This window comes from Engystomops pustulosus, unplaced genomic scaffold (assembly GCF_040894005.1).
Source record: "Engystomops pustulosus unplaced genomic scaffold, aEngPut4.maternal MAT_SCAFFOLD_26, whole genome shotgun sequence".
Classification (NCBI taxonomy): Eukaryota; Metazoa; Chordata; class Amphibia; order Anura; family Leptodactylidae; genus Engystomops; species Engystomops pustulosus.
Genome location: NW_027284962.1, coordinates 155437 through 227525, shown reverse-complemented (window position 1 = coordinate 227525; position 72089 = coordinate 155437). Strand labels below are relative to the sequence as shown.

At 51.3% G+C, this 72089-nt stretch overlaps 1 protein-coding gene across 2 annotated transcripts; it reads right to left on the bottom strand.

The window, feature by feature from the left end:
* Positions 1-17095: 17095 nt before the first annotated feature.
* On the bottom strand, positions 17096-58179 carry LOC140106865 (guanylate-binding protein 7-like). Of its 2 annotated transcripts, none has more exons than XM_072131486.1 (11): positions 58046-58179; positions 50384-50588; positions 28960-29087; positions 28521-28630; positions 23138-23328; positions 20181-20423; positions 19823-20106; positions 19124-19336; positions 17821-17923; positions 17492-17685; positions 17096-17243 (listed from the first exon to the last, which is right to left on the bottom strand). In XM_072131486.1, exons 2-11 carry the CDS (start codon positions 50574-50576, stop codon positions 17127-17129), a joined length of 1776 nt encoding a protein of 591 aa, XP_071987587.1. In that variant the 5' UTR covers positions 50577-50588; positions 58046-58179; the 3' UTR covers positions 17096-17126. The 2 variants fall into 2 exon arrangements, with proteins under 2 accessions (XP_071987587.1, XP_071987586.1); XM_072131485.1 differs by lacking the exon at positions 58046-58179 and adding an exon at positions 57399-57485.
* Positions 58180-72089: the final 13910 nt, after the last annotated feature.

Here is a 72089-nt window from a genome sequence, read left to right as displayed (position 1 = left end):
ATGACATCTAGTACAGTATATATATATATATTATGACATCTAGTACAGTAGATATATATATATATTATGGCATCTAGTACAGTGTATATATATATATTATGGCATCTAGTACAATATATATATATATATATATATATATATTATGACATCTAGCACAGTATATATATATATATTATGACATCTAGTACAGTATATATATATATTATGGCATCTAGTACAGTATATATATATATAATGACATCTAGTACAGTATATATATATATATATATATATATTATGACATCTAGTACAGTATATATATATATATTATGGCATCTAGCACAGTATATATATATATATTATGACATCTAGTACAGTATATATATATATTATGACATCTAGCACAGTATATATATATATATTATGACATCTAGTACAGTATATATATATATTATGGCATCTAGTACAGTATATATATATATTATGACATCTAGCACAGTATATATAAATATTATGACATCTAGTACAGTATATATATATATATTATGGCATCTAGTACAGTATATATATATATATTATGACATCTAGTACAGTATATATAAATATTATGACATCTAGTACAGTATATATATATATATTATGGCATCTAGTACAGTATATATATATATATTATGGCATCTAGTACAGTATATATATATATATTATGGCATCTAGTACAGTATATATATATATATATATTATGACATCTAGTACAGTATACATATATATATAGACATCTAGTACAGTATATATATATAGACATCTAGTACAGTATATATATATAGACATCTAGTACAGTATATACAGGGTCAGCGCAGGGATAAACATTATATACATAAAACGTGGTGATGATAATTAGCGAACAGCAATGACCGGAGCCCAGAGAGATTATACCGACCTGTCCTACAGGTCCCAGCAGCCACCAATGAGAAGGGAGAGCACAGGACCTCAGTTCCGGCCACAGGACCTCAGCCCCAGTCACATTTATAGATATTAAAATCTAGGGGCAGGTGGTGGTATAACATTTTTCACGCTCCCAGGGCTCCGGTAATACGCTGATTCCATGTGATACTATATATAAATCCTCCCCTTGTAGGTCTCTCCACCTCCCCCCTGTATCTGTGATTTATCGCTCTGTTATGAGCTTCTTCCACTACATTGTATTAAATCCGCCCCCCCCCCCCCCGGCCGAGGTACAAGGTCAAGATTCTAGGTCCTAAATAGAAAATCCTTAAAAGAGCTGCAACACCCCTGAAAGTGTGCAGGCAGAGGAGAGTGTGCGCCCCCTTGTTTGTGTCTCCCCAGCGGGTGAGCCTGAACAACTCACATCAGGGCTTATACAACTATCTAGAGGCAATGAGCAGGCGGTGTTGCTGGTTGGGCTGGAGGAAAGGCCAGAGGAGTATCTTCCATGTCCACAGGCTCAGACTCCTCCTGTGGTTCGGCATGCAGGTGTTCTCCCAGGATGTCCATGGCAATCTCCTTGAACTCAAGACAAGAGGCCTGGGCATGTTGAAGAGAGAGCATCTTTAGCTGACATTTATCCATTAATGAATTGCTCTCTCAGGGTTTGGTCGGAATTTTCGGCCTCTTTAGGGTCAAGGTGGATGATGGCCTTCCATGTCTCCTGTAGGGAGAGGGCAAAGTCTCTAAGGGACTCTTGGGGCTTCTGTCTTTTCCCAAAGAACTTCTTCTTCAGCTCAGAGACAGTACATTTCTCAGGTGGTGTGCAGCCTATTGAGGATCTGGGCCACATTCTGATGCTCCGCTCGGGGCCAGGACTTGACTTCTCAGAGAGCAGGTCCCTTTAATTGCTCGGTTAGAATACCGACTTACTGTTCTTCTGTTAGCGGATACAGAGTGAAGGTAGCTAGCATCTTGGCTCTAAATTCAGAGAGGGTGTGCAATTGTCCTTCATACTGGGGTAACCAGGGAGCCCCAATATAGTAGGGCATAGTCAGGGGCATAAAGGTGGTGTCACGGGCTGCAATAGGGCTGGAGGGCTCTCTGGAGGGTTTAGCATACTCCGATATCCTGAGGAGGGTCCAGGAGACAGGAGCTGCTCCAGTTCAGTGTCTTCATCTTGGACTGACATGATAGAGCTAGTTTTGTGGAGCTGAGGGGGTTAACAATGTCCGTAACTACGGGTGATGGCCAGTAATGGGAACGTGGGCACTTTAAAGCACAGTCACAAACTCTACCCCCCTTTAACTTTCCCAGCGGTACTCACTCAGGGTCAGCCGAGGTTACAGGACACGATGAACTCCGCTCCCGTCATCCGCCGGGCAGCAGGGACTCGGCGGTGATCAGCGGTGATGGTGGAACAGCTTTGAGGATCTCCTTTCCAGATGTCTGGCAGGCAGTAGGGACTCGGCGATGATCAGCGGTGCTCTCCTTTAGTCCTCCTCTATGGTACTTCGTGCCACGCGCGCAGGGGCGGAGCTTGGGGAGTCACCTGGATTTCCTGCCAGTGAAGGTTTTGGCTAGAGCTCCTTGCTGTGCCACAATCTCCTGAGGTTAACTCTTTGGGCGCTGCAGCGCCTGATGTAGCAGAGCTTACAAAGTTTGTTTGGAGGGATTAACCTCCTTCGTGCAGGAGCGATGCTTGACAGCACATGGCAAGGCAGAAACACTATTTAATTGCCCAAAATTACCTAGACCCGGATGGCTGCAGGATTAGGCAGCACAGTAGAGTAATAAAGGCCAGTCTATAGTGCCAGTATAAGGCACAGAAGTAAATATCCTGTTCGTGATGCCACTTGCAACATCCCCCACCGGGGCCTTTTCTTAGGGCCTGGAGGCAGAAGGGGCCCAGAATACCGGAGTGGCTGGCAATTGTGGCCTAAGGCACGGTGATGTTACGGTGGTTGTTCTTGGGGACCGGAATACTGTCCTACAGGTCTCCAGCAGGTGGTGTGTGCAAGAAATATGGAGGGAGAGGCTGATGTACTGCTCCCCAATGTACTGCTCCATTAAGGGGGCAACCCCTTAAAGGAAACCTACCACTTCTGATGGTAGGTATGAGATGTAAACACCGGGCACCAGCTCAGGGTGAGCTGGTGCCGGAGCTTACCTTAGCGAGTGTTTTAAACCGCTATATCGCGGTTTAAACACATTTTTATTTACCTCTCCGAGGTAGCTTCGGCGCTGCGCGCAGCCGTGCGCACGCGCGCCTCCATACGGAGTGCCGGAGGCGTCATGCGCGCATGGCCGCGCGCAGCGCCGAAGCTACCTCGGAGAGGTAAATCAAAATAAAGTGGTAGGTTTCCTTTAATGTCCATAGTATGTGTCCCTCGGTAATGGATGGGGAGCCCGTGGAGGTAAAAGCCATATCTAGGGATCAGACGGAGGCAACGTTGTGCAAAAGTAACTTACAGTTCTTTATTGGAACAACTGCAGGCAACAGGTCAAACAATTTCAGAACAGATACCGGATTATTGGAGGGACCGGATTACTGAGAGTGGTCATGGAGAGTGATCTTCAGGAGTAGATTCACCAGCCTTGTAGTAGGTGCAGACTGGGATGGAGCTGTGTCCAGGTATGGAAGATGCAGCTTAAATCCTGGGTGTTCTGTGTGTCTGTGCTAGTGGTGCACTGACACTGTCTCCTTCTCTCAGTGTGTTCTAGAAGATGTGCTGAGGCCTAGGAGCTGCTCATGTGGTGACAGCATGTGCTCCAAGAGCAAGGCTCAGGCCAAAGAGGAGCCAACAGTCTCCTGGCACTTATGACACAAGTGTCTTTCTATGTGGCATCTCAGGCTCCAGGCGCCGATAGTGACTGAATTGTGAGACCCTCTATCACTACGTCGCTAGGATTGGGGTGTGACATCCAGGTTCATCATATCTACACAGGGATTGTAACGCTGGAGAATGTCCTGGGAGGTCCAAGCAATGTGGACCCATGGTAATAACCTATACACTATAAACCACCATCAGTGACTTACACATATACAAGGATTATGCAAGGAGCCAAGTTGGGAAAATGTAAGGTCCAAGGATGAGGACTCCAGGACCATGGCTGGTGACGTGGAAGGAAGATGTTTTATCGACAGATAGGATGCGTTATATGTCTTCATCCCTTCTCCATACTGAAAGCACCCGCATCCTCAGCCCTGAGAGTCCTGCAATGAGAAGAAACAGAGCAGCGGGAGAGGTAATGGAGGATCTACAGAGGAATTTCCATTGTATAAACACGGCGCTGTCTCCAGATGGAGGGAACATAAACCTCAGGAATATAAATATCCTCCTGCACATTCCTGACCTCTGCAGTACATGGAAAGTCCCTTCATAATCAGACAAGGGATCTGCAATGTAAAGCCATTATTATCGTCATAATCACAATATTACTCTTCACCTCCTTAGACCAATCACACAAGAAAAATGCATATGGTCGGACACAACCCACGTAACGACTGATTCCTCACCAGGGTCTTCTAGTTTGACCTTCTGCAGACGTGATGCTTAATCCCCATCTCCTGGTTGTGTTCCTGATCCTCATGGTCATTGGTCTCCATGTTCCTGGTCATTGGCCTCCATGTTCCTGGTCATTGGCCTCCATGTTCCTGGTCATTGGCCTCCATGTTCCTGGTCATTGGCCTCCATGTTCCTGGTCACTGGCCTCCATGTTCCTGGTCACTGGCCTCCATGTTCCTGGTCACTGGCCTCCATGTTCCTGGTCACTGGCCTCCATGTTCCTGGTCACTGGTCTCCATGTTCCTGGTCATTGGCCTCCATGTTCCTGGTCATTGGCCTCCATGTTCCTGGTCATTGGCCTCCATGTTCCTGGTCACTGGCCTCCATGTTCCTGGTCACTGGTCTCCATGTTCCATATGTTTCAGGGTCCTGTAATGGTGTTGTCTCCATGACATTCCACCAAATATTGTCTACTAGGGTCAAGTCAGGTGACTGTGACAACCCCTCCAGATTCCTCCAGGACCTCTTGGTGGAATGTGAGGTATGGTGAGATTGTTGTCCTGTTGGAAGGTCCAATGACAACCAAGACATCGCTAGAACTTCCTGATACTTGATTGGATCCATATTGTCCTCCGCAGGCTTTAGGTCTCCAGCCCTGGAGCATCATCTGCCTCCATCACATGCGCGTTCTTCTCAACTTTTGCCTCTTTATAGTTTTATTTTAGCAAATTAGAGCCGATTTTTGGTGCTTTTGGTTCAGTATAGACACATTTTAGGAGATGGGTATAAGGATAAGGACCTTTAATACTTAGCGCTGCCTTCTCCCACCACATCTTGCTCCAGGTCTTTGTTATTTGAGGACTTTGTCCTCCAGCCTCAGAGTTCTGGTGGCAGCTGATGGTCGAGTCCTCCATGTGTAGTGTCGTCCGTCTGATAACATATTCTTCTCCACCAATGTGTCCTCCCTTGTGTTTATCCTTGAAATGATTTCTTACCCACTTGTACCATCCAATATGCTAATTAGAATATCTATTATTAGGTGGGTGGAGCAGAGAGCCTGGCACCTCCCACATGACCGTAGAGTGAATAATTAGGAGATTGGGCTTAACCCCTATTATGGAATGTCCTGACTTGTATCAGGTGGAGGTTACAGCAGACTCCAGTATCACTGAGCATGTGTCACACATTGCTGAAGGCCACCACTTGGTTGGGGTCTACTTTTCTTCCAGGGCCGGACCAATGTGTCTTTCTGAAAAATTAGACATGAGTCCAGGGCACCAGGGAGCCTCCGTCTTATATACAGAGATTGAGGACACTACACAGCGAGTCTATGAGATCCTGTGGATGAGTGCGATATATATCTAGGCGACAGGGTTTTTGAAATTCTACCCCCCCCCCCCACCTTGCTGTACCTCCAGCCGGAATATCTGACGTTATCCTGAGAACCTTCTCCATGTGCGTTTTGGCTCGTGGCCGAGACATTCTTGGCCGCATTTGAATGTCGTGTGATTTCCTGGAAATCTTCCTACTTTCATTTTCAGTTAAAGGAAATGTAATAGTCACCTACAGAGGATCCATTACAGAGGAGCCGCGTATCTGCAGACGCTTCAAAGTTTGTGAACCCTTCAGAATGTGAAAACTACATCAGCCCTAAAACATATGAGAGACAAATCCAAGAAACAGCAAAAATATTGGACTAGAAAACTTTGAGAAAAATGTTCTAATATCAGTGAGTGGAAAAAGTATGTGAACCCTTCAGGATTAGCAGATGTCAGGAACCATCAATTCATCTGACAAGGGGGAGGGGCTGTCATCCTCATCCATACTGATGAGTATATGGAGGAATCTCCTCCTCGCTGACCCTGAATTCTATCTGGTTCTATCCTGATCTTCGCCCTGAACATATCTACAGATCAGATATCGACCTTCAGAGAGATTTCTGAAACATCTTTTATTATTGGGTAAAAGTACGTAAAGATGGCAGCGCATGATGATGAGATCTATCAGAGCAACCGCCGGTTCTGTAACACTCGATGTATCAGGGACGATATTACAGGGGTAACCCTAATGTTTGGAGGAGTGATGGGGCCAATAAGCCGGGGCACTACCTCTATAAAGTATAGTCTCCATTATTAATATGTCTTTAAAATGTCATCAGAACTTCGGCGTCTACTGGGGATGAGGGCATCACCTCCTCAGGAGACGTTCTTTACGTTCTTTATCAGACGAGGTCATCTGGATACATCTTATAGTTGGATCCATTGTTTGCACTTTGGGTTCTGGAGGCGACTGGAGGGATCCGCACCTTTGTCTGCTGATTGTAAACTATACAGTGAGTTTTTGGTGATTTTCCATTTTTCAATTTAAGCATCATGAATCCTTCACCTTTACCCTACACACTATTATTAACCCTTTGTTGTGAGAAGGGTTAGTATTCAGTCCAGTAACAAAGCTATGGAGAAATCTGCAGCTACAAGGGCTACAGTCTTCTCCTCTTCCTCCATTCTCACTACATTCAGACGTCACTGGATATAACTGGTGCCTCACCACTTCTCATTGTGTACAGATGGTGTGTATATACAATACTATAGAGGTATCTACCATACAGGGAGCTTAGCAGCTGTATCTAAGCTACAATGAAATAGACATTCACCTTACATAGAGCGGAGTCTCTGTATCTAAGCTTCTTTGAAAAAAAATGTATCATTGATTTACTACATGACCCCCTGGAGGTGTGGGGGGATACATGTCTATCCCTGGCATGACGCTGCTATTTCTGCATCCGTGGTCTTCTGAGCTGCTCAGACACTGGGGGGGGGGATTGACTTTATGGATGGGGCGGAGGCATAAGAGCTCAGATACTTCACAGCAGGACTTGCCACTTGAAACAATCTAACAAAACTTAGTAAATACAGGAAGGATTTCTTGGCCGTATCCTGGCGTCTTCCAGCGCTCTTCATCCGGGAGAGGGAAGCTTCAAGACCTTCCTTTCCTTTCTTTCTGTACTTCACCTCAGGCAGAGTCAAAGTTGATAGATATCTACAAAAGTTCTTGGTCCGGATACATTGCTACATTTGTGACACCATGTCTTAGTAAATATATTTTGGATATTCCTAGCAGATATCTACTTCTACTTTTCTGTATTTATGGACTTTTTCTCATTTTACACGAACATCCACTAGGACCCATGAAGATCATCTTGGAGCTGGTGTCACCTGTAGACCTCACGTTCTATAGGAGCCTCATCACATTTATTTTTCTATTTATTTGGAAAAGAACCGCGATGGGCACAGGATCCACCCCAAGTTTTCCTAACCTGAACCTTTCCCTAAGTGCATTGTGCATAAATGATTCAACAACAAAATCTTCATCGGAAATGAGAACCACAGAGATGATCTGACCTCTGACTTACTCTCTTTCCTGAATTATTCAACAATTGGACTGACCATGCTCCACTCAAGTCAAGAAATAACCAATCATGCTGCTGATGCCGTTATCACTGCCCCCATTGACTTGAATGGAGAGTGCCCATGCAGGGTCTCCATTCCGGAGCTGGAGTAAGAGGGGGTTCCCCCCCCCCTCCTTCCACACGAACTGGTCGAGACCCAACCATTACCAGAACTTTCCTAAAGGGCCAAAAGCTCAATTATTACTTCAGTAAAATCCTATCGTTTACATGACCCATCCACATGATGTTATTATTAGAGATGAGCGAACATGCTCGTCCGAGCTTGATGCTCGGTCGAGCATTAGGGTACTCGAAACTGCTCGTTACTCGGACGAATACTTCGCCCGCTCGAGAAAATGGCAGCTCCCGCCGTTTTGCTTTTTGGCGGCCAGAAACAGAGCCAATCACAAGCCAGGAGACTCTGCACTCCACCCAGCATGACGTGGTACCCTTACACGTCGATAGCAGTGGTTGGCTGGCCAGATCAGGTGACCCTGGGATAGACTAGCCGCTGGCCGCGCTGCTCGGATCATTCTGTCTCTGGATGCCGCTAGGGAGAGAGCTGCTGCTGGTCAGGGAAAGCGTTAGGGTGTTCTATTAGCTTACTGTTAGGCAGGAGTGATTCTCAAAGAACCCAACAGCCCTTCTTAGGGCTACAATAACGTTCTACTTTTTTTATTTTAATTTGCATCTTTTACCATTTTGTGAGGAATTAGCAGGGGGACTTGCTACCGTTGTGTTTAGCTCTTAGTGGCACACATATCCATAGCAAAGGCCGAAGTGGGAAAATTTAGTAGGGGTTGGATTTCTATTAGGCAATAACTCAGTGTCATCTCATCTGGCATAGTAGTGTGCTTCCTTTGATACTTGGCTAGAAAATAGCCATAGGAGAATACAAACAGCTTCTTGAAGCCTACAGTAGCGTTCTATATATTTGATTTCTGGTTGATCTGCTGGTGGCTGTAGTTTCTGCAGTGCATGTACTTGCCAATTCTGAGCAATTTGTAGTGAGACTTGCGACCGCTGTGTTCTGCGCTTAGTGGCGCACATATCCATAGCAAAGGCCGAAGTGGCAAAATTCAGTAGGGGTTGGATTTCTATTAGGCACTAACTCAGTGTCATCTCATCTGGCATAGTAGTGTGCTTCCTTTGATACTTGGCTAGAAAATAGCCATAGCAATAGGATAGGATTGTTTGGTTTTAAAAACTCAAAAAAAAACAAAAAACACAAAAAAAAAAAAACACAAAAAAACACAAAAAAAAACAAAAAGAAGTAAAAAAAAAAAAAAGTTATAACTCTCATTTTAAAAATGTTTAACCCGAGGGCTAGGGGTAGAGGACGAGGGCGGGGACGTGGGCGTCCAACTACTGCAGGGGTCAGAGGCCGTGGTCCTGGGCGGGGTGAGACACCACCTGCTGATGAGGGAGCAGGGGAACGCCGCAGAGCTACACTCCCTAGGTTCATGTCTGAAGTTACTGGGACTCGTGGTAGAGCACTGTTGAGGCCAGAACAGTGCGAACAGGTGATGTCGTGGATTGCTGACAATGCTTCGAGCAATTTGTCCACCACCAGTCAGTCTTCCACGCAGTCCACCCATGTCACCGAAATCCCCACTCCTCCAGCTCCTGCACCTCAGCCTCCTCCCCCCCAGTCTGCCCCCTCCCAGGAAAATTTGGCATTTGAACCGGCATACTCTGAGGAACTGTTTTCTGGACCCTTCCCACAGTCACAAACCACTTGTCCGGTTGCTGCTGAGCAATTTTCCGATGCCCAGGTTTTCCACCAGTCACAGTCTGTGGTTGATGATGACCTTCTTGACGTAGTGGAAGTGTGTAAAGAGGTGTCCGACGATGAGGAGACACGGTTGTCAGACAGTGGGGAAGTTGTTGTCAGGGCAGGAAGTCCGAGGGGGGAGCAGACTGAGGGATCGGAGGATGATGAGGTGACAGACCCAAGCTGGGTTGAGAGGCCGGGTGAACACAGTGCTTCTGAGACGGAGGAGAGTCCTCGACCTGAACAGGTTGGAAGAGGCAGTGGTGGGGCCAGACGGAGAGGCAGGGCCAGAGCTGGTGCATCAGCGCCACTGTCAACTAGTGAAGCTCCCGTGGTGAGGGCTCTTGCGGCGAGGGCTAGATCTTCAGAAGTGTGGAGGTTCTTTAAGGAAACACCGGATGACCGACGGACTGTGGTGTGCAACATTTGCCAAACCAGGCTCAGCAGGGGTTCCACCACTACTAGCTTAACTACCACCAGTATGCGCAGGCATATGAATGCTAAGCACCCCACTCAGTGGCAACAAGCCCGTTCACCTCCGGCCGTGCACACCACTGCTCCTTCCCCTGTGTCAGCTGCTAGTCAGCCCCCTGCCCAGGACCCTGGCACAAAAACCCCATCGTCGCCTCCACGATCCTCCACAGCATCCACCAGCGTTCAGCTCTCCATACCCCAGACGCTGGAGCGGAAACGCAAATATAGTGCAACCCACCCGCACGCCCAAGCCCTTAATGTGCACATCTCCAGATTGCTTAGCCTAAAGATGCTGCCCTATAGGCTAGTAGAGACCGAGGCCTTTCGCAACCTCATGGCGGCGGCCGCCCCTCGGTATTCGGTCCCCAGCCGCCACTACTTTTCCCGATGTGCCGTCCCAGCCCTGCACCAGCACGTGTCAGACAACATCATCCGTGCCCTGACCAACGCCGTTTCTGACAAGGTCCACCTGACCACGGACACGTGGACGAGTGCTGCCGGGCAGGGCCACTATATATCGCTGACGGCACATTGGGTTAACTTGGTGGAGGCTGGGACCGAGTCTGACCCTGGGGCTGCTCATATACTGCCGACGCCGAGGATTGCGGGGCCTACCTCGGTCCAGGTGTTTCAGGCCTACTATGCCTCCTCCTCCTCCCACCCCTCCTCCACCTCCTCCTCCGAACTACCATCCGTGGGCACGGCGCCATCAGTCGGTAGCTCTAGGCACAGCAGCAGTGCCGTCGCTAAGCGACAGCAGGCGGTGCTCAAACTGCTGAGCCTAGGCGACAAAAGGCACACCGCCCAAGAGCTATTACAGGGCATCACGGCGCAGACTGATCTGTGGCTGGCACCGCTGAACCTCAAGCCGGGAATGGTTGTGTGTGACAATGGCCGTAACCTGGTGGCGGCTCTGCAACTCGGCAGACTGACACATGTGCCATGCCTGGCCCATGTGTTAAATCTGATAGTGCAGCGTTTCCTCAAGACATACCCCAATCTGTCTGATTTGCTCACGAAGGTGCGCCGCATCTGTGCGCATTTCAGGAAGTCCAGCCCAGATGCTGCCACTCTCAGGGCAGCGCAGCGCCGCCTCCAACTGCCCGCTCACCGACTGTTGTGCGACGTGCCCACGAGGTGGAATTCAACACTGACCATGTTATCCAGAGTTTACCAGCAGCGCAGAGCGATTGTAGACTGCCAGATGTCAACTTCCACCAGAACTGGTAGTCAGGTCAGTCAGCTTCCTCAAGTCTACAATGAGGAGTGGACGTGGATGTCTGATATCTGTCAGGTGCTGAGTAACTTTGAGGAGTCAACACAGATGGTCAGTGGCGATGCCGCCATCATCAGCCTCACCATCCCGCTGCTTGGCCTGTTGAAAAACTCTCTGGTCAGCATGAAGTCGGAAGCTTTGCGCTCGTCACAAGAGACGGGGGAAGAATATTCCCTTGTTGATAGCCAAAGCACCCTCAGGTCTGTTTCTCAGCGCATATCGGAGGAGGTGGAGGTGGAGGAGGATGAGGAGGAAGAGGAGGAGAATGTTGGCGAGACACAAGAGGGGACCATTGTTGAGTCCTTCACTGTTCAGCGTGTATGGGCAGAAGAAGAGGAGTTGGAGGAGTTGGAGGAGGAGGAAATGGACAGTCAGGCCAGTGAGGGGAGTGAATTCTTACGCGTTGGTACTCTGGCGCATATGGCAGATTTCATGCTAGGCTGCCTATCCCGTGACCCTCGCGTTCAAAGAATTTATTCCAGCACCGATTACTGGGTGTTCACTCTCCTGGACCCACGGTACAAGCAAAATCTTCCCACTCTCATCCCTGGAGAGGAAAGGAGTGTGAGAATGCATGAATACCAGCAGGCCCTGGTGCACAAGCTGAAACAGTATTTCCCTTCTGACAGCGCTAGCGGCAGAGTGCGTAGTTCTGCGGGACAAGTAGCGAGGGAGAGTAGGCGAGCAGGCAGCTTGTCCAGCACTGGCAAGGGTACGCTTTACAAGGCTTTTGCCAGCTTTATGTCACCCCAGCAAGACACTGTCACCTGTCCCCAGTCTCGGCAGAGTAGGGCTGATCTTTACAGAAAGATGGTGAGGGAGTACGTAGCTGACCATACCATCGTCCTAAATGATCACACAGCTCCCTACAACTACTGGGTTTCAAAGCTGGACATGTGGCACGAACTGGCGCTGTACGCCTTGGAGGTTCTTGCCTGCCCTGCCGCTAGCGTCTTGTCCGAGCGGGTTTTCAGTGCAGCTGGTGGCATCATCACCGATAAGCGTACACGCCTGTCGACTGACAGCGCTGACAGGCTGACGCTTATTAAGATGAATAAAGCCTGGATTTCTCATAATTTCCAATCTCCACCAGGTGAAGGAAGCTCAACCTGAATAATTGATCCACTCCTCCTCCTCCTCCTCATTTTCCTCCTTCTCCTCCTCTTTGTACAGTAAAGCAGAGGAAAATGGCTATTTTTTGACAGGGCCCACTGGCTCTTGCTATAGTACTTCATGCATTTAATTTTTCTGGAGGGCCACCTACCCGGTCCTCTGTTTGAAACAATTTTTGTGAGTGCCACATACAGGCACTCAATCTATTCCATTTTTCTGGAGGGCCACCTACCCGGTCCTCTGTTTTAAAAAATTTTTGGGACTGCCACATACAGGCACTCAATCTATTCCATTTTACTGGAGGGCCACCTACCTGCTCCTCTGGTTTGAAACATTTTTGGGACTGCCACATACAGGCACTCAATCTATTCCATTTTACTGCAGGGCCACCTACCTGCTCCTCTGGTTTGAACAATTTTTGGGACTGCCACATACAGGCACTCAATCTATTCCATTTTACTGGAGGGCCACCTACCTGCTCCTCTGGTTTGAAACATTTTTGGGACTGCCACATACAGGCACTCAATCTATTCCATTTTACTGCAGGGCCACCTACCTGCTCCTCTGGTTTGAACAATTTTTGGGACTGCCACATACAGGCACTCAATCTATTCCATTTTACTGGAGGGCCACCTACCTGCTCCTCTGGTTTGAAACATTTTTGGGACTGCCACATACAGGCACTCAATCTATTCCATTTTACTGCAGGGCCACCTACCTGCTCCTCTGGTTTGAACAATTTTTGGGACTGCCACATACAGGCACTCAATCTATTCCATTTTACTGGAGGGCCACCTACCTGCTCCTCTGGTTTGAAGAATTTTTGGGACTGCCACATACAGGCACTCAATCTATTCCATTTTACTGGAGGGCCACCTACCTGCTCCTCTGGTTTGAAACATTTTTGGGACTGCCACATACAGGCACTCAATCTATCCCATTTTACTGGAGGGCCACCTACCTGCTCCTCTGGTTTGAAAAATGTTTGGGACTGCCACATACAGGCACTATCCAAATTAAATTGTCTCCATAGCAGCCTCCACACGTTGTCTCCATTGCTACCTCCAAAAGTCGTCCATATAGCTGCCTCCATACATCGTCCCTTTATCAAACGAGGTGTGTCAGGCAGAAATTTGGGTTGTTTTCATGGATTCCACATCAAAGTTGTTAACTTTGTCGCCACCCTGCTGTGTTATCCACAAAATATACTGGCAAACTTTTACCATTTAGGGATATTATTTCAGCGCTTCTTGCGCATCTGTTTACATTCCCCTCACCCGGCATATCCTAAACTTATAAGAACGCTACTACACTTGATCTTATACAAAAGGTTCTTAGAAGTGCTGTTTGGGGAGTAGCCTAGAGACAGGGGCTTGGATTGGCGAAAGCTCGCCTGGCAGCGGAACGCCAGCTCCATGCGCATCATGCGCTTCTTGCGCATCTGTTTACATTCCCCTCACCCGCCATATCCCAAACTTATAAGAACGCTACTACACTTAACTTGGTGCAGGCTGGGACCGAGTCTGACCCTGGGGCTGGTCATATACTGCCGACGCAGAGAATTGCGGGGCCTACCTCGGTCCAGGTCTCAAAGGCCTACTATACCTCCTCCCACCCCTCCTCCACCTCCTCCTCCTCCGAATTACCATCCGTGGGCATGGCGCCATCAGTCGGTAGCTCTAGGCACAGCAGCAGTGCCGTCGCTAAGCGACAGCAGGCGGTGCTGAAACTGCTGAGCCTAGGCGATAAAAGGCACACCGCCCAAGAGCTATTACAGGGCATTCCACATCAAAGTTGTTAACTTTGTCGCCACCCTGCTGTGTAATCCACAAAATATACTTGCAAACTTTTACCATTTAGGGATATTATTTCAGCGCTTCTTGCGCATCTGTTTACATTCCCCTCACCCGCCATATCCTAAACTTATAAGAACGCTACTACACTTGATCTTATACAAAAGGTTCTTAGAAGTGCTGTTTGGGGAGTAGCCTATAGACAGGGGCTTGGATTGGCGAAAGCTCGCCTGGCAGCGGAGCGCCAGCTCCATGCCAAGATCCAACTAACACAGTTTTAACTGCAGCACCTTTAATCTACTACTAGTTCACTGCCTCCATACATGGTCCCCTTATCAAACGAGCTGTGTCAGGCAGAATTTTGGGTTGTTTTCATGGCTTCCATGTTAACTTTGTCGCCACCCTGCTGTGTAATCCACAAAATATACTGGCAAACTTTTATCATGTACCGATATTATTTGAGCGCTTCTTGCTCACCTCCTTTGGTTCCTCTCTGCCACCCATTGGTTTGAAGCCTGAGTCCATTTAGGGTATGTCGCCATGACACTCTCTAGCCTGCTGCCGCTGCCTCTGCATGCCGTCCCCTATAGTGTCAGGGTCAATTATTGGATGTTTTAGATGCTATCTAGCTTCATTCTGTCACTCTGTCATGGCCATGCTGTTCCCCATAATTTTGGCATAATGGTGTGATTAGGCAGCCTCAGAGGCATCCATGCATGCTGCCCCTGCTGTTTCCTGTCCATTTCCGTGGTGTTTCCATCCTTTTCTGAGGTTCCCAGGTGTTTGGCCAAGCTTCCCTGTGCAGAGCCTTGGTCCCCTTGAAAAATGCTCGAGTCTCCCATTGACTGCAATGGGGTTCGTTATTCGAGACGAGCACTCGAGCATCGGGAAAAGTTCGTCTCGAATAACGAGTACCCGAGCATTTTAGTGTTCGCTCATCTCTAGTTATTATGTATCTAAAAAGAACCCCAAGGTCTGACACTAATCTCAGCTAAACTTCAGCTGCAAATGTCCGAAATACAATTGTAGGGAATGATATTAAGGTCTCCCCAGAACCTCACCTAGTGGCCAGACAGATCATCAGGACATCCCCCCAGTGCCCAGTATGAGGACAGCCAGGCCATCAGGACATCCCACCAGTGTCCATTATGAGGACAGTCAGACCATCAGGACATCCCACCAGTGCCCAGTATGAGTACGGTCAGACCATCAGGACATTCCACCAGTGCCCAGTATGAGGACAGTCAGACCATCAGGACATCCCACCAGTGTCCAGTATGAGGACAGTCAGACCATCAGGACATCCCACCAGTGTCCAGTATGAGGACAGTCAGACCATCAGGACATCCCACCAGTGTCCAGTATGAGGACAGTCAGACCATCAGGACATCCCACCAGTGCCCAGTATGAGGACAGTCAGACCATCAGGACATCCCACCAGTGCCCAGTATGAGGACAGTCAGACCATCAGGACATATCACCAGTGCCCAGTATGAGGACAGTCAGACCATTAGGACATCCCACCAGTGCCCAGTATGAGGACAGTCAGACCATTAGGACATCCCACCAGTGCCCAGTATGAGGACAGTCAGACCATCAGGACATCCCACCAGTGCCCAGTATGAGGACAGTCAGACCATCAGGACATCCCACCAGTGCCCAGTATGAGGACAGTCAGACCATCAGGACATCCCACCAGTGCCCAGTATGAGGACAGTCAGACCATCAGGACATCCCACCAGTGTCCAATATGGGGAACAGTCAGACCATCAGGACATCCCACCAGTGTCCAGTATGAGGACAGTCAGACCATCAGGACATCCCACCAGTGTCCAGTATGAGGACAGTCAGACCATCAGGACATCCCACCAGTGTCCAGTATGAGGACAGTCAGACCATCAGGACATCCCACCAGTGTCCAGTATGAGGACAGTCAGACCATCAGGACATCCCACCAGTGCCCAGTTTGAGGACAGTCAGACCATCAGGACATCCCACCAGTGTCCAGTATGAGGACAGTCAGACCATCAGGACATCCCACCAGTGCCCAGTAGGTGAGAGTCCCACCAGTATGAGGACAATAAGACCATCAGGACATCCCACCAGTGTCCAGTATGAGGACAGTCAGACCATCAGGACATCCCACCAGTGCCCAGTATGAGGACAGTCAGACCATCAGGACATCCCACCAGTGTCCAGTATGAGGACAGTCAGACCATCAGGACATCCCACCAGTGCCCAGTATGAGGACAGTCAGACCATCAGGACATCCCACCAGTGCCCAGTATGAGGACAGTCAGACCATCAGGACATCCCACCAGTGTCCAGTATGAGGACAGTCAGACCATCAGGACATCCCACCAGTGCCCAGTATGAGGACAGTCAGACCATCAGGACATCCCACCAGTGCCCAGTAGGTGAGAGTCCCACCAGTATGAGGACAATAAGACCATCAGGACATCCCACCAGTGTCCAGTATGAGGACAGTCAGACCATCAGGACATCCCACCAGTGCCCAGTATGAGGACAGTCAGACCATCAGGACATCCCACCAGTGCCCAGTATGAGGACAGTCAGACCATCAGGCATCCCACCAGTGCCCAGTATGAGGACAGTCAGACCATCAGGACATCCCACCAGTGTCCAGTATGAGGACAATAAGACCATCAGGACATCCCACCAGTGTCCAGTAGGTGAGAGTCCCTACAGTATGAGAACGTGCAGTTCATCTGATTATCTGTCACACCAGATGCTGATTTACCAGGATTCAGACATTCAAATGTGAGGAAAAGTATTTTATTCTACTTTTCTTGGGGATTTATAATATAATGCAGGAAGAGTCACTGGATTGGTTCTTTTGCCGTAGCTCACCGATTTCTTTCTGCAGAGCCAATATTTTATCATCATATCCGGCTTTCATCATCGCTTCTTGCTCCTAAAAGGGAAACAAATAAGTAAGAAAATCAGTAAGAAAAGGAAGAGATTTATCAAATCTCAAGAAAAATTAGATAAATGGCCACTAATGGGAATCTGTCCACATGTGTCACCTTGATGTTAGTAGCAGCAGGACTGTGAAAATGGATTTATTATTCAGGTTTGTAGCTTCTCTAATTACATTGTGGGCGGGCCCTCACACTGCTGTGCTCTCCTTACTGAACGTGACCCTTACAATCCTGTACCTACCTGTAGCTTCCGTTTGATGACCTTCTCATTTTCCGCAATCATCCTCTTCCGCTCCTCCTCCATTTTCTTCAGCAGGAGGACCTTGTGCTCCTCAAAGCTCCTCTTCTGGTCCTCTATGCATTGCTGCAGCTCTTGGTTTTTCTTCTCGGTTATTTCTCTCTCTCTCTCTGCCCTTTCGGCCTCCGCTCTTTCCTCTGTAACAGTAAATATAAGTCAGTAGTGTCCTACAGAGCGGCGCTCACGGGCCATCATTTTGGTGAAGTTTGCCATTCCGGGGGCTTATGTGGCAGCACAGAGACCCCACGTGCACAGGTTTCCGGCTGTCTCACCTGCCAGCTGTCTCTCCTTCTCAGTCAGGCTCTCATCAGCTTGGAGAATTGCCGCTTCGATTTCTTTCTTCTCAGTGATATATTGCTGCATCACTTCAAGAGCCTATGGGTGCAGAAAGTGACATTACATGGGGGACATCAGGGGCAAATCTGAATAAACACTTTCATATTTAGACAATTTACAGAAGAAAGAGAATGACTGGCTACAGAGCACCGCAGTGCCGCAGCAGAACTGTAGAGGAATCTGGACTTCTCTGCAGCAGGATCATGAGGCGGCTACCTCTTGGATTGTTCCCGATCCTGGTGGAGGCTTGTCTAGGTGGTCCAGGAGATGCCAATAGGACACAACATGCAGAGAATAGTCACAGACTAACTGAGGTCAGGGAAAGGGCAGGTCAGACAGAGAATAGCAATATAGACTGGCAAAGGTCAGGGCAATGGGAGGTTGGGGAGAGAATAGTCACAAACCGGCTGAGGTCAGGACACGGTGTGGTCAGACAGAATAGCAATAGACTGGCAAAGGTCAGGGCAATGGGAGGTTGGGGAGAGAATAGTCACAAACCGGCTGAGGTCAGGACAAGGTGAGGTCAGACAGAATAGCAATAGACTGGCAAAGGTCAGGACAAAGGGAGGTTGGGGAGAGAATAGTCAGAAACCGGCTGAGGTTAGGACAAGGTGCGGTCAGACAGAGATTAGTAAAAGACCAGCAAAGGCCAGGACAAAAGGAGGTTGGGGAGAGAATAGTCACAGACTAACTGAGGTCAGGACAAGGTGCGGTCAGACAGAGAATAGCAAAAGACCGGCAAAGGTCAGGACAATAGGAGGTTGGGGAGAGAATAGTCACAGACCGGCTGAGGTCAGGCAAAGACTAGTCAGACTGGTTGAGGTCAGGGCAGGGGGTGGTCAGGCAGAAAATGGTCATAGAGCGATAAGCTTAGGTCATCTTTGAAGAGAAACTATGGACTCAAGACCTTCCTGTAGCAGAAGCTGCCATCCCACCCATTACACCAAAGCAGCAATATCTTGGTAAATTGTCTTTTCTAATAAACCAAAGGACACTTTGCACCCAATTTTTTCAGTGTTATTCCTTTTTTCACATTCTTGTTGTGGAAATTCTGCCGACAACTATTTTCCTGGATTTTATTTTTGACCTGCTGCAGACAGGACAGGGAGTCGGGGGCTCCTGCTCAAAACAGGGGAGGGGAGGTTTCATGAAGTAGGCTCACAGGTGGAGGTGTTCATGGGATCTGCAGTAGGTGATGCCTCCTACAATGTCACAGGTCTGGAATCTGGTCAGTCTCACCTTTGTGCCCTTCCCAGGTGTCAGATTATAATTTCCAGTGACCTTCAGCTTCTCTATTAAGTACAACTTGTGTCCTCCAGGGATGGAATATCTCCCTTTGTGTATGCCATCCTCCATTTTCACGCTCAGCTGTTTCAGAAGTTTCCGGCAGAAGGCTCTGGACGCCTCTTCATTCCTTGTAGAGTATTGGTTCATTTTATTCTGTACTAGTTCCTGATAATAGAAAAGTGGAACAAGTTCTATAAATCCTCAGTGTTCATCATGGAGACTGTGGTCACGCTGGGTCAGACTGGGCCGCAACCAGTCTGTAACCTAAAGCAGCCCTCCAACACCACCAACTCAAGCTCCTCGCCACCATTACTAGCCTCCACGCCACCATTACTAGGCTCCACGCCACCATTACTAGGCTCCACTCCACCATTACTAGGCTCCCCGCCGCCATTACTAGGCTCCCCGCCGCCATTACTAGGCTCCTCACCACAATTACAAGACTCCACTCTTCTCACTCCAGCATAGTTCTCCCTAGCCCTCTTGTTCCTTAGCAATCAATTATTGACACTATTGCTAATTAACCTTAATACTGTCAGGTGGGTGGTCCTGAGTGAAGACAGCTTGTACCACCCACCATCAACACCCGTGATTGGTCTTAAACATGCATATGGTAAGATTTTGGGGTGGGGGACGTCTCTAGTCACTGACCTTCAGCTTTCGTTGATATCTCTGATCCTTATCATTGAATGACCGATCCAGGAAGACTGTAATGGCCTCCCTCTCGCAATCCTTGTGGAGGTTCAGGAACTCCTTCTGAGTCTCTGTCGGGAACCTTGAGACTTGTTTGTTCATCTCACATTCATATCTGGACAGTGCGTCCTGTAAAGCTCCATTGTTTTCAATCTCGGCCAGGGCCAGGACCGCGTTCTCCATGCAGGGGACCGCTCCGCTCTGAATGGCCTTCACGTAGGAGGTAGCCAGGACGGCCAACACTAGAACGTACAATGATCCACCACTCAGCATCAAGTTACTATCATGTGGTATCTTAATTAGTAATCTTACTTACTCCTCCCGGTCACTTCTAGTCCTCCGTCCAGCGTTTTCACGTGACTGTTTCCTATCATGTACTGGTAGAACCGTCTCGCCTGCTCCACAAAGTCCTCCTCCAGATCTTCCTCTTCCAGTTCCTCCAGATGTTGAAGTTTTTTGGTTGATGTCGGTCGGTCGAAGGTAAAACATTTGTGTGTGTGGAAGAAACGTAGGATACACTCCCGGGGGAGATTATAATCCTGGATTTTCTTGTCCGAACCTGGAAGTGAGAAATTATGATTGTTGAAAACCTAATGAAACTAAAGTCATGGGACTCCACCTGCAGCCAGGAATTCCTGTTCAGATACCTGCAGGGGCGGACTGGCCATAAGACCAACCGGGAGAAATCCCGGTGGGCCGATTAGATTAGGGCCGGTCCGGGGCCGGTCTGGTACTGGTGGGGCCGGTGGGAAAATAAAAACAAATGAAACTCACCTCTCCGACGCCCCCAACGCTGCTCCCCTGCTTGATCCCAGTCCGGCCGCGGTAATAACAACATACGCGCCGGCGTCGCACAGACCATGACGTCGGCAAGCGGCTGACGTCATGGTCTGTGCGACGCCGGCCCGTACGGAGCTGTCACCGCGGCCGGACTGAGATCAAGCAGGGGAGCAGCGTCGGGGCGTCGGAGAGGTGAGTTTCATTTGTTTTTATTTTTATATACTGTGCTGGCGCTGTATCCCGGGGGCTGGCAGGGGCTGTATCCCGGGGGCTGGCAGGGGCTGTATCCCGGGGGCTGGCAGGGGCTGTATCCCGGGGGCTGGCAGGGGCTGTATACCGGGGGCTGGCAGGGGCTGTATACCGGGGGCTGGCAGGGGCTGTATACCGGGGGCTGGCAGGGGCTGTATACCGGGGGCTGGCAGGGGCTGTATACCGGGGGCTGGCAGGGGCTGTATACCGGGGGCTGGCAGGGGCTGTATACCGGGGGCTGGCAGGGGCTGTATACCGGGGGCTGGCAGGGGCTGTATACCGGGGGCTGGCAGCCGCTGTATACCGGGGGCTGGCAGCCGCTGTATCCCGGGGGCTGGCAGGGGCTGTATCCCGGGGGCTGGCAGGGGCTGTATCCCGGGGGCTGGCAGGGGCTGTATCCCGGGGGCTGGCAGGGGCTGTATACCTGGGGCTGGCAGGGGCTGTATACCTGGGGCTGGCAGGGGCTGTATACCTGGGGCTGGCAGGGGCTGTATACCTGGGGCTGGCAGGGGCTGTATACCTGGGGCTGGCAGGGGCTGTATACCGGGGGCTGGCAGGGGCTGTATACCGGGGGCTGGCAGGGGCTGCATACCTGGGGCTGGCAGGGGCTGCATACCTGGGGCTGGCAGGGGCTGTATACCGGGGGCTGGCAGGGGCTGTATACCGGGGGCTGGCAGCCGCTGTATCCCGGGGGCTGGCAGCCGCTGTATCCCGGGGGCTGGCAGGGGCTGTATCCCGGGGGCTGGCAGGGGCTGTATCCCGGGGGCTGGCAGGGGCTGTATACCTGGGGCTGGCAGGGGCTGTATACCTGGGGCTGGCAGGGGCTGTATACCTGGGGCTGGCAGGGGCTGTATACCGGGGGCTGGCAGGGGCTGTATACCGGGGGCTGGCAGGGGCTGCATACCTGGGGCTGGCAGGGGCTGCATACCTGGGGCTGGCAGGGGCTGCATACCTGGGGCTGGCAGGGGCTGCATACCTGGGGCTGGCAGGGGCTGTATACCTGGGGCTGGCAGGGGCTGTATACCTGGGGCTGGCAGGGGCTGTATACCTGGGGCTGGCAGGGGCTGTATACCTGGGGCTGGCAGGGGCTGAATACCGGGGGCTGGCAGGGGCTGTATACCTGGGGCTGGCAGGGGCTGAATACCGGGGGCTGGCAGGGGCTGAATACCGGGGGCTGGCAGGGGCTGAATACCGGGGGCTGGCAGGGGCTGAATACCGGGGGCTGGCAGGGGCTGTATACCGGGGGCTGGCAGGGGCTGTATACCTGGGCCTTGCAGGGGCTGTATACCTGATGCTGGCTACTAGTAATAGTAGCTGTATTCCTGTACATAGGGGGCAGTATTATAGTAGTTATATTCTTGTACATAGGGGGCAGTATTATAGTAGTTATATTCTTGTACATAGGGGGCAGTATTATAGTAGTTATATTCTTGTACATAGGGGGCAGTATTATAGTAGTTATATTCTTGTACATAGGGGGCAGTATTATAATAGTTATATTCTTGTACATAGGGGGCGGTATTATAGTAGTTATATTCTTGTACATAGGGGGCAGTATTATAGTAGTTATATTCTTGTACATAGGGGGCAGTATTATAGTAGTTATATTCCTGTACATAGGGAGCAGTATTATAGTAGTTATATTCCTGTACATAGGGAGCAGTATTATAGTAGTTATATTCCTGTACATAGGGGGCAGTGTTGTAGTAGTTATATTCTTGTACATAGGGGGCAGTATTATAGTAGTTATATACTTGTACATAGGGGGCAGTATTATAGCAGTTATATACTTGTACATAGGGGGCAGTATTATAGGAGTTATTTTCTTGTACATTGGGGCCATATTATAGTAGTTATATTCTTGTACATAGGGGCAGTATTATAGGAGTTATTTTCTTGTACATTGGGGCCATATTATAGTAGTTATATTCTTGTACATAGGGGGCAGTATTACAATATATTTTACTTAGGGGCAGTAGTATTATAGTAGTTACATTCTTGTTTATTGGAGAAGGTATTGTAGTATGTTTTAGTATCTATTAACAGTTTGTATGGAGTTTAGTTACTCCACCCACATCACAAGGCCACGCCTACTTGTTTTGACCCACCCACAGAATGGGGCCACTTTTACAGTTTTTTCCAGGGCCACTTTAAATTCCCAGTCCGCCCCTGGATACCTGGATACAAGCACCTAGACCTCGTCCCCCGCACCCTGCCCACCAATCTACAGGTTGGAGATTTTACCTTTCCTGAGCTCCAGGGATGACATTAGATACTCATCCTCGGTGAGGCTTTTCCCGTTCTTCTCCAGTAGTAGGCAGAAGTCTCGGACGCACCAAGTGAACGAAGGGAAGAACTTTTTATATTCACCCGTCTCGTCTTTTCGCTGAGGAGAAGATTTCACCTTAATCCGCTTTGTCAGTTCAGTCACATAACTGGGAGATGGAAAGTCAAGGAAGAATGGACAGCAGGGATAGATGTATAGACACATTGGGCACATTTACTTACCCATCCCGTCGTGATTCCCGAGGTGCGTTGTCCGAGGAGCATTCGGAGCTGCCGCGATTCACTAAGAACGTGGGTCCAATTTCCTGCATGTGTCGCTTCCCCGCTCAGGTCCCCGGAGTTCACCTTTTTATTCCTGGTGTATGCAAGTGCTTGGCTTGCGACACAATTTTGAATGTTAAATGGAGGGGCTGTGCTGGAGACACTGTTGGGTGTGATGGTGTGGGGGGGGGGGGGCTGTGCTGGAGACACTGTTGGGTGTGATGGTGTGGGGGGGGGGCTGTGCTGGAGACACTGTTGGGTGTGATGGTGTGGGGGGGGCTGTGCTGGAGACACTGTTGGGTGTGATGGTGTGGGGGGGGGGGCTGTGCTGGAGACACTGTTGGGTGTGATGGTGTGGGGGGGGGCTGTGCTGGTGACACTGTTGGGTGTGATGGTGTGGGGGGGGCTGTGCTGGTGACACTGTTGGGTGTGATGGTGTGGGGGGGTCTGTGCTGGAGACACTGTTGGGTGTGATGGTGTGGAGAGGCTGTGCTGGTGACACTGTTGGGTGTGATGGTGTGGGGGGGGGGCTGTGCTGGTGACACTGTTGGGTGTGATTGTGTGGGGGCTCTGCCGGTGACACTGTTGGGTGTGATGGTGTGGTGGGCTCTTCTGGTGACACTGTTGGGTGTTATGGTGTGGGGGGGGGGGACTTTGCTAGTGACACTGTAGGGAGTGATAATGCGGGGGGAGTTGCTGGTGACACTGTTCGGTGTAATGGTGTGGGGGGGGGGCTCTGCTGGTTACACTGTTGGGTGTGAAGGTTGTTTGGGGGGGGTTTGCTGGTGACACTGTTGGGTGTGATGGTGTGGGAAGGGCTTTGTAGGTGACACTGTTGGGTGTGATGGTGTGGGGGGGCTTTGCTGGTGACACTGTAGGGTGTGATGGAGTGGGGGGAGGGGCTCTGCTGGTGACACTGTTGGGGACTACACTGAACCAGCAAGGTTATCGCAGTATCTTGCAGCGGCTGCTATTCCATCCGGTTTGTGTTTAGTTGAACCACCCTCCAAGCTGTGTAAGGGCTGTGTGACCATGTAGGAGAGTTATGGGGGGCTCCGCCAAATGACCCGCTCTCCACAGTCACCAGAGCTGAACCCAATCCAGATGGTTTGGGGTGAGCAGGATCACAGAGTGAAGGCAAAAGGGCAACAAGTGCTAAGCCTTTCTAGGATCTCCTTCAAGACAGTGGGAGACCATTTCAGGTGACTACCTCTTGTATCTCTGGAGAGAAGCCGAGACTGTGCAGAGCAGTGACCACAGCACAAGGACCTGGAGAATAAGAGACTGTGCAGAGCAGTGATCACAGCACAAGGACCTGGAGAATAAGAGACTGTGCAGAGCAGTGATCACAGCACAAGGACCTGGAGTATAAGAGACTGTGCAGAGCAGTGACCACAGCACAAGGACCTGGAGTATAAGAGACTGTGCAGAGCAGTGACCACAGCACAAGGACCTGGAGTATAAGAGACTGTGCAGAGCAGTGACCACAGCACAAGGACCTGGAGTATAAGAGACTGTGCAGAGCAAAGACCACAGCACAAGGACCTGGAATATAAGAGACTGTGCAGAGCAGAGACCACAGCACAAGGACCTGGAGTATAAGAGACTGTGCAGAGCAGAGACCACAGCACAAGGACCTGGAATATAAGAGACTGTGCAGAGCAGTGATCACAGCACAAGGACCTGGAATATAAGAGACTGTGCAGAGCAGTGACCACAGCACAAGGACCTGGAATATAAGAGACTGTGCAGAGCAGTGATCACAGCACAAGGACCTGGAGTATAAGAGACTGTGCAGAGCAGTGATCACAGCACAAGGACCTGGAGTATAAGAGACTGTGTAGAGCAGTGATCACAGCACAAGGACCTGGAGTATAAGAGACTGTGCAGAGCAGTGATCACAGCACAAGGACCTGGAATATAAGAGACTGTGCAGATCAGTGATCACAGCACAAGGACCTGGAGTATAAGAGACTGTGCAGAGCAGTGACCACAGCACAAGGACCTGGAATATAAGAGACTGTGCAGAGCAGTGATCACAGCACAAGGACCTGGAGTATAAGAGACTGTGCAGAGCAGTGATCACAGCACAAGGACCTGGAGTATAAGAGACTGTGTAGAGCAGTGATCACAGCACAAGGACCTGGAGTATAAGAGACTGTGCAGAGCAGTGATCACAGCACAAGGACCTGGAATATAAGATACTGTGCAGAGCAGTGATCACAGCACAAGGACCTGGAGTATAAGAGACTGTGTAGAGCAGTGATCACAGCACAAGGACCTGGAGCATAAGAGACTGTGCAGAGCAGTGATCACAGCACAAGGACCTGGAATATAAGAGACTGTGCAGATCAGTGATCACAGCACAAGGACCTGGAGTATAAGAGACTGTGCAGATCAGTGATCACAGCACAAGGACCTGGAATATAAGAGACTGTGCAGAGCAGTGATCACAGCACAAGGACCTGGAGTATAAGAGACTGTGCAGATCAGTGATCACAGCACAAGGACCTGGAATATAAGAGACTGTGCAGAGCAGTGATCACAGCACAAGGACCTGGAGTATAAGAGACTGTGCAGAGCAGTGACCACAGCACAAGGACCTGGAGTATAAGAGACTGTGCAGAGCAGTGATCACAGCACAAGGAGCTGGAGTATAAGAGACTGTGCAGAGCAGTGACCACAGCACAATGACCTGGAGGATAAGAGACTGTGCAGAGCAGTGATCACAGCACAAGGACCTGGAGTATAAGAGACTGTGCAGAGCAGTGACCACAGCACAAGGACCTGGAGTATAAGAGACTGTGCAGAGCAGTGATCACAGCACAAGGACCTGGAGTATAAGAGACTGTGTAGAGCAGTGATCACAGCACAAGCACCTGGAGTATAAGAGACTGTGTAGAGCAGTGATCACAGCACAAGGACCTGGAGTATAAGAGACTGTGCAGAGCAGTGACCACAACACAAGGACCTGGAGTATAAGAGACTGTGTAGAGCAGTGATCACAGCACAAGGACCTGGAGTATAAGAGACTGTGCAGAGCAGTGATCACAGCACAAGGAGCTGGAGTATAAGAGACTGTGCAGAGCAGTGATCACAGCACAAGGTCCTGGAGTATAAGAGACTGTGCAGAGCAGTGACCACAGCACAAGGACCTGGAGTATAAGAGACTGTGCAGAGCAGTGATCACAGCACAAGGAGCTGGAGTATAAGAGACTGTGCAGAGCAGTGATCACAGCACAAGGTCCTGGAGTATAAGAGACTGTGCAGAGCAGTGACCACAGCACAAGGACCTGGAGTATAAGAGACTGTGCAGAGCAGTGATCACAGCACAAGGATCTGGAGTATAAGAGACTGTGCAGAGCAGTGACCACAGCACAAGGACCTGGAGTATAAGAGACTGTGCAGAGCAGTGATCACAGCACAAGGAGCTGGAGTATAAGAGGGTCTCCGGGGTCTCACACTGTTTGCTCTGTTATTCCACATGTGATAAGTCAGAGTTTTGATGCCTTCGGTGCAAATCTAGAAATATTATAGTCATGAAAATACAGAAAACTCTCTGGATGAGGAGGTGAGAGACTCTTAGTCTGTCCTGTATATCTGGAATAGATGTTACTGGAGAGGAAAATTCTAGTGATTTACCCAAAGCCCAACTCTACCAGCTCAATTTCCCAAGTTCATTGTGGATGTGTTGTCTTATTAGGCCGCTGTCACACGTACCGCTAGGCGGCCGTCATAACGCGACGCTAGTGCACAGGGGGAGGCTTGAGAAAGGTTTTCCGAATCCGTCGGGTTTTCGTTCGGCCACGCCCCCCGATTTCCGTCGCGTGTATGCCAGCGCCGATGCACCACAATCCGATCGCATGCGCCAAAATCCCGGGGCAATTCAGGGGAAATCGGTGCAAATCGGAAATATTCGGGTAACACGTCGGGAAAACGCGCATCGGGCCCTTAGTAAATGACCCCCAATGTCATGATGAGAACAAAGTTGAGTCCAAGGACAAAATCCCATATCCATTTTTAACTAATTTGCCTGCAGTTCCCCTTCTTTTCTTACTCCACCTTCTCCGTTCTCTCCCTCATCCCCTCTGCTTCCTCCTCTCCTTTCTATCTTACCCCTCTCTTTCCCTGATCCCCTTCTATTGTATCCCTCCTACTCCTCCTCTGTCGCCTGTACCTTCTCTCCTCCTCCCTCCTATGCCCCCTTTTTACTTGCCACCTTTTCCCCATCCCTGCTCCCCTACGCCTCTCTCCTTCATCCTCCTGCTCCCCTACGCCTCTCTCCTTCATCCTCCTGCTCCCCTACGCCTCTCTCCTTCATCCTCCTGCTCCCCTACGCCTCTCTCCTTCATCCTCCTGCTCCCCTACGCCTCTCTCCTTCATCCTCCTGCTCCCCTACGCCTCTCTCCTTCATCCTCCTGCTCCCCTACGCCTCTCTCCTTCATCCTCCTGCTCCCCTACGCCTCTCTCCTTCATCCTCCTGCTCCCCTACGCCTCTCTCCTTCATCCTCCTGCTCCCCTACGCCTCTCTCCTTCATCCTCCTGCTCCTGTACGCCTCTCTCCTTCATCCTCCTGCTCCCCTACGCCTCTCTCCTTCATCCTCCTGCTCCCCTACGCCTCTCTCCTTCATCCTCCTGCTCCCCTACGCCTCTCTCCTTCATCCTCCTGCTCCCCTACGCCTCTCTCCTTCATCCTCCTGCTCCCCTACGCCTCTCTCCTTCATCCTCCTGCTCCCCTACGCCTCTCTCCTTCATCCTCCTGCTCCCCTACGCCTCTCTCCTTCATCCTCCTGCTCCCCTACGCCTCTCTCCTTCAGCCTCCTCCTCCCCTACGCCTCTCTCCTTCATCCTCCTGCTCCCCTACGCCTCTCTCCTTCATCCTCCTGCTCCCCTACGCCTCTCTCCTTCATCCTCCTGCTCCCCTACGCCTCTCTCCTTCATCCTCCTGCTCCCCTACGCCTCTCTCCTTCATCCTCCTGCTCCTCTACGCCTCTCTCCTTCATCCTCCTGCTCCTCTACGCCTCTCTCCTTCATCCTCCTGCTCCCCTACGCCTCTCCCCTTCATCCTCCTCCAGGATACTGTAGCTGTTCCATAGATTGCTGGTCGATGGTCCCCACGCTATTGTACACGAAGGCGCTGCTCAGCAGGACGGCCAGGGAGAAGATCCAGGCGTCGTTCTTACAGTCTCCCTGCACCATGAATGGAGAACATTACATTACAGAAAATATACTTAAAAGGACATCTGGGCGACGACAGAGGGGCCTCAAAGGGGAGAAGGACGACAGAGGGGCCTCAAAGGGGAGAAGGACGACAGAGGGGTCTCAAAGGGGAGAAGGACGACAGAGGGGTCTCAAAGGGGAGAAGGACGACAGAGGGGTCTCAAAGGGGAGAAGGACGACAGAGGGGTCTTGAGGAGGACAACAGAAACAATCCATGGGGAAGCAGCGTCTTCTAGACAAAACTCACCCATGATATTAAACTGACAATTACAACTCATTACCTCAATCATTTCACCCACCTTCTCCACATCCCCCAGACCCTCCGTATCCAGGAGAACCAGCGTCTGATTGGGATGGCTGGGATGAGGAACGCACCACATCCAGATACCTTTAGTCTTTGACTGTATACTGGATCCCAGAGGAAAACCTGAAAATATTTACAATGACACAGTGACGCCTCCAGCAGAATAGTGAGTGCAGCTCTGGGGTATAATACAGGATGTAACTCAGGATCAGTACAGGATAAGTAATGTCATGTATGTACACAGTGACTGCACCAGCAGCAGAATAGTGAGTGCAGCTCTGGGGTATAATACAGGATGTAACTCAGGATCAGTACAGGATAAGTAATGTCATGTATGTACACAGTGACTGCACCAGCAGCAGAATAGTGAGTGCAGCTCTGGGGTATAATGCAGGATGTAACTCAGGATCAGTACAGGATAAGTAATGTCATGTATGTACACAGTGACTGCACCAGCAGCAGAATAGTGAGTGCAGCTCTGGGGTATAATACAGGATGTAACTCAGGATCAGTACAGGATAAGTAATGTCATGTATGTACACAGTGACTGCACCAGCAGCAGAATAGTGAGTGCAGCTCTGGGGTATAATGCAGGATGTAACTCAGGATCAGTACAGGATAAGTAATGTCATGTATGTACACAGTGACTGCACCAGCAGCAGAATAGTGAGTGCAGCTCTGGGGTATAATACAGGATGTAACTCAGGATCAGTACAGGATAAGTAATGTCATGTATGTACACAGTGACTGCACCAGCAGCAGAATAGTGAGTGCAGCTCTGGGGTATAATACAGGATGTAACTCAGTATCAGCACAGGATAAGTAATGTCATGTATGTACACAGTGACTGCACCAGCAGCAGAATAGTGAGTGCAGCTCTGGGGTATAATACAGGATGTAACTCAGGATCAGTACAGGATAAGTAATGTCATGTATGTACACAGTGACTGCACCAGCAGCAGAATAGTGAGTGCAGCTCTGGGGTATAATGCAGGATGTAACTCAGGATCAGTACAGGATAAGTAATGTCATGTATGTACACAGTGACTGCACCAGCAGCAGAATAGTGAGTGCAGCTCTGGGGTATAATACAGGATGTAACTCAGGATCAGTACAGGATAAGTAATGTCATGTATGTACACAGTGACTGCACCAGCAGCAGAATAGTGAGTGCAGCTCTGGGGTATAATACAGGATGTAACTCAGTATCAGCACAGGATAAGTAATGTCATGTATGTACACAGTGACTGCACCAGCAGCAGAATAGTGAATGCAGCTCTGGGGTATAATACAGGATGTAACTCAGGATCAGTACAGGATAAGTAATGTCATGTATGTACACAGTGACTGCACCAGCAGCAGAATAGTGAGTGCAGCTCTGGGGTATAATACAGGATGTAACTCAGGATCAGTACAGGATAAGTAATGTCATGTATGTACACAGTGACTGCACCAGCAGGATAGTGAGTGCAGCTCTGGGGTATAATACAGGATGTAACTCAGGATCAGTACAGGATAAGTAATGTCATATATGTACACAGTGACTGCACCAGCAGCAGAATAGTGAGTGCAGCTCTGGGGGATAATACAGGATGTAACTCAGGATCAGTACAGGATAAGTAATGTCATGTATGTACACAGTGACTGCACCAGCAGCAGAATAGTGAGTGCATTCTCATTCTGCTGTGAGCTGTTGGAGGGTGTGGTTGTTGCTGCTGAGCTCCTGCACCACCTGGAGCAAACCCAATCCACCCAGGCCTGCTCTCTCCTCCCCAGGGAGGGAGTGGGTTCTCTTGGATGAATCAAGCTGGAAAGTCCCAGGCTCCTGTCTCCCAGACCAGGCTGGCGGGGGGCAGGAGAAGCCAGTTACCGGCCAAATCGGAGGGTGTAAGAAGATCTGCCCGGAGCCAAGGACGCAGCGATGTGACCTCGGTTGCCACCCCCAAGACCCAGGGAAGCCGCAAGGTCTCCGGAACACAGAAGATCAAGGCAAGTGACATCAGCCTGAGTGCTCCTCCTGGAAAGCTGGATGTATGTGCGGGAAAGCTGGATGGTTCAGCTGGAAAGCTGGGTGCTCACGGAGGTGTACAAAAAGCATGGGGTGATCTTAAGGCCCGGGAGTCTGCTTCCATCTATGGCTCCCAGATTGCTGAGCACCTCCGTGAGTACGAGGAAGCTGGAAAAGCGCTGAGGAGGCTCCAGGAGAAGATAAGGGAGACCTTGGCCCTAGTGGGGGTGGCCACTAAGAAGAAAAAGTCTGATCTTCTTACCACCATAGACAGACTAAAAGCAGAGGTCACCGCTCTGCAAGAAAAGCGTCATCTAATCCGTGAGCACAGCGGTCCGTTCCGTGAAAAGTTGGAGAATGATGCGAGGTTTGATGACATGCGCCAGGAGCAGTTAAGAAAGCTGAAGGGGCTTCAGATCCAGGCGGTTGATGGCGATGATGAGGAAGACCAGCCGTGTCCGTCTGGTGGCCTGCACCAACACCAGCAGGCCTCGCACGACAGGCTGCCTGCAGAGCAGGCGCCATTACCATCAGGCTGCGGCTCTGCCAACCTGGAGGAGGAAAGTGATGACAGCGGCCAGGGGGGGGCGCTAATGGCTCAGATCCGACAGCTCGAGTCCCCAGTTCACCTCCAGATGATATCCCGGATGATGACCAAAAGAGGAAGAAGACGAGACCCAAGAAGACCAAGGCGTCTCAGGAGGTGAGCTTGGTGTTTCCTCCGGGCGGGCAGCAGTGTCAGCCTGTCGTGTAGGCCCCGTTACCCAGCCCAGCACGAATCCTGCAGTGGACTCGGTGCCAGGGTGCGGGGAGATTGCAAAGCCACGTTCCATCATGGCGCAGAGCACCAGCCTTGTTTGTAGTAGCAAGGATGGTGCAGGGAAGCCATTGGCCAATAGGCCGGATAGTGAGGGCGATCCAGCAGGTCCTGGTACTGTGCGCTGCCCCCCAGTGGGAGGGGGGGGGGTGGCCCAGTGCCAGGGACAGTGGCGGTGGCTCCTGTGGCCCCTAGCGCTGTGGCTGCTGCTAGGTCCGGTGAGCAGCGGCCGTGTGATGGGGCTGCTGGGGCTTGTGGTGCGGCGCCTCCCAAGCGTCCTGTGCAGCCTGCAGGAAAGGGCGCAGGTAAAGTGTTGTTTTGCATTGGATCATCAGACCCTGGAGAGGGCACAAAAAGACTGTCCGGAGTCTGCAAGGGCAAGCGGCCTCTTGCATCCAGTGAGCAGCAGAGCAAAAATATCAAAAAAACTACTGGACAACAAGGGGTTAGAGATGAGCGAACATACTCGTCCGAGCTTGATACTCGTTCGAGCATTAGCGTACTCGAAACTGCTCATTGCTCGGACGAATACTTCGCCCGCTCGAGAAAATGGCAGCTCCCGCCGTTTTGCTTTTTGGCGGCCAGAAACAGAGCCAATCACAAGCCAGGAGACTCTGCACTCCACCCAGCATGACGTGGTACCCTTACACGTCGATAGCAGTGGTTGGCTGGCCAGATCAGGTGACCCTGGGATAGACTAGCCGCTGCCCGCGCTGCTCGGATCATTCTGTGTCTGGATGCCGCTAGGGAGAGAGCTGCTGCTGGTCAGGGAAAGCGTTAGGGTGTTCTATTAGCTTACTGTTAGGCAGGAGTGATTCTACAAGAACCCAACAGCCCTTCTTAGGGCTACAATAACGTTATACTTTTTTTTTTTTTTGTTTGCTTGTGGCTGGGCTTGCTGGCACTAGTAGTGCAGCTAGTACCATATTGTGAGGAATTTGCAGGGGGACTTGCTACCGTTGTGTTTAGCTCTTAGTGACACACATATCCACCTCAAACACTAAAGTGGGAAAATTTATTAGGGGTTTGATTTCAATTAGGCACAGTCTGCCAGTTTCTTTTTATTTTACGTTTATTTTTTCATAACTCAGCGTCATCTCATCTGGCATAGCAGTGTGCTTTCATACTTGGCTAGAAAATAGCCATAGCAATAGGATAGCATTGTTTGGTTTTAAAAAATAAAAAACACAAAAAAAAACTAAAAAAACACAAAAAAACACAAAAAAACAAAAAAAAGTTAAAAAAAAAATTAAAGTTATATAACTTTCATTTTCAAAATGAGGGCGGGGACGTGGGCGTCCATCTACTGCAGGGGTCAGAGGCTGTGGTCCTGGGTGGGGTGAGACACCACCTGCTGATGAGGGAGCAGGGGAACGCCGCAGAGCTACACTCCCTAGGTTCATCATGTCTCAAGTTACTGGGACTCGTGGTAGAGCACTGTTGAGGCCAGAACAGTGCGAACAGGTGATGTCGTGGATTGCCGACAATGCTTTGAGCAATTTGTCAGTCTTCCACGCAGTCCACACATGTCACCGAAATCGGCACTCCTCCAGCTCCTGCACCTCAGCCTCCTCGCCCCCCGTCTGCCTCCTCCCAGGAAAATTTGGCATTTGAACCGGCATACTCTGAGGAACTGTTTTCTGGACCCTTCCCACAGTCACAAATCACTTGTCCGGTTGCTGATGAGCAATTTTCCGATGCCCAGGTTTTCCACCAGTCGCAGTCTGTGGGTGATGATGACCTTCTTGACGTAGTGGAAGAAGTGTGTAAAGAGGTGTCCGACGATGAGGAGACACGGTTGTCAGACAGTGGTGAAGTTGTTGTCAGGGCAGGAAGTCCGAGGGGGGAGCAGACTAAGGGATCGGAGGATGATGAGGTGACAGACCCAAGCTGGGTTGAGAGGCCGGGTGAACACAGTGCTTCTGAGACGGAGGAGAGTCCTATAGCAGAACAGGTTGGAAGAGGCAGTGGTGGGGCCAGACGGAGAGGCAGGGCCAGAGCAGGTGCATCAGCGCCAAATGTGTCACGTAGTGAAGCTCCCGTGGCGAGGGCTCCCGCGGCGAGGGCTAGATTTTCAGAAGTCTGGAGGTTCTTTAAGGAAACACCGGATGACCGACGGACTGTGGTGTGCAACCTTTGCCAAACCAGGATCAGCAGGGGTTCCACCACTACTAGCTTAACTACCACCAGTATGCGCAGGCATATGAATGCTAAACACCCGAATCAGTGGCACCAAGCCCGTTCACCTCCGGCCGTGCACACCACTGCTCCTTCCCCTGTGTCAGCTGATAGTCAGCCCCCTGCCCAGGACCCTGGCACAAAAACCCAATCGTCGCCTCCACGATCCTCCACAGCATCCACCAGCGTTCAGCTCTCCATACCCCAGACGCTGGAGCGGAAAAGAAAATATAGTGCAACCCACCCGCACGCCCAAGCCCTTAATGTCCACATCTCCAGATTGCTTAGCCTGGAGATGCTGCCCTAAAGGCTAGTAGAGACCGAGGCCTTTCGCAACCTCATGGCGGCGGCCGCCCCTCGGTATTCGGTCCCCAGCCGCGACTACTTTTCCCGATGTGCCGTCCCAGCCCTGCACAAGCACGTGTCAGACAACATCAGCCGTGCCCTGACCAACGCCGTTTCTGACAAGGTCCACCTGACCACGGACACGTGGACGAGTGCTGCCGGGCAGGGCCACTATATATCGCTGACGGCACATTGGGTTAACTTGGTGGAGGCTGGGACCGAGTCTGACCCTGGGGCTGGTCATATACTGCCGACGCCGAGGATTGCGGGGCCTACCTCGGTCCAGGTCTCAAAGGCCTACTATGCCTCCTCCCCCTCCCACCCCTCCTCCACCTCCGAACTACCATCCGTGGGCATGGCGCCATCAGTCGCTAGCTCTAGGCACAGCAGCAGTGCCGTCGCTAAGCGACAGCAGGCGGTGCTCAAACTGCTGAGCCTAGGCGATAAAAGGCACACCGCCCAAGAACTATTACAGGGCATCACGGCGCAGACTGATCTGTGGCTGGCACCGCTGAACCTGAAGCCAGGCATGGTTGTGTGTGACAACGGCCGTAACCTGGTGGCGGCTCTGCAACTCGGCAGACTGACACATGTGCCATGCCTGGCCCATGTGTTAAATCTGATAGTTCAGCGTTTCCTCAAGACATACCCCAATCTGTCAGATTTGCTCACGAAGGTGCGCCGCATCTGTGCGCATTTCAGGAAGTCCAGCACAGATGCTGCCACTCTCAGGGCAGCGCAGCGCCGCCTCCAACTGCCCGCTCACCGACTGTTGTGCGACGTGCCCACGAGGTGGAATTCAACATTAACCATGTTATCCAGAGTTTACCAGCAGCGCAGAGCGATTGTAGACTGCCAGATGTCAACTTCCACCAGAACTGGTAGTCAGGTCAGTCAGCTTCCTCAAGTCTACAATGAGGAGTGGACGTGGATGTCTGATATCTGTCAGGTGCTGAGTAACTTTGAGGAGTCAACACAGATGGTCAGTGGCGATGCCGCCATCATCAGCCTCACCATCCCGCTGCTTGGCCTGTTGAAAAACTCTCTGGTCAGCATGAAGTCGGAAGCTTTGCGCTCGTCACAAGAGACGGGGGAAGAAGATTCCCTTGTTGATAGCCAAAGCACCCTGAGGTCTGTTTCTCAGCGCATATCGGAGGAGGTGGAGGTGGAGGAGGATGAGGAGGAAGAGGAGGAGAATGTTGGCGAGACACAAGAGGGGACCATTGCTCAGACCTTCACTGTTCAGCGTGTATGGGCAGAAGAAGAGGAGTTGGAGGAGTTGGAGGAGGAGGAAATGGACAGTCAGGCCAGCGAGGGGAGTGAATTCTTGCGCGTTGGGACTCTGGCGCATATGGCAGATTTCATGCTAGGCTGCCTATCCCGTGACCCTCGCGTTCAAAGAATTTATTCCAGCACCGATTACTGGGTATTCACTCTCCTGGACCCACGGTACAAGCAAAATCTTTCCACTCTCATCCCTGGAGAGGAAAGGAGTGTGAGAATGCATGAATACCTTGCCGTCGAGCCGTATAGCGGAGTGGCGGTCCTTTTTACCGCACCGGTAGAATGCCGACGAGTAAATGAGTTAGAAATGGGGAGGTGCCTGATCCTGGATGTCCTCATGAAGGGACAAGAACTTCGCCTAATTAACATCTATGGTCCCCAGTCCAAGTGGGACAGGAAGTGTCTCTTTATGAGGATCAAGCCCTACCTTTTTACAAGTCGGCAGGTGGTCTTTGGAGGGGACTTCAATGCTGTCACAAGGTCCCAGGATAGGGGAGGTTCCAGAGACAAGCTGACTTATGATAGCGTCGCTCTTAATAGCATAGCCAGTGAGGCTCGCCTGGTGGATGTCCACATCAGGCACACCCCAGGCCACGCGGGGTTCACCTATTATAGGGGTAGCTGCAGGTCTAGAATAGACAGGTTTTATTTAAAGGAGGAAGCCATTTCTTCACCAGTGTCCGTTGTTGAGGTGGAGTTCTCCGACCACTGGGACATCTCCAGAGTGAAATCCTTGCTGAAGAGGTGTCAGTACGATAGACACGCATCTTTGGTTTTTGAAAGGGATTACGGGAAATACCACTCGCCCGACCCTTACAGAAACTGCAAGATGTCAGTGAATGGTAAAGTTGTCACAGGACTGGTTGACAGTACGGGATCCCTGAATAGGTCTAGATCAGGGATTCTGGAGGTCATCAGATCCTTCTACTCGCACCTCTTGGGCAGGAAGGATCTAGATCGGGATGTGATGTCGGCTTTCCTGGCTGAAACTGTCCCTGAGCCAGGAGTAGACCCCTCTCTTGATGTTTTGACAGAGATGATCAGTGAAGAGGAAGTCAGCCGGGCGATTGAAGGGCTCGCCCTCAAGAAATCGCCAGGTCCGGATGGCTTAACATCTGAGTTTTACAAGACCTTTAAGGACGCCTTGGTTCCCCTCTTGACTGAGGTATATAATGAGTGTCATTCCTCGGGCGCTCTGCCGAAGTCAATGAGGAGGTCTGCCCTGATCATCCTGTCAAAGGGTAAGGACCGATCTCGTGTTGAGAACTGGCGTCCCATAGCGCTTCTCAATACGGACAGAAAGGTTTTGGCAAAGGTGCTGTTTAATCGGCTGGTGCAGTTTGCACCCCGGCTCCTTTCGGGGACCCAGCACTGCTCTGTTCCAGGCCGCAGTACATTTAGTGCTGTGCTTTGTGTTCGGGAGGCAGTGGAGCAGGGCAGGGCTGGTAACTGGAAGGGGTACTTGCTGTCCTTGGATCAGGCAAAAGCTTTTGATCGGGTTGACCACAAGTACCTCTGGTCTGTCCTCCTGAGGTATGGCCTGCCTGGGGAGTTTGTCAATTGGCTAAAGGTTTTGTACGCAGGGGCAGAGAGTTTCCCGCTTGTGAACGGTTGGATTGGCCGCTCTTTTGAGGTCGGGTCTGGTGTTCGCCAGGGTTGTCCTCTGAGCCCACTTTTATACGTGTTTGCGATTGACCCATTCCTTAGGAGGGTTGATCGTGGGCCGTTGATGGGAGTCGGGATGGACCAGGCGGCACCGGAAGCCACTATAAGGGTGGTAGCGTACGCCAATGATGTCACTGTTTTTGTGTCCTCGTGAGGGGAGGCGCAATGGGTGATGTCAGAGGTTGACCGCTACCCAGAGGCTTCTGGGTCCAAGATCAACCGGGATAAGTGTGAGAGTCTCTGGCTGGGAGAGGGGGATCCAGGCTTTGATCTCCCAGACACTCTTCCAGGGCCCCAGGACTCTGCCAAAGTTCTCGGCATCGAATTTGGCCAAGGGGGATTACCCCATGCAAAACTGGGACGGCAGGCTTAAGATCGCCGCTCAGAAGGTGGACCAGTGGAAGGGTTGGTCTTTGACCCTCAGGGAAAGAGTAAACCTGATTAAAACTTACCTGCTCCCATTGCTGATTTATCTGGGCAGCGTGTGCATGTTGCCAGAACCCCTCTGGACTCGGGTGTACAGTCTGTTCTTCCAGCTGTTATGGGGGAATAGGCTGAACCTAATCAAGAGGGAGGTTACTTACCGCACGAGGAGACAAGGAGGGTTGTGTATGGTCAACCCGGTGGTATTCCTAGTGAATACCTTTCTTAAGATCAATGTAGCAAACCTCTGGAAAGAGAGGGCTCCTCCGTGGGTATACTCCTGTAGGGGATGGTTTCGGCCTTTCTTCCAGGAATGGGAGACAGGAGGGCGAGTGAAGGATCTTCGCACACCGCATGGGCATCTTCCGGCTTATGCTACCCTGGTTCTGAAGGTGATTCGCCGGTGGGGTCTGGGAATGTGGGAGATCAGGACCATGTCGAGGAAACTCCTTGACAAAAAGGTTCTGTTTGCCCGTTTCCAGAAGCCTCTGGCCCTCAGGGATTGCCCAAGTCGGGATCTGGGGATGGGTTTGAGTTTGTTGAATTCTATCAGGATCCCCTTGAAGTTTTGGGACGTGACTTGGCGCTGCTTCCATGGAAAGCTGTGTGTGAGTGACAATCTGAAGTGTAGGAGCTCTGAGGAAAGGGGTTGTCCTCGGGAGGAGTGCGGTGGCCTGCTGGAGAGCATGGACCACTTCCTGCTTCAGTGCCCCTTTAACACAGAGGTGTACAACCGGGTGGGCGCTTCCATCCATTGGCCCGGGTTGGCCGGTCTCTCCTATGCGGGCCTATGGAGCATTCAGAGGCCTGGGTGGCCGGGACCGCTGCACGTTATTCCTAGTTAGTGTAGTGGAACGCACGGTGCTTAGTTTCGACGCAGCGTAAAATCCTCCCGGTGGATGAGGTGGTTAGGAACATTCTGGGTGACCTGGTGAAGGTGCGCTCTCTGGAGTATGAGAGGCTGGGCACGGGGAGGGCCTCTCTCCTTTGGAGGGGGTTCTCCTTTAGTGTCCCTTAGTCTGTCATCTCCTCTCCTGGTGTTGGGCTGATGCTGCACTGTAGATTTTTGTTTTGTATCTGAGCGTGTAGTGATGTGGGGCTTGCAGGCGCCGAACCTGGGCTTTATGTGGTTTGTTTGTTATATGTTGATATGTTTAATGTGTTTGTATCTTGTGTACAGTGTATATAGTTATATGTAGTTATAGTTAATGTGTATATAGGTTGGTTGGTTTTGGGGTGTTGGTGTTAGGGTGTTAGGTTGGGAGGGGGGTGGATGGGATTTGGACTATACGATCCTGGGCACTGGTCTGGACTATATAGCAGTGTCTGGGGGGAGGGTGATGGCCGTGGGATTTAGTTATATTTAATGTTATTTAATGTTATTAATGTTATTTCAGTTATATTCATTGTTATTTCTGTGTTTATTTCTTGTTTGTTTATGTGTATTTTGCTGTGTATTTCAATTTAAAAAAAAAAAAAAAAATTAGGTGGTGGGACTGGGTGAGGGTTGAGTTTGTTTTCATGCTGAGTGTGTGGTGTGTGTGTGGCTGGGCCAGGAGGTTTTGTAAGTTTATTTTCGTTTATATTTGTTCTTTTGTAATTTTTTTTGCCAGAAGTTATGGCTTCATTTATGTTTATTATTGTAAAGTTTTTCACTTTTATATAAAATAAAAGATTTACAGGATAAGTAATGTCATGTATGTACACAGTGACTGCACCAGCAGCAGAATAGTGAGTGCAGCTCTGGGGTATAATACAGGATGTAACTCAGGATCAGTACAGGATAAGTAATGTCATGTATGTACACAGTGACTGCACCAGCAGCAGAATAGTGAGTGCAGCTCTGGAGTATAATACAGGATGTAACTCAGGATCAGTACAGGATAAGTAATGTCATGTATGTACACAGTGACTGCACCAGCAGCAGAATAGTGAGTACAGCTCTGGGGTATAATACAGGATGTAACTCAGGATCAGTACAGGATAAGTATTGTCATGTATGTACACAGTGACTGCACCAGCAGCAGAATAGTGAGTGCAGCTCTGGGGTATAATACAGGATGTAACTCAGGATCAGTACAGGATAAGTAATGTCATGTATGTACACAGTGACTGCACCAGCAGCAGAATAGTGAGTACAGCTCTGGGGTATAATACAGGATGTAACTCAGGATCAGTACAGGATAAGTAATGTCATGTATGTACACAGTGACTGCACCAGCAGCAGAATAGTGAGTGCAGCTCTGGGGTATAATACAGGATGTAACTCAGGATCAGTACAGGATAAGTAATGTCATGTATGTACACAGTGACTACACCAGCAGCAGAATAGTGAGTGCAGCCCTGGGGTATAATACAGGATGTAACTCAGGATCAGTACAGGATAAGTAATGTCATGTATGTACACAGTGACTGCACCAGCAGCAGAATAGTGAGTGCAGCTCTGGGGTATAATACAGGATGTAACTCAGGATCAGTACAGGATAAGTAATGTCATGTATGTACACAGTGACTGCACCAGCAGCAGAATAGTGAGTGCAGCTCTGGGGTATAATACAGGATGTAACTCAGGATCAGTACAGGATAAGTAATGTCATGTATGTACACAGTGACTGCACCAGTAGCAGAATAGTGAGTGCAGCTCTGGGGTATAATACAGGATGTAACTCAGGACCAGTACAGGATAAGTAATGTCATGTATGTACACAGTGACTGCACCAGCAGCAGAATAGTGAGTGCAGCTCTGGGGTATAATACAGGATGTAACTCAGGATCAGTACAGGATAAGTAATGTCATGTATGTACACAGTGACTGCACCAGTAGCAGAATAGTGAGTGCAGCTCTGGGGTATAATACAGGATGTAACTCAGGACCAGTACAGGATAAGTAATGTCATGTATGTACACAGTGACTGCACCAGCAGCAGAATAGTGAGTGCATCTCATTGTGTGTTACTGAGCTCCTGCACCACCTGGAGCAATCTCCATCCACCCAGGCCTGCTCTCTCCTCCCCAGGGAGGGAGTGGGTGGGTTACTGGGATGAGTGAAGCAGGAAAGTCCCAGGCTCCTGTCTCCCGGACCAGGCCGGCGGGGGGGCAGGAGAAACAAGTTACCGGCCAAAGCGGAGGGGGTGAGAAGATCTGCCCGGAGCCAAGGACGCAGCGATGTGACCTCGGCTGCCACCCCCAAGACCCAGGAAAGCCGCAAGGTCTCCGGAACACAGAAGATCAAGGCAAGTGACATCAGCCTGAGTGCTCCTCCTGAAAAGCTGGGTATCTGTGCGGGAAAGCTGGGTGGTTCCGCTGGAAAGCTGGGTGCTCACGGAGGTGTGGAAAAGGCATGGGGTGATCTTAAGGCCCGGGAGTCTGCTACAATCTATGGCTCCCGGATTGCTGAGCACCTCCGTGAGTACGAGGAAGCTGGAAAAGCGCTGAGGAGGCTCCAGGAGGAGATAAGGGAGACCTTGGCCCTAGCGGGGGTGGCTACACAGAAGAAAAAGTCTGATCTTCTTACCACCATAGACAGACTAAAAGCTGAGGTCATCGCAGAGCAAGCACCATTTCCATCAGGCTGCGGCTCTGCCAACCTGGAGGAGGAAAGTGATGGCAGCGGCCAGGGAGGGGCGCTAATGGCTCAGATCCGACAGCTTGAGTCCCCAGTTCACCTCCAGAACTTTTCCTTCGGTGATGATATCCCGGATGAGGACCAAAAGAGGAAGAAGAGACCCAAGAAGACCAAGGCGTCTCAGGAGGTGAGCTTGGTGTTTCGTCCCCTCCCTGTTTCCTCCGGGCGGGCAGCAGTGTCAGCCTGTCGTGTAGGCCCCATTACCCAGCCCAGCCTGAATCCTGCAGTGGACTCGGTGCCAGGGTGCGGGGAGATTGCAAAGCCATGTTCCATCATGGCGCAGAGCACCAGCCTTGTTTGTAGTAGCAAGGAAGGTGCAGGGAAGGCATCGGCCGAAAGGCCGGACAGTGAGGGCGATCCAGCAGGTCCTGGTACTGTGCGCTGCCCCCCAGTGGGAGGGGGGGTGGCCCAGTGCCAGGGGCAGTGGCGGTGGCTCCTGTGGCCCCTAGCGCTGTTGCTGCATCTAGCTCCGGTGAGCAGCAGCAGTGTGATGGGGCTGCTGGGGCTTGTGGTGCAGTGCCTCCCAAGCGTCCTGTGCAGCCTGTGGGAAAGGGCACAGGAAAAATATTATTTGTATCGGTGCATCTGACCCTGGAGATGGTAATAAGAGACTGTCCAGACTTCATAAAGATAAGAGACCTCATGCATCCAGCGAGCAGCGATGCTCAAACGTTAGAAGAACTGGGGGACAACAAGGGATTAATGCCAATGAGGCAGAGGGCACAAGTAAGATCGGGGTTGGAGCTGCCTCTTCTCAGGCTGTATCAGCTATGGAGGTGGCTCTACAACCAGTGTCCAGTGACGCTGAGGCAACCCCAGGTACTCCTGGCCCAGCTGGTGTGATTGATGCAGGGAAGCGAGGCAGTATTGTACATAGTGTGGTGAATGTTGGGGTGGTGAATGGTGCTGAGGGGGGGTGATCCTGGTGTGAGTGCTGGACCATCTGCACCCCTAGTGGTGGCCGCTCCCATAAGGAGCTATGCGAGTGTCACCGCTGGGGCAAGTGGGGTTAACTCCTTGTCTCCTGGCTCTGGGAATAGCGTTTTGCAAAGGCGTCTTCTGGAGGCTCTCAGGAGAGGGGAAAAGTCAATCAATGTAGAGGGGAGAGATGTTGATCTGTCCTTCTGGACAGACAGGCATGGCCTTGCAGCCTTCCAAGAGCAAAGGGGGGGAGAGACTGTATGGTCTTTACCCACAAGTGGGCCCGGAGCTGCCCGTAGGATTGTGGCTCGTCTTCGCTGGAGGGGCAGTGATGCATGCCCACCCAGGTCAAGGGTGGTGGAGCTCCTCCTGAAGATGAACTTCAGGGCTAGTGACATCTTTGCCCTGATACATCCTTATGGCACTCCGGAGTTCGATGTCAGCTTTGTTCGGCCTGAGGGCTTAGAGCTCTTCTGGTCGAATTATGAGCTGGCAAAGAACGAGCCTGCATGGCGAGACTTTGCTGTGCAAGCAGTGTCTCGCCGAAACGCAGTCAAGAAAGTGACCGTTTTGACCCGTAACAAGTCACTTTCTTGCATGGACATCATGATGTGGCTTAGTCGTTATGGTGAGGTTGTACAGGTACCTCAGAAAAACCGTGATGAATTTGGCATTTGGTCTGGAGCCTGGACCTTCATGATGAAGTTGAAGTGTTCAGGCGGCACAGTCGCTCACATTCCCTCTTCAGCCTTTCTTGGGCGGGACAGAATCCTGATTTTCTGTCACAGGTGTCGTGACCCCACACACTTTAGCGCCAGCTGCCAAGTGCAGAAGTGCGCTTTGTGTGGTGGGCTAGGTCATCTCGCTGCATCCTGTAAGGACATTAGGTGTAACCTGTGTGGTGAGCTCGGTCACCCTTTCAGCCGTTGTCCTCGCTCCTTTGCCAATGCGGTTGTGACCCCAGTGGAGGAGAGCCATGAGGTTGCTTCTGCTGGGGAAGGTACCAGCAGAGGTGGAGGAGCTGAGGGGCCTGTGAAGAAAAGTAAGAATAAGTCACCTTCTCAGTTGAGGCGGCTTGAAGCCAGACAAAAAGGGAGAGACCTGGGGAAGCCTCAGGCTGCTGGGGTGACCCTTGGTCCTTCCTCAGAGGCTGGTCATGCTACTGAGGCCCTGAGGGATGATGAGTTGGATGAGGAGGTCAGGAGGATGGAGGCTAGAAAATAAGCGCAAGCAGAAAAAAAAAACGCGGCCTAAGGTACCTAAGGAAGGGAAAACTTCCTCCCCTCTGGTTGAGCTTTCCAACCAGTTCCTCACCCTCGATGAGATCGCAACCTCGGGAAGAGAGGCTGAGGGTGGGGTTCTGGAGGTGGCGGCGGAGCAGCCTGCAGGGGGCGCCGAGTCTCTATCCTCTGGGGATGCTGGGTCCTCAGAGTGGGAGACTGACTCAGAGTCAGGAGACTAGGACGAAGGAGAGGGTGGTCCGGGTGGGTCCTTGGGGGCCAGTAATAATATGGATACCTCAATTTCATTAAAAAGAAGTTGCCCTAACTCTGGAGCAAAAAAAAAGGGGATCCTCTTCAGAGGAGAGTCGGGGGAAGGGAAATAGTAAGAAAAAAGCCGTCTAACTCAATCACTCATGATGGCGGCACCTACTCCGTTGACGCTGGCGTCCATTAATGTCGCCAGCATTAAGACTGATGCGGCTAGATTTGCGGCCTTTGATTTTCTCGGCCGTGTTGAAGCCGACATTTTATTTTTGCAGGAGACCAGGCTGCCAGATTTGGCGGCCGTGTTTGAAGCTAAGAGGGAATGGAGACACGGGCCTTCCTATTGGTCTCTTGCGGCCGAGCCGTAAAGCGAGTGGCGGTCCTTTTTACCGCACCGGTAGAATGCCGACGAGTTAATGAGTTAGAAATGGGGAGGTGCCTGATCCTGGATGTCCTCACGAAGGGACAAGAACTTTGCCTAATTAACATCTATGGTCCCCAGTCCAAGTGGGACAGGAAGTGTCTCTTTATGAGGATCAAGCCCTACCTTTTTACAAGTCGGCAGGTGGTCTTTGGAGGGGACTTCAATGCTGTCACGAGGTCCCAGGATAGGGGAGGTTCCAGAGACAAGCTGACTTATGATGGCGTCGCTCTTAATAGCATAGCTAGTGAGGCTCGCCTGGTGGATGTCCACATCCGGCACACCCCAGGCCACGCGGGGTTCACCTATTATAGGGGTAGCTGCAGGTCTAGAATAGACAGGTTTTATGTAAAGGAGGAAGCCATCTCTTCACCAGTTTCTGTTGTTGAGGTGGAGTTCTCCGACCACTGTTTAATTTTGTTTTCTCTGAATGTTACAGAGACCACCCGGATGGGAAGAGGCTACTGGAAGCTCAATTAGTCTCTCCTGGAAGAAGCGGAGATCAGACAATCCTTTGAGGACTTTCTTCAGAGCCAGGTACCATTGCTGGGCCTTTGTAGCAGTAAGTCAGAGTGGTGGGAGATGCTCAAGAAAAGGGTGGCGAGATTCTTCCGCCAGCTCTCGAGCCTCAGGAGCCTGGACAGGTACCGCCTGTATCAGGGCCTGAGGAGGAAACTCGAGCATCTCGTCTCGACTGGAGGTAGTCGTGAGGACATCTCCGGAGTGAAATCTTTGCTGAAGAGGTGTCAGTACGATAGACACGCATCTACGGGAAATACTGCTCGCCCGACCCTTACAGAAACTGCAAGATGTCAGTGAATGGTAAAGTTGTCACGGGACTGGTTGACAGTACGGGATCCCTGAAAAGGTCCAGATCAGGGATTCTGGAGGTCGTCAGATCCTTCTACTCGTACCTCTTGGGCAGGAAGGATCTAGATCGTGATGTGATGTCGGCTTTCCTGGCTGAAACTGTCCCTGAGCCAGGAGTAGACCCCTCTCTTGATGTTTTGACCAAAGTGGTCAGGGAAGAGGAAGTCAGCCGGGCGATTGAAGGGCTCGCCTTTAAGAAATCGCCGGGTCCGGATGGCTTAACATCTGAGTTTTATAAGACCTTTAAGGACGCCTTGGTTCCCCTCTTGACTGAGGTATATAATGAGTGTCATTCCTCAGGCGCTTTGCCGAAGTCAATGAGGAGGTCTGCCCTGATCATCCTGTCAAAGGGTAAGGACCGATCTCGTATTGAGAACTGGCGTCCCATAGCGCTTCTCAATACGTTCAGAAAGGTTTTGGCAAAGGTGCTGTTTAATCGGCTGGTGCAGTTTGCACCCCGGCTCCTTTCGGGGACCCAGCACTGCTCTGTTCCAGGCCGCAGTACATTTAGTGCTGTGCTCTGTGTTCGGGAGGCAGTGGAGCAGGGCAGGGCTGGTAACTGGAAGGGGTACTTGCTGTCCTTGGATCAGGCAAAAGCGTTTGATCGGGTTAACCACGAGTACCTCTGGTCTGTGCACTCTAAGGGTGGTAGCATACGCCGATGATGTCACCATTTTCCGGTCCTCAGGAGGGGAGGAGCAATGGTCGAGGTTGACTACTCAGATGCTTCTGGGTCCAAGATCAACCGGGATAAGTGTGAGAGTCTCTGGCTGGGAGAGGGGGATCCAGGCTTTGATCTCCCGGACACTCTTCCAGGGCCCCAGGAAGCTGCCAGAGTTCTCGGCATCAAATTTGGCCAGGAGGATTACTCCATGCAAAACTGGGACAGCAGGTTCTGAAGGTGATTCGCCGGTGGTGTCTGGGAATGTGGGAGATCAGGACCAATGTTGAGGAAACTCTTTGACAAGAGGGTTCTGTTGACCCATTTGCAGAAGCCTCTGGCCCTCAGGGATTGCCCAAGTCAGGATCCGAGGATGGGTTTGAGTTTGTTGAATTCCATCAGGATCCCCTTGAAGTTTTGGGACGTGACTTGGCGCTGCTTCCATGGAAAGCTGTGTGTGAGGGACAATCTGAAGTGTAGGAGCTCTGAGGAAAGGGGTTGTCCCCGGGAGGAGTGCGGTGGCCTGCTGGAGAGCATGGACCACTTCCTGCATCAGTGACCCTTTAACACAGAGGTGTACAACCGGGTGGGCGCTTCCCTCCATTGGCCCGGGTTGGCCGGTCTCTCCTATGCGGAGTGGGCCTATGGAGCATTCAGAGGCCTGGGTGGCCGGGACCGCTGCACGTTATTCCTAGTCAGTCTAGTGGTCAGGTACCACCCGTGGAACGCACGGTGCTTAGTTTCGACGCAGCGTAAAATCCTCCTGGTGGATGAGGTGGTTAGGAACATTCTGGGTGACCTGGTGAAGGTGCGCTCTCTGGAGTATGAGAGGCTGGGCACGGGGAGGGCCTCTCTCCTTAGTGTCCCTTAGTCTGTCCTCTCCTCCTGGTGAAGGTGCGCTCTCTGGAGTATGAGAGGCTGGGCACGGGGAGGGCCTCTCTCCTTAGTGTCCCTTAGTCTGTCCTCTCCCCCCTGGTGAAGGTGCGCTCTCTGGAGTATGAGAGGCTGGGCACGGGGAGGGCCTCTCTCCTTAGTGTCCCTTAGTCTGTCCTCTCCCCCCTGGTGAAGGTGCGCTCTCTGGAGTATGAGAGGCTGGGCACGGGGAGGGCCTCTCCTTAGTGTCCCTTAGTCTGTCCTCTCCCCCCTGGTGAAGGTGCGCTCTCTGGAGTATGAGAGGCTGGGCACGGGGAGGGCCTCTCTCCTTTGGACGTTCAACCAGTGTCTGAGGGGAAGGGGAGGGTGCGGGTGTGGGATTTAGCTTAGTGTAGTGTACCTCGTGTTCTGTGTTTGTTAGTATAGATGTAAGAAAACAATTATGGCTGTAGTATATGATGATATCTGTTCATTTAGGTTAATATAGGTTTATGTTTATTTGTGGGTGTGGCTTGTCTTTGTTGATGGGTTTGGTTAAAGAGTGATAATCGGTTGGGTGGGGGTTGTGGTATTTAGTGTATGTTAAAGGACACCCGTCATCAGCTCTGTCACTTGTCCTGTCACCTCCATCTGTTGGAGCAGCTGACAAGCATCCATCCCAGCCTTTATCTAGTCAATTCTTACATTAATCATTATAAAATCATATATTATAATGTAAATGAGGCTGGTCACATGGTCAGAGGCAGTGATGTCACCCCTGTTACCCCTCCCCTCTCCCTGCTCATGTCTGTGTGTAATGTATAGTAAAGCATTGCTGGTGTCTGTGCTTTATCTGCTGACATGCTGCATCCTCCCATAGACATGAGACACAGACATCAGCAACACAAGTACCTGACATGTTCTGCTGTAACATGGCTGCCTGGAGCTGTTGCATCTCTCCTATACACACATTGCGGGGGGCGCCAGCAGCACGAGGTATATGGAGGAGACATTACACCATTATTATACCTTACATCATTATACAGGCTGTCAGTCATGTGTATAGGAGTATCTCATACATACAGGCTTCAGGGGGCGCCAGCACCAGGAAGCACATGGAGGAGCCATTACACCCTTATACCTCACATCATTATACAGGCTGTCAGTCTTGGGTATAGGAGTATCTCATACACACAGGCTGCAGGGGGCGCCACCACCAGTAAGCACATGGAGGATCCATTACACCATTATACCTCACATCATTATACAGGCTGTCAGTCATGTGTATAGGAGTATCTCATACACACAGGCTGCAGGGGGCGCCAGCACCAGGAAGCACATGGAGGAGCCATGACACCATTATACAGGCAGTCCAGGGAACAGGGGTACCGCACTCCTGATAGAATGTGGATGGTGCTTACGTCGGGTACTCAGCCCCAATATACAGAGAAGGAAAACGTAGCACACATCCCATGTTGATTTTTATGTTTTCATCTTTTAATGCATGTGTTCAATATTTACAGCTCCACCAAAAAGTTTTACTAAAATCATATAGTAAGACAACAGATCATAGACTACCATTAAGTTTCAGATCGGGCTTGACAAAGGTCGATTGAGACCGAAACGTCGCTAAGAATAACCTATGATCTGTTGTCTTACTATATGATTTTAGTAAAACTTTTTGGTGGAGCTGTAAATATTGAACACATGCATTAAAAGATGAAAACATAAAAATCACCATTATACAGGCAGTCAGTCATGTATATAGGAGTATCTCATACACACAGGCTTCAGGGGCGCCAGCACAAGGAGCCCATGGAGGAGCCATGACACCATTATACATCACATCATTATACAGGCTGTCAGTCATGTGTATAGGAGTATCTCATACACACAGGCTGCAGGGGGCGCCAGCACCAGGAAGCACATGGAGGAGCCATTACACCATTATACATCACATCATTATACAGGCTGTCAGTCATGTATATAGGAGTATCTCATACACACAGGCTGCAGGGGGCGCCAGCACCAGGAAGCACATGGAGGAGCCATTACACCATTATACATCACACCATTATACAGGCTGTCAGTCATGTCTATAGGAGTATCTCATACACACAGGCTGCAGGGGGCGCCAGCACAAGGAAGCCCATTGAGGAGCCATGATACCATTATACATCACATCATTATACAGGCTGTCAGTCATGTGTATATGAGTATCTCATACATACACAGGCTTCAGGGGCGCCAGCACAAGGAGCCCATGGAGGAGCCATGACACCATTATACCTCACATCATTATACAGGCTGTCAGTCATGTGTATAGGAGTATCTCATACATACACAGGCTGCAGGGGGCGCCAGCACCAGGAAGCACATGGAGGAGACATTACACCATTATAGCTCACATCATTATACAGGCTGTCAGTCATGTGTATAGGAGTATCTCATACACACAGGCTGCAGGGGGCGCCAGCACCAGGAAGCACATGGAGGAGCCATTACACCATTATACCTCACATCATTATACAGGCTGTCAGTCATGTGTATAGGAGTATCTCATACAGACAGGCTGCAGGGCGCGCCAGCACCAGGAAGCACATGGAGGAGCCATTACACCATTATAGCTCACATCATTATACAGGCTGTCAGTCATGTATATAGGAGTATCTCATACACACAGGCTGCAGGGGGTGAAAGCACCAGGAAGCACATGGAGGAGCCATTACACCATTATACCTCACATCATTATACAGGCTGTCAGTCATGTGTATAGGAGTATCTCATACACACAGGCTGCAGGGGGCGCCAGCATCAGGGATCACATGGAGGAGCCATTACACCATTATACCTCACACCATTATACAGGCTGTCAGTCATGTGTATAGGAGTATCTCATACACACAGGCTGCATGGGGCGCCAGCACCAGGAGGCACATGGAGGAGCCATTACACCATTATACCTCACATCATTATACAGGCTGTCAGTCATGTGTATAGGAGTATCTCATACATACAGGCTGCAGGGGGCGCCAGCACCAGGAATACATTACACCATTATACCTCACATCATTATACAGGCTGTCAGTCATGTGTATAGGAGTATCTCATACACACAGGCTGCAGGGGGTGAAAGCACCAGGAAGCACATTGAGGAGCCATTACACCATTATACCTCACATCATTATACAGGCTGTCAGTCATGTATATAGGAGTATCTCACACACAGGCTGCAGGGGGTGAAAGCACCAGAAAGCACATTGAGGAGCCATTACACCATTATACCTCAAATCATTATACAGGCTGTCAGTCATGTGTATAGGAGTATCTCATACATACACAGGCTTCAGGGGCACCAACACCAGGAAGCACATGGAGGAGCCATGACATCATTATACAGGCTGTCAGTCATGTGTATAGGAGTATCTCATACACACAGGCTGCAGGGGGCGCCAGCACAAGGAGCACATGAAGGAGCCATTACATCATTATACAGTCTGTCAGTCATGCACTGGGGGTGTGGATGTGCCTCCCACTCATGAATACGCTGGACAGTTTGAATATGCTAATGACTCATTGGACATTTCACAGGTCATTTGCATACAGCTTTAGGACCTCATTGCTTAGGTTTACAGGCATGTAGAGGAACAATGAAGGGATAGAGGCAATGCTCTCTAATGGCAGTTTATGAAAATACATTTAGTGTAGGGGGTTCATTTGCCTGACGGGTTCTCTTTAAGTTATTGTTTTTTGCTAGGTGTGAATGGGGCTGGGCCAGCAGGTGAGTTATTGTAAATATTTTGCATATATTGTATATAATATTTGGTTATGTTTTATACTGTAATAATGAGATGCATCTCACCTGTTCTCTTCTCTGCCAGTTTGTTCATCAGATAGGATTTCCCTGTTCTGTATTTTCCTACAATCGCTATGACCACCACCGGCTGCATTATTTCCAGCAGGATTTTCTCCGCTTCTTTATTTACCACCAGTTTATTGCCCCCAATGTTCTCTATCAGGCAGACGGGCTCTGTCATAGGCCGGAGCGCAGACATTGCCGCAGCGATCTGTAAGAGCAGAAACGTGTGGTTTGTGGAAAGCTGTGGTGCTACAGGTAAGTCACTACCTACCACAGAGGAGCCCGGGATCTGCATACACCTACTATCATATTCTCAGTATTGCAGCTGCTATCACACACCTCAATGGTAATCACTCAATGCTGAACGGACCCAGTGTCAGCACCTCTGGTTCAGAAGTCCCCAGTAGGTGTCACCAGTCAGACTGGAGGGCGACACAACACCTCATGTAACCACCTGTAACAGCCCTTTAATAAATTACTCGTAACACAAAAAAATCTCTAAACTTTACCCATATAAGTAACTTCTTGCTGGGCAGAAAATTAGGTCACAGCTTTATTTTTTTATATTAACCCGTAATATCCAAAATCAGGCACTTGGGATAGAATGACACATTTTTGAGCCCTTGAAGCTGGAGGCCTGGACTCCCTGGTGGCAAGTCAGCCAACCGAGCCCCCAGCATCTCACATCTCCCACCATTCCACCTGCTGAGACTTCAAATATAACAGCTCAATAACATTGGGGGGGGGGTGGGGGCAGGTGAGTGTCGCCTCAAAGAGGGAGATAACATGGAGTCATCAGCCATATAAGCCCCCACGTGCTGTAGGAGGGGAGGACGTCCTGATGTAACTTTTACCCTTTGCATCTAATAACGTCAGCCCCCAGTCTAGGGGAACCTTCCTTACACAGTCAGGTGAACCCCACAGATACAGGACAAAACTCGTGGTTATTGCATTTTCTACCTCCGACCCCCCCCCCTTCCCCCAGCTGCTCCATGGAACAAAACTACCACCAAGTGGCGGGAATAGTTACCCGTCTGTACAATGCTTTTCCGTGTACTACTGTGTAACCCTGGGATGACCCAAGAATCAGAGGATACGAGGCGCCTTCTTATCTTTAAACATTCACACAAATTTTATTTTTAAATATATTTTCAATATTAAAAATCTTGACAAAAGTCTGGAGAAACTGTTCGAAACGTGTAACAAAGCCGCTCGTTGTTTCTTTGTTCTACAATAAGACGAAGTCCTGAGACTTTGGTCAATATTTTTAATGGATTTAAGGATAAGACGCCGGCTTCCTATATTGTCTACATTCTGGTGGTCAACGTTTCCTTCAAGGAGATAGTTTGTCCTGGAAAACTTTCTACTCTGAACTAGGAGATGTAGCCGTACACAAAACTTTTTTTTCTTGTATCTTAACTTCCGTTCTGTTGAAGCTGAAACATATTGGGGGTCATTTACTAAGGGCCCGATTCGCGTTTTCCCGACGTATTCGGAAAAACCGCCGCATTTAAAAACCGAAAATGTGTCGCTTGGGGAGCGCTCACCTTCACCTTCTATGGGATGGTGCATTCCGGGGCGTTAAGATTATTTTCGGCGCTGCAGCGCCACCTGGTGGACGGCGGAGGAACTACCATCTTAAATCCCAGCCGGACCCGAATCCTGTGCAGAGAACGCGCCGCTGGATCGCGAATGGGCCGGGTAAGTAAATGTGCCCCATTGTATCATCCCTGTTGTCATCCAGGCCTGTGATTGGTTGGCAGCTCAGTGCATGTGCAGTCTGTACTATGTGCAGTGTCCTCCCTCCTGTGCAGTCTGTACTATGTGCAGTGTCCTCCCTCGTGTGCAGTCTGTACTATGTGCAGTGTCCTCCCTCGTGTGCAGTCTGTACTATGTGCAGTGTCCTCCTCCTGTGCAGTCTGTACTGTGTGCAGTGTCCTCCTCCTGTGCAGTCTGTACTATGTGCAGTGTCCTCTCTCCTGTGCAGTCTGTACTATGTGCAGTGTCCTCTCTCCTGTGCAGTCTGTACCATGTGCAGTGTCCTCCCTCCTGTGCAGTCTGTACCGTGTGCAGTGTCCTCCCTCCTGTGCAGTCTGTACCGTGTGCAGTGTCCTCCCTCCTGTGCAGTCTGTACCGTGTGCAGTGTCCTCCCTCCTGTGCAGTCTGTACCGTGTGCAGTGTCCTCCCTCCTGTGCAGTCTGTACCGTGTGCAGTGTCCTCCCTCCTGTGCAGTCTGTACCGTGTGCAGTGTCCTCCCTCCTGTGCAGTCTGTACCGTGTGCAGTGTCCTCCCTCCTGTGCAGTCTGTACCGTGTGCAGTGTCCTCCCTCCTGTGCAGTCTGTACCGTGTGCAGTGTCCTCCCTCCTGTGCAGTCTGTACCGTGTGCAGTGTCCTCCCTCCTGTGCAGTCTGTACCGTGTGCAGTGTCCTCCCTCCTGTGCAGTCTGTACCGTGTGCAGTGTCCTCCCTCCTGTGCAGTCTGTACCGTGTGCAGTGTCCTCCCTCCTCCTGTGCAGTCTGTACCGTGTGCAGTGTCCTCTCTCCTGTGCAGTCTGTACCGTGTGCAGTGTCCTCCCTCCTGTGCAGTCTGTACCGTGTGCATTGTCCTCCCTCCTGTGCAGTCTGTACTATGTGCAGTGTCCTCCCTCCTGTGCAGTCTGTACCGTGTGCAGTGTCCTCCCTCCTGTGCAGTCTGTACCGTGTGCAGTGTCCTCCCTCCTGTGCAGTCTGTACCGTGTGCAGTGTCCTCCCTCCTGTGCAGTCTGTACCGTGTGCAGTGTCCTCCCTCCTGAGCAGTCTGTACCGTGTGCAGTGTCCTCCCTCCTGTGCAGTCTGTACCGTGTGCAGTGTCCTCTCTCCTGTGCAGTCTGTACTGTGTGCAGTCTCCTCCCTCCTGTGCAGTCTGTACTGTGTGCAGTGTCCTCCCTCCTGTGCAGTCTGTACTGTGTGCAGTGTCCTCCCTCCTGTGCAGTCTGTACTGTGTGCAGTGTCCTCTCTCCTGTGCAGTCTGTACTGTGTGCAGTGTCCTCTCTCCTGTGCAGTCTGTACTGTGTGCAGTGTCCTCTCTCCTGTGCAGTCTGTACTGTGTGCAGTGTCCTCTCTCCTGTGCAGTCTGTACTGTGTGCAGTGTCCTCCCTCCTGTGCAGTCTGTACTGTGTGCAGTGTCCTCCCTCCTCCTGTGTAGTCTGTACTGTGTGCAGTGTCCTCTCTCCTGTGCAGTCTGTACTGTGTGCAGTGTCCTCCTCCTGTGCAGTCTGTACTGTGTGCAGTGTCCTCCCTCCTGCGCAGTCTGTACTGTGTGCAGTGTCTTCCCTCCTCCTGTGCAGTCTGTACTGTGTGCAGTGTCCTCTCTCCTGTGCAGTCTGTACTGTGTGCAGTGTCCTCTCTCCTGTGCAGTCTGTACTATGTGCAGTGTCCTCTCTCCTGTGCAGTCTGTACTGTGTGCAGTGTCCTCCCTCCTGCGCAGTCTGTACTGTGTGCAGTGTCCTCCCTCCTCCTGTGCAGTCTGTACTGTGTGCAGTGTCCTCTCTCCTGTGCAGTCTGTACTATGTGCAGTGTCCTCTCTCCTGTGCAGTCTGTACTATGTGCAGTGTCCTCCTCCTGTGCAGTCTGTACTATGTGCAGTGTCCTCCTCCTGTGCAGTCTGTACTATGTGCAGTGTCCTCCCTCCTGTGCAGTCTGTACTGTGTGCAGTCTCCTCCCTCCTGTGCAGTCTGTACTGTGTGCAGTCTCCTCCCTCCTGTGCAGTCTGTACTGTGTGCAGTGTCCTCCCTCCTGTGCAGTCTGTACTGTGTGCAGTGTCCTCCTCCTGTGCAGTCTGTACTGTGTGCAGTGTCCTCCCTCCTGCGCAGTCTGTACTGTGTGCAGTGTCTTCCCTCCTCCTGTGCAGTCTGTACTGTGTGCAGTGTCCTCTCTCCTGTGCAGTCTGTACTGTGTGCAGTGTCCTCTCTCCTGTGCAGTCTGTACTGTGTGCAGTGTCCTCTCTCCTGTGCAGTCTGTACTGTGTGCAGTGTCCTCCCTCCTGCGCAGTCTGTACTGTGTGCAGTGTCCTCCCTCCTCCTGTGCAGTCTGTACTGTGTGCAGTGTCCTCTCTCCTGTGCAGTCTGTACTATGTGCAGTGTCCTCTCTCCTGTGCAGTCTGTACTATGTGCAGTGTCCTCCTCCTGTGCAGTCTGTACTATGTGCAGTGTCCTCCTCCTGTGCAGTCTGTACTATGTGCAGTGTCATCCCTCCTGTGCAGTCTGTACTGTGTGCAGTCTCCTCCCTCCTGTGCAGTCTGTACTGTGTGCAGTCTCCTCCCTCCTGTGCAGTCTGTACTGTGTGCAGTGTCCTCCCTCCTGTGCAGTCTGTACTGTGTGCAGTGTCCTCCCTCCTGTGCAGTCTGTACTGTGTGCAGTGTCCTCCCTCCTGTGCAGTCTGTACTGTGTGCAGTGTCCTCCCTCCTGCGCAGTCTGTACTATGTGCAGTGTCCTCTCTCCTGCGCAGTCTGTACTATGTGCAGCGTCCTCCCTCCTGCGCAGTCTGTACTATGTGCAGCCTCCCCCCTACTGTGCAGTCTGTACTATGTGCAGTCCCCTCCCTCCTGTGCAGTCCCCTCCCTCCTGTGCAGTCCCCTCCCTCCTGTGCAGTCCCCTCCCTCCTGTGCAGTCTCCTCCCTCCTGTGCAGTCTCCTCCCTCCTGTGCAGTCTCCTCCCTCCTGTGCAGTCCCCTCCCTCCTGTGCAGTCCCCTCCCTCCTGTGCAGTCCCCTCCCTCCTGTGCAGTCCCCTCCCTCCTGTGCAGTCCCCTCCCTCCTGTGCAGTCTCCTCCCTCCTGTGCAGTCTCCTCCCTCCTGTGCAGTCTGTACTGTGTGCAGTGTCCTCCCTCCTGTGCAGTCTGTACTGTGTGCAGTGTCCTCCCTCCTGCGCAGTCTGTACTGTGTGCAGTGTCCTCCCTCCTGCGCAGTCTGTACTGTGTGCAGTGTCCTCCCTCCTGCGCAGTCTGTACTATGTGCAGCGTCCTCTCTCCTGCGCAGTCTGTACTATGTGCAGCGTCCTCCCTCCTGCGCAGTCTGTACTATGTGCAGCCTCCCCCCTACTGTGCAGTCTGTACTATGTGCAGTCCCCTCCCTCCTGTGCAGTCCCCTCCCTCCTGTGCAGTCCCCTCCCTCCTGTGCAGTCTCCTCCCTCCTGTGCAGTCTCCTCCCTCCTGTGCAGTCCCCTCCCTCCTGTGCAGTCCCCTCCCTCCTGTGCAGTCCCCTCCCTCCTGTGCAGTCCCCTCCCTCCTGTGCAGTCCCCTCCCTCCTGTGCAGTCCCCTCCCTCCTGTGCAGTCTCCTCCCTCCTGTGCAGTCTCCTCCCTCCTGTGCAGTCTCCTCCCTCCTGTGCAGTCTCCTCCCTCCTGTGCAGTCTCCTCCCTCCTCAGGATTCTTAATTACATGTAGATGAGATTGTATCGGCCACTAACCTCTGCAGTGGGTCCCTGCTGTATGGGTCGCAACATTGCAAGAGGGCCATAACACAGAACCTGCAGGAGCCACCACCTGGTTACCCCCAGCACCCATACTGGCATAGCCTCCATGGCTCCGGGTCCCCACCAGCACCCATACTGGCATAGGCTCCATGCAGGGCCGGCGTCAGCACCCGGCATACCTGGGCAAATGCCGGGGCCCACTGGTGCTGGCAGGGCCCACTGGAGGCGGAGGAGCTGTGTCCTATGGATATAATAATGATGCAGAGAGCAGTCACTCTCTGCATCATCAGTGCCTGTGCAGCGTGTGCCCGGGTTCCTGTAGGGGGCGCGCGCAACCCTCCCACTTTTGGGGGTCGGCCGGCTGCTGTATATGGAATTGCACGGAGGAAGACTGGAAGGCTGGGCGCAGACCGAGGCAGCATGTGCTGAACTTGTCGCCTCTGTCTGCAGGATGTATGGTGACCCCCGTGACCCTGTGTGAGGAGGCTCTGGAGGACAGCATGGTAGGGGTCAGGCCGCTGTCTGGTCAGTTAACCCTTTGACAGTCAGGTTCTCGTGCCACTGCCTACCTCTTACTTTTGTAGTCCATCCTTGCAGAGTAGTCTAAAAGGGCTTGTATCATTACACCTGCTGATGTCTGCCAATCATTTTCTCCCTCCTACAGTGTAAATTATTGTCCACTTTCTGCCCCCTGCTATTTTACTCCTGTGCCACCTGTTCTACCTCTTTTCCAATGTCTCCCTTCCTGTTGACCCCCTCCTATTCCTTAAAAACAATAACCCTGAAGGTGTGTTCACACATGGGCCAAATATATTAAAGCGCTTGCGCCAGTTTTCTGTCTGAATGTCTAAACTGCTTGCAGTTGTATCTATAAAGTGTCTGCACCAGTTCTGTGCGGCAGCTGCTCTGTATCCACCGCACCACAAAATTCTGCACATAAAGGGGCGTTCCAGTGCATAGTCGGACCCTCCACCACATTCATTACTGCGACACGACCGAATTGCGTTGCACGGTCTATGTTAACAGTGCACCAAAAAAGGTTGGTGACACTTCCCGAAAAGTGCAGGAGGCATCAGATTAATGAAGACCGTGCGGCAGTATTCTATAATGTGCCGCATCCTGCACACTCCACAGGCAAACTGCTCTCAGTGCACTAGCTTTGATAAATGTGGCCCACAGTGTTTTCTGCACATGTCTGTACGTATGCATAACAGCGCATGTGTTTTCATGTGTTTGGCTGCTTAGAAAGAGTTTTCTTTCATTACTGGAAGTGTAAGCAGGTGTGAAAATGTAAACATAGCTGCTTACGCTTCCATCAATGAAGAAAATGGCTTTAAAAGCAGCAAAACACATGAAAACAGGCAAACAGGCAAAAGTGGGCCGTGGGTCACTTTCTCTGTCTCAAATTTTGGAGGCATAGTAAAGGGGCCCAGTGAGGCACTGGCGCCAGGGGCCTACTTAAACCTGGAGCCGGCCCTTCCTCCATGGCACCGGGGGCCCACCAGCACCGCACCATAGAAACAGCGGCCGCCATGCAGTACTGCACAGTGTGTACAGGTCCTACATGCTCACCATTCCATGTGTCTCAGATTCTGGCTGTGAGGGAGGAGGCGCCGTGAGGTCTCCTGCTAATTATAGACTCCTGGATCAGATGGGGCGGATGCTGGGACCAGGCAAAACACTGAGTAACTGAGGGCGCGGTCACAGCAGGTTTAACGCAGGCGTTTAAAAACGCATTGCAATGGCTGAAGAATGATTGCCTAATGAAACAGCTGATAACACGTGTGTTTACAAAATGCAACCGTTAATGCATGTGTTAACGCCGTGGTTAACTCAATGTTAACACATGCGCTAATGCAAGCGTTAACATTTGCTTTTTGTAAACGCAAGTGTCAACAGCTGTTTAATTAGGCAAATCACTCATCAGCCATTGCAATGACGTGTGACCGCGCCCTGAGCGGACAGAATGAACTAGACCGTCATTTACACCTTCGTAGTGTAGGGACCACTAGTACGAGGTCATAGGGAAGAGGTTGGTGACTTATACAATGGGATCAAAATGTAACTAAGAGCCTCAAGTTTGTTTAGTTATCAGAGCGCCAAAAGATCTGTGTATAACACGTGGAGGCGCGTCCAGGGCTTTCCTCCCTCTTCAAATGTCGGTCCTGTCTATGATATTCCTCTGTCTCTGCCCTAGATGTCTCTGCTGCCTCTCTTACCTTACGTTGCCTCTCCTGTCCCCGGATGTTCCTCTGCTGCTCCTCGGATGTTCCTCTGCTGCTCCTCGGATGTTCCTCTGCTGCTCCTCGGATGTTCCTCTGCTGCTCCTCGGATGTTCCTCTGCTGCTCCTCGGATGTTCCTCTGCTGCTCCTCGGATGTTCCTCTGCTGCTCCTTGGATGTTCCTCTGCTGCTCCTCGGATGTTCCTCTGCTGCTCCTTGGATGTTCCTCTGCTGCTCCTCGGATGTTCCTCTGCTGTTCCTCGGATGTTCCTCAGATGTTCCTCTCTTGTCTTGTCCTTGTTCCTCTGCTGTTCCTCTGCTGTTCCTCTGCTGTTCCTCTGCTGTTCCTCGGATGTTCCTCAGATGTTCCTCGGATGTTCCTCTCTTGTCTTGTCCTTGTTCCTCTGCTGTTCCTCGGATGTTCCTCAGATGTTCCTCGGATGTTCCTCTCTTGTCTTGTCCTTGTTCCTCTGCTGCTTCTTCTGATGTTCCTCAGATGTTCCTCGGATGTTCCTCTCTTGTCTTGTCCTTGTTCCTCTGCTGCTTCTTCTGATGTTCCTCAGATGTTCCTCGGATGTTCCTCTCTTGTCTTGTCCTTGTTCCTCTGCTGCTCCTCGGATGTTCCTCTGCTGCTCCTCGGATGTTCCTCTGCTGTTCCTCTTCTGTTCCTCGGATGTTCCTCTCTTGTCTTGTCCTTGTTCCTCTGCTGTTCCTCTGCTGCTCCTCGGATGTTCCTCTGCTGTTCCTCAGATTTTCCTCGGATGTTCCTCAGATGTTCCTCGAATGTTCCTCTCTTGTCTTGTCCTTGTTCCTCTGCTGTTCCTCTGCTGTTCCTCTGCTGTTCCTCTGCTGTTCCTCGGATGTTCCTCAGATGTTCCTCGGATGTTCCTCGGATGTTCCTCTCTTGTCTTGTCCTTGTTCCTCTGCTGCTTCTTCTGATGTTCCTCAGATGTTCCTCGGATGTTCCTCTCTTGTCTTGTCCTTGTTCCTCTGCTGCTCCTCGGATGTTCCTCTGCTGCTCCTCGGATGTTCCTCTGCTGTTCCTCTTCTGTTCCTCGGATGTTCCTCTCTTGTCTTGTCCTTGTTCCTCTGCTGTTCCTCTGCTGCTCCTCGGATGTTCCTCTGCTGTTCCTCGGATGTTCCTCAGATGTTCCTCAGATGTTCCTCAGATGTTCCTCTCTTGTCTTGTCCTTGTTCCTCTGCTGTTCCTCTGCTGTTCCTCTGCTGTTCCTCTGCTGTTCCTCTGCTGTTCCTCGGATGTTCCTCAGATGTTCCTCGGATGTTCCTCTCTTGTCTTGTCCTTGTTCCTCTGCTGTTCCTCGGATGTTCCTCAGATGTTCCTCGGATGTTCCTCTCTTGTCTTGTCCTTGTTCCTCTGCTGCTTCTTCTGATGTTCCTCAGATGTTCCTCGGATGTTCCTCTCTTGTCTTGTCCTTGTTCCTCTGCTGCTCCTCGGATGTTCCTCTGCTGCTCCTCGGATGTTCCTCTGCTGTTCCTCTTCTGTTCGTCGGATGTTCCTCAGATGTTCCTCTCTTGTCTTGTCCTTGTTCCTCTGCTGTTCCTCTGCTGCTCCTCGGATGTTCCTCTGCTGTTCCTCAGATTTTCCTCGGATGTTCCTCAGATGTTCCTCGAATGTTCCTCTCTTGTCTTGTCCTTGTTCCTCTGCTGTTCCTCGGATGTTCCTCAGATGTTCCTCAGATGTTCCTCAGATGTTCCTCGGATGTTCCTCTCCTGTCTTGTCCTTGTTCCTCTGCTGCTTCTTCTGATGCTGTGAACTTTTATAGCAACGGCTGAAAGTGAAAGTGAAAGCTTCATATAATGAATAAACACAGAAGTCATTGACTAATATAGGAACTCCCCCTCAGTCTATACTGAATATGTGCAGACCCCCTGATATGGTTCCTGGATAACCCCCACCCCATGCACCTGGGACAGAGCCCCCTGATGGCGACACAATTACCTCCCCTGAAGTGGTTCAACTTTTGCCTCCATATAACACATAAGACCCCGTATAACAGCTCCTCCAGCGATTATTACAGTAACGGGAGATGTCCTGGAAATGCAGCAGAACCTCCGGACGCCTGATCCTGCACCGCAGGCGCCGCCTGACCCCAGCTGGAGGGGAAGGGAACTGCAGGCGGACAAATATTATATATATATAAATATTACATTATAATAAAACATCAATCATCCGCAACAGGGAAATTGTTACTGCAGTCCAGCAAACACAATGGGGCTCATTTACTGCGCTGTGCAGGGAGTCACTAAGATCCTGCGTCCGATATCCTGCATGTGTCACTTCCCCGCTCAGGTCCCCGGAGTTCACCTTCTTCTTCCTGGTGCATGTAAGTGCATTGTCCGTGTATAATGCGCTGTGCGGGGAGTCACTAAGATCCTGCACCCGATATCCTGCATGTGTCGCTTCCCCGCTCAGGTCCCTGGAGTTCACCTTCTTCTTCCTGGTGCATGTAAGTGCATTGTCCGTGTATAATGCGCTGTGTGGGGAGTCACTAAGATCATGCACCCGATATCCTGCATGTGTCGCTTCCCCGCTCAGGTCCCTGGAGTTCACCTTCTTCTTCCTGGTGCATGTAAGTGCATTGTCCGTGTATAATGTGCTGTGCGGGGGGTCACTAAGATCGTGCGCCCGATATCCTGCATGTGTCACTTCCCCGCTCAGGTCCCCGGAGTTCACCTTCTTCTTCCTGGTGCATGTAAGTGCATTGTCCGTGTATAATGCGCTGTGCAGGGAGTCACTAAGATCCTGCGCCCGATATCCTGCATGTGTCACTTCCCCGTTCAGGTCCCCGGAGTTCACCTTCTTCTTCCTGGTGCATGTAAGTGCATTGTCCGTGTATAATGCGCTGTGCAGGGAGTCACTAAGATCCTGCGCCCGATATCCTGCATGTGTCGTTTCCCCGCTCAGGTCCCCGGAGTTCACCTTCTCCTTCCCGGTGCATGTAAGGGCATTGTCCGTGCATAATGTGCTGTGCGGGGAGTCACTAAGATCCTGTGCCCGATATCCTGCATGTGTCACTTCCCTGCTCAGGTCCCAGGAGTTCACCTTCTTCTTCCTGGTGCATGTAAGTGCATTGTCCGTGTATAATGCGCTGTGCAGGGAGTCACTAAGATCCTGCCCCCGATATCCTGCATGTGTCGCTTCCCCGCTCAGGTCCCTGGAGTTCACCTTCTTCTTCCTGGTGCATGTAAGTGCATTGTCCGTGTATAATGCGCTGTGCGGGGAGTCACTAAGATCCTGCGCCTGATATACTGCATGTGTCGCTTCCCTGCTCAGGTCTCCGGAGTTCACCTTCTTCTTCCTGGTGCATGTAAGTGCATTGTCCGTGTATAATGCGCTGTGCGGGGAGTCACTAAGATCCTGCCCCCGATATCCTGCATGTGTCGCTTCCCCGCTCAGGTCCCCGGAGTTCACCTTCTTCTTCCTGGTGCATGTAAGTGCATTGTCCGTGTATAATGCTCTGTGCGGGGAGTCACTAAGAGCCTGCACCCAATATCCTGCATGTGTCGCTTCCCCGCTCAGGTCCCCGGAGTTCACCTTCTTCTTCCTGGTGCATGTAAGTGCATTGTCCATGTATAATGCGCTGTGCAGGGAGTCACTAAGATCCTACCCCCGATATCCTGCATGTGTCACTTCCCCGCTCAGGTCCCCGGAGTTCACCTTCTTCTTCCTGGTGCATGTAAGTGCATTGTCCGTGTATAATGCGCTGTGCGGGGAGTCACTAAGATCCTGCCCCCGATATCCTGCATGTGTCACTTCCCCGCTCAGGTCCCTGGAGTTCACCTTCTTCTTCCTGGTGCATGTAAGTGCATTGTCCGTGTATAATGCGCTGTGCGGGGAGTCACTAAGATCGTGCGCCCGATATCCTGCATGTGTCACTTCCCCGCTCAGGTCCCCGGAGTTCACCTTCTTCTTCCTGGTGCATGTAAGTGCATTGTCCGTGTATAATGCGCTGTGCGGGGAGTCACTAAGATCCTGCACCCAATATCCTGCATGTGTCGCTTCCCCGCTCAGGTCCCTGGAGTTCACCTTCTTCTTCCTCGTGCATGTAAGTGCATTGTCCGTGTATAATGTGCTGTGCGGGGAGTCACTAAGATCCTAGGTCCGATATCCTGCATGTGTCACTTCCCCGCTCAGGTCCCCGGAGTTCACCTTCTTCTTCCTGGTGCATGTAAGTGCATTGTCCGTGTATAATGCGCTGTGCGGGGAGTCACTAAGATCCTGCGCCCGATATCCTGCATGTGTCACTTCCCCGCTCAGGTCCCCGGAGTTCACCTTCTTCTTCCTGGTGCATGTAAGTGCATTGTCCGTGTATAATGCGCTGTGCGGGGAGTCACCAAGATCCTGCGCCCGATATCCTGCATGTGTCACTTCCCTGCTCAGGTCCCCGGAGTTCACCTTCTTCTTCCTGGTGCATGTAAGTGCATTGTCCGTGTATAATGCGCTGTGCGGGGAGTCACTAAGATCCTGCGCCCGATATCCTGCATGTGTCACTTCCCCGCTCAGGTCCCCGGAGTTCACCTTCTTCTTCCTGGTGCATGTAAGTGCATTGTCCATGTATAATGCGCTGTGCGGGGAGTCAGTAAGATCCTGCGCCCGATATCCTGCATGTGTCTCTTCCCCGCTCAGGTCCCCGGAGGTCACCTTCTTCTTCCTGGTGCATGTAAGTTCATTGTCCGTGTATAATGCGCTGTGTAGGGAGTCACTAAGATCGTGCGCCCGATATCCTGCATGTGTCGCTTCCTTTTCAGGTCCCCGGAGTTCAACTTCTTCTTCCTGGTGCAGGTAAGTGCATTGTCCGTGTATAATGCGCTGTGCGGGGAGTCACTAAGATCCTGCCCCCGATATCCTGCATGTGTCGCTTCCCCGCTCAGGTCCCCGGAGTTCACCTTCTTCTTCCTGGTGCATGTAAGTGCATTGTCCGTGTATAATGCGCTGTGCGGGGAGTCACTAAGATCCTGCGCCCAATATCCTGCATGTGTCGCTTCCCCACTCAGGTCCCTGGAGTTCACCTTCTTCTTCCTGGTGCATGTAAGTGCATTGTCCGTGTATAATGCGCTGTGCGGGGAGTCACTAAGATCCTGCGTCCGATATCCTGCATGTGTCGCTTCCCCGCTCAGGTCCCTGGAGTTCACCTTCTTCTTCCTGGTGCATGTAAGTGCATTGTCCGTGTATAATGCGCCGTGCGGGGAGTCACTAAGATCCTGCGTCCGATATCCTGCATGTGTCGCTTCCTTTTCAGGTCCCCGGAGTTCAACTTCTTCTTCCTGGTGCATGTAAGTGCATTGTCCGTGTATAATGCGCTGTGCGGGGAGTCACTAAGATCCTGCCCCCGATATCCTGCATGTGTCGCTTCCCCGCTCAGGTCCCCGGAGTTCACCTTCTTCTTCCTGGTGCATGTAAGTGCATTGTCCGTGTATAATGCGCTGTGCGGGGAGTCACTAAGATCCTGCGCCCAATATCCTGCATGTGTCGCTTCCCCACTCAGGTCCCTGGAGTTCACCTTCTTCTTCCTGGTGCATGTAAGTGCATTGTCCGTGTATAATGCGCTGTGCGGGGAGTCACTAAGATCCTGCGTCCGATATCCTGCATGTGTCGCTTCCCCGCTCAGGTCCCTGGAGTTCACCTTCTTCTTCCTGGTGCATGTAAGTGCATTGTCCGTGTATAATGCGCCGTGCGGGGAGTCACTAAGATCCTGCGTCCGATATCCTGCATGTGTCGCTTCCCCGCTCAGGTCCCCGGAGTTCACCTTCTTCTTCCTGGTGCATGTAAGTGCATTGTCCATGTATAATGCGCTGTGCGGGGAGTCACTAAGATCCTGCACCCGATATCCTGCATGTGTCGCTTCTCCGCTCTGTGTGACATCACATGACCGGGGATATGACGAGCCGTGCACCTGTGTGACATCACATGACCGGGGATGTAAGGAGCCGTGCACCTGTGTGACATCACATGACCGGGGATATAACGAGCCGTGCACCTGTGTGACATCACATGACCGGGGATATAACGAGTCCTGCACCTGTTTGACATCACATGACCGGGGATATAACGAGTCCTGCACCTGTGTGACATCACATGACCGGGGATATAACGAGTCCTGCACCTGTGTGACATCACATGACCAGGGATATAACGAGTCCTGCTGCCTCCAGACCCCAAGAAAAGACATCACATGACCGGGGATATGACGAGCCGTGCACCTGTGTGATATCACATGACCGGGGATGTAAGGAGCCGTGCACCTGTGTGACATCACATGACCGGGGATATAACGAGCCGTGCACCTGTGTGACATCACATGACCGGGTATATAAGGAGCCGTGCACCTGTGTGACATCACATGACCGGGGATATAACGAGTCCTGCACCTGTGTGACATCACATGACCAGGGATATAACGAGTCCTGCACCTGTGTGACATCACATGAACGGGGATATAATGAGCCATGCACCTGTGTGACATCACATGACCAGGGATATAATGAGTCCTGCTGCCTCCAGGCCCCAAGAAAAGGCTAGGCCCCGGTGGGGGATGTTGCAAGTGGCATCATGAACAGGATTTCTACTTCTGTGCCTTATACTGGCACTATAGACTGTCCTTTGTTGAAAAACTACTGTGCTGCCTAAACCTGCTGCCATTCAGGTTTAGGCCCAAGTGATTTTTGTGCTATTTCTGCCATGTGCTGTTGAGCTCCACTCCAGCACTCAGGAGGTTAATACTTGCAAAAGAACTTTGTCAGCTCTGCTACATCCGGCGCTGCAGCGCCTAAAGTGTTAACCTCTGAAGATTGTGGCGCAGCAAGGAGCTTCAGCCTGCCAAAATCCTCAATGGCGGGAAGTCCCAGTGACTCACTAAGCTCCGCCCACGTGCAAATGGCGCAAACCCCGCCTGCTGTGGTGCAGAGGAAAATTAAGCCCACCACAGCCCTTGGCGGGAAGGACATAGACTCCACCCCTGGCGCGAAGTGGGCTTCCTGCCACATCTCATCGCAAGAGGAGAACTGCTGTGGATTCTGTGCAGCGAGGTCAGCACCATGCCGGGTGCTAGACCACTAAGCCCTGCTGAGTAACCGGAATTCCTGGAAGCCCTGTAGACGGTGAAAGTGGTCTCCGCTCAGCCGGTCCGAAGGCCCCCATGGGAAACTGACTGCACCGAACCCGGGCCCCCGTCCTGCGGACATACCTGCAACCAGTGATAGAGAGCCATGGACTACCATCTACTGCCCCTCCCGGTTGGTACCCCAGGCCCACGTGGAGGCGCCACGTGGGAAGGCTCTGATTCTTGCTTCCGAGCCAGTGCCGGGGCTTACTGCAGCTGACGACGACCTCACCGCTCCTTTTGTTGCTGTCAACCCTCCAGCTGAGCCTGCTCCTGTTACAGCCCTCATTCGCCCACCTGTGGAGCCCAGATCTGCACCGGAGACGAAGCCTGCGACAACGGCACCTCCGCAGCCTCGGGACCAAGGTGAGGCCCTCCGCCGGCATCTCAGAATCGCTGTCTCTGATCAGCGACGATGAGAGAAGGAGGCCCAGCAATTCACTCCTCAGCCTGTGATGCCCCAAGCGGTGACCCACGTGAGTTCCCCATCTACTGTGATTATTAGCACGGGTCCCATCGCTATCCATGGGCCGGGCCTGGTACAGGGGAGTACCCCGGCCGCCTCTCCCGCCGCAAGTGCAGACGGATCCCATCTGGGGGCTCCGTCGAAAGACCATCCTCAGTCTGTGGCGTCCCAGTGGGGTGATGACCCGGCTCCAGAAGATCTGGAGCTGGTGGGAACAGCGGAGCTGCCGCAGGCTCCTATTTATCTATTTCTGGACCCCTCATTGATCCCCAGCTCTGTTAAGCCACCGGCTGGAGAAGCTGACAACCCGGAGAACAGCACCCCTGTTGAGGAGCCTGCAGTTCCTGAAGCTGCCACCGGGTGTCCCCAGCCGGCTACTGCTGATTCTTCTGCACAGGATCCTGCTCTGATTCTGGATCCTGCTGTTGCTGATGAAGAAGATACAGAGTTACCCCTGATGGGCTGTAGCCCTTAATAGGTACTGAACTATGTATATATTGTGAATATGCTTTACTTTTTCTGCTATTCCCAGTTGGGCTGAGCCCCACATCTACCTCATAGAGCCAGAGACTATCCTGAGACTCTTTCCCCTATTTAATATTCAATCAAGAGACTTTCCTTGAACTGCTCGCCATTGTTATATACCACGTTAGCATCAACCTCTGCTGACGCAGAGACCTCTGCGAAGGACTCTGTCCCTCCATCTGGAGGAGACCCTTTGTTTGCTGCACTTTTCCCCACATCAAGGGCTGCACCCAGCAGATGGACTTTGTCTTAAAGCCTTCTGAGAGACTTTTAGCCATCCACTACAAGAAAAAGTTGCTAATGACTTTGTGTTGCACTTAAAGCCTTCATTTACAGGAATGGACACTTTGGGGGTCATTTACTAAGGGCCCGATTCACGTTTTTCCGCCGTGTTACCCGAATATTTCCGATTTGTGCCGATTTTCCCTGTATTGCCCCGGGATTTTGGCGCACGCGATCGGATTTTGGCGCATCGGCGCCGGCATGCACGCAACGGAAATCGGGGGTCGTGGCCGAACAAAAACCCGACGGATTCGGAAAAACCGCCGCATTTAAAACAAAAAAGTGTCGCTTGGGACGCACTTACCTTCACTCAGCCCGGCTCGGTGTATTTCAGGGCATTCCAATGCTTTTAAGCGCAGCAGCGCCACCTGGTGGATGGCGGAGGAACTGCCTTAGTGAATCCCGGCCGGACCCGAATCCACCGCAGAGAAGGCGCCGCTGGATCGCGAGTGGACCGGGTAAGTAAATTTGCCCCTTTGCCTGCATTATCTATGCTTTTTCTCTACAGGAAAAAGACATCCATGCTATTGCTACCCTAAGTAGCCATTTCATGTAACGTTAAAGGTTTAAGTAATGTACCCATTAAGCTGCTAAAGCCAATGTGTGTTTCAAACATGTTTGCAGAACTGTCAATGCCATTTTGTCAGTAAGTTTACCATTTTATAGGCTTTGCAGGATTGTAGTGAGACTGTGTTGGACCTTCTTTGTATTTAAATCCTGACTGCAGGCTTACGCCTCAAACCGAAGCTTCGTAGGTTATGGTAGTCTGTAACACTAGGTGACCGGGGGTGTTCAACCTAGAAACACCTAGATGCCATACACACAGGGTAAGAGCGTCAGACGGCAGGTATAGTGTACTGCATGTATTGCATGTACCTAAATGTATTACTATTTGTCGCCAAGGAAGAAGAGTTTTCGAACAAATAGCCATTGGTGCAAGGAGTGGATTACAGGACACCACACCTTTCCCACATACAGTTGGTTTAAGGGCGTTAGCTACCAACTGTCACATATGTATGTATTTTGTGTATCCAGTCCAACACCAAACCGGGTGCCTGTCTCCAGGACCATGGGCGGTTTGTCCCCTACACTGCACATAGCCAGCACTTCCTCGAAAGTGCAACTTATTCCATCTACACCCCTACCGCTGGACAGCGTTGGATTTCTTTACTCCCATCTGGTCCATAGCCGAGCCGTGGGCGGCTCTTTCAATTGCCCTGGGGGTATGCAACACCCCTGCCGATGCAAGGCTGAGGAGTAGTTGCGAATAAGCCCCTAATATGTGTGTTTCCCTAGTAGTGAGTCTGATCAGCTCCTCTGCAGGACACTACACATATGCTCAGGTAATTATGCAGCGGTAGATACTGCCTGGATAGGCAATGGTTAATGTTCCACTATTGTAACTGGAGTGCGATTGGAGAAGGAGATCACCTGACCAGGGTTAACTAAACCCTTACTCAGGGGAGGAGTTAGAACAGTGAGAGAACAGAGTGAGTGAGGAGAGGAGAGTTCCAGAAACTCCTGACAGGAAGGGGCCTCAGCTCTCACTGCAGAGCTCCACAGTGTCAGTCCACCTTCAGGGCTGATACTGAACAATACCCAGGATTAGAGCTGCAGCTTCCAGCATTGGACACGGCTACATCCCAGCCTGCCCCTGCATCCAGGCTGGTGACCCAACTCCTGAGGTCCCTCTCCAAGATCACTCCAGTACTGCACTTGTACAGAATCGTTTGGCGTGTTGCTGCTGCTGTTTCGAATAAAGAATAAAGTTACTTTAATGCAAAACGTTGCCTCCGGCTGGTCCCTGCTACGGTTGTATCACCATCAAGGGCGCCCCATCTATCTACCAGGGACACACACTACTGACTCTAAAGGCTACCCCATCCATCTACCAGGGACACACACTACAGACTCTAAGGGCTCCCCATCCATCTACCAGGGACACACACTACTGACTCTAAGGGCTCCCCATCCATCTACCAGTGACACACACTACAGACTCTAAGGGCTGCCCCGTCTGTCTACCAGGGACACACACTACAGACTCTAAGGGCTGCCCCATCCATCTACCAGGGACACACACTACAGACTCTAAGGGCTGCCCCATCTATCTACCTGGGACAAACACTACAGACACTAAGGGCTGCCCCATCTATCTACCAGGGACACACACTACAGACTCTAAGGGCTGCCCCATCCATCTACCAGGGACACACACTACAGACTCTAAGGGCTGCCCCATCCATCTACCAGGGGCACACACTACAGACACTAAGGGCTGCCCCATCTATCTACCAGGGACACACACTACAGACTCTAAGGGCTGCCCCATCCATCTACCAGGGACACACACTACAGACTCTAAGGGCTGTCCCATCTATCTACCAGGGACACACACTACAGACTCTAAGGGCTGCCCCATCTATCTACCAGGGACACACACTACAGACACTAAGGACTGACCCATCCATCTACCAGGGACACACACTACAGACTCTAAGGGCTGCTCCATCTATCTACCAGGGACACACACTACAGACTCTAATGGCTGCCCCATCCATCTACCAGGGACACACACTACAGACACTAAGGGCTGCCCCCATATATCTACCAGGGACACACACTACAGACTCTAAGGACTGCCCCATCCATCTACCAGGGACACACACTACAGACTCTAAGGGCTGCCCCATCTATCTACCAGGGACACATACTACAGACACTAAGGGCTGCCCCATCTATCTACCTGGGACACACACTACAGACTCTAAGGGCTGCCCCATCCATCAACCAGGGACACATACTACAGACTCTAAGGGCTGCCCCATCCATCAACCAGGGACACATACTACAGACTCTAAGGGCTGCCCCATCCATCTACCAGGGACACACACTACTGACTCTAAGGGCGGCCCCATCCATCTACCAGGGACACACACTACAGACTCTAAGGGCTGCCCCATCCATCTACCAGGGACACATACTACAGACTCTAAGGACTGCCCCATCCATCTACCAGGGACACACACTACAGACTCTAAGGGCTGCCCCATCCATCTACCAGGGACACATACTACAGACTCTAAGGACTGCCCCATCCATCTACCAGGGACACACACTACAGACTCTAAGGGCTGCCCATCGATCTACCAGGGAAACACACTACTGACTCTAAGGGCGGCCCCATCCATCTACCAGGGACACACACTACAGACTCTAAGGGCTGCCCCATCCATCTACCAGGGACACATACTACAGACTCTAAGGACTGCCCCATCCATCTACCAGGGACACACACTACAGACTCTAAGGGCTGTCCATCGATCTACCAGGGACACACACTACAGACACTAAGGGCTGCCCCCATATATCTACCAGGGACACACACTACAGACTCTAAGGGCTGCCCCGTCTGTCTACCAGGGACACACACTACAGACTCTAAGGGCTGCCCCATCCATCTACCAGGGACACACACTACAGACTCTAAGGGCTGCCCCATCTATCTACCTGGGACACACACTACAGACACTAAGGGCTGCCCCATCTATCTACCAGGGACACACACTACAGACTCTAAGGGCTGCCCCATCCATCTACCAGGGACACACACTACAGACTCTAAGGGCTGCCCCATCCATTTACCAGGGACACACACTACAGACACTAAGGGCTGCCCCATCTATCTACCAGGGACACACACTACAGACTCTAAGGGCTGCCCCATCCATCTACCAGGGACACACACTACAGACTCTAAGGACTGCCCCATCCATTTACCAGGGACACATACTACAGACTCTAAGGGCTGTCCCATCTATCTACCAGGGACACACACTACAGACACTAAGGGCTGCCCCCATATATCTACCAGGGACACACACTACAAACTCTAAGGACTGCCCCATCTATCTACCAGGGACACATACTACAGACAATAAGGGCTGCCCCATCTATCTACCAGGGACACACACTACAGACTCTAAGGGCTGCCCCATCCATCTACCAGGGACACACACTACAGACTCTAAGGGCTGCCCCATCTATCTACCTGGGACACACACTACAGACACTAAGGGCTGCCCCATCTATCTACCAGGGACACTTACTACAGACTCTAAGGGCTGCCCCATCCATCTACCAGGGACACACACTACAGACTCTAAGGGCTGCCCCATCCATTTACCAGGGACACACACTACAGACACTAAGGGCTGCCCCATCTATCTACCAGGGACACACACTACAGACTCTAAGGGCTGCCCCATCCATCTACCAGGGACACACACTACAGACTCTAAGGACTGCCCCATCCATTTACCAGGGACACATACTACAGACTCTAAGGGCTGTCCCATCTATCTACCAGGGACACACACTACAGACACTAAGGACTGACCCATCCATCTACCAGGGACACACACTACAGACTCTAAGGGCTGCTCCACCTATCTACCAGGAACACACACTACAGACTCTAATGGCTTCCCCATCCATCTACCAGGGACACACACTACAGACACTAAGGGCTGCCCCCATATATCTACCAGGGACACACACTACAAACTCTAAGGACTGCCCCATCTATCTACCAGGGACACATACTACAGACAATAAGGGCTGCCCCATCTATCTACCTGGGACACACACTACAGACTCTAAGGGCTGCCCCATCCATCAACCAGGGACAAATACTACAGACTCTAAGGGCTGCCCCATCTATCTATCAGGGACACACACTACAGACTCTAAGGACTGCCCCATCCATCTACCAGGGACACACACTACAGACTCTAAGGACTGCCCCATCCATCTACCAGGGACACACACTACAGACTCTAAGGGCTGCCCCATCTATCTACCAGGGACACATACTACAGACACTAAGGGCTGCCCCATCTATCTACCTGGGACACACACTACAGACTCTAAGGGCTGCCCCATCCATCAACCAGGGACAAATACTACAGACACTTAGGGCTGCCCCATCTATCTACCTGGGACACACACTACAGACTCTAAGGGCTGCTCCATCTATCTACCAGGGACACACACTACAGACTCTAATGGCTGCCCCATCCATCTACCAGGGACACACACTACAGACACTAAGGGCTGCCCCATCCATCTACCAGGGACACACACTACAGACTCTAAGGGCTGCCCCATCTATCTACCAGGGACACACACTACAGACTCTAAGGGCTGCCCCATCTATCTACCAGGGACACATACTACAGACACTAAGGGCTGCCCCATCTATCTACCTGGGACACACACTACAGACTCTAAGGGCTGCCCCATCCATCAACCAGGGACACATACTACAGACTCTAAGGGCTGCCCCATCCATCTACCAGGGACACACACTACAGACTCTAAGGGCGGCCCCATCCATCTACCAGGGACACACACTACAGACTCTAAGGGCTGCCCCATCCATCTACCAGGGACACACACTACAGACTCTAAGGGCTGCCCCATCCATCTACCAGGGACACATACTACAGACTCTAAGGTTTGCCCCATCCATCTACCAGGGACACACACTACAGACTCTAAGGGCTGCCCATCGATCTACCAGGGAAACACACTACTGACTCTAAGGGCGGCCCCATCCATCTACCAGGGACACACACTACAGACT

Excerpts from the sequence above, each read along its gene's own strand:
- LOC140106865 (XM_072131485.1), bottom strand. Across the intron at positions 20,424-23,137 it reads ATCCCTGGAGCTCAGGAAAG|GTTCGGACAAGAAAATCCAG; the intron begins GTAAAATCTCCA and ends TCTCACTTCCAG. Across the intron at positions 17,924-19,123 it reads CACCTGGGAAGGGCACAAAG|GCTCTTGAAGTGATGCAGCA; the intron begins GTGAGACTGACC and ends CTGCACCCATAG.